At 39.3% G+C, this 72,089-nt stretch overlaps 3 protein-coding genes across 3 annotated transcripts; 2 read left to right on the plus strand and 1 right to left on the minus strand.

The window, feature by feature from the left end:
* Positions 1–11,398: 11,398 nt before the first annotated feature.
* spopla (speckle type BTB/POZ protein like a) lies at positions 11,399–28,298 on the plus strand. The gene is made up of 12 exons (XM_060877053.1): positions 11,399–11,551; positions 12,607–12,691; positions 14,786–14,951; positions 15,397–15,518; positions 15,664–15,815; positions 17,680–17,807; positions 20,293–20,470; positions 21,140–21,195; positions 21,277–21,399; positions 22,903–23,045; positions 23,174–23,227; positions 24,881–28,298. Exons 3-12 carry the CDS (start codon positions 14,844–14,846, stop codon positions 25,023–25,025), a joined length of 1,209 nt encoding a protein of 402 aa, XP_060733036.1. The 5' UTR covers positions 11,399–11,551; positions 12,607–12,691; positions 14,786–14,843; the 3' UTR covers positions 25,026–28,298.
* A 3,312-nt stretch (positions 28,299–31,610) lies between these two features.
* On the minus strand, positions 31,611–57,413 carry nxph2a (neurexophilin 2a). The gene is made up of 3 exons (XM_060877392.1): positions 56,918–57,413; positions 54,972–55,111; positions 31,611–34,414 (listed from the first exon to the last, which is right to left on the minus strand). The coding sequence occupies exons 2-3, from the start codon at positions 55,014–55,016 to the stop codon at positions 33,668–33,670; spliced, it is 792 nt and encodes a 263-aa protein (XP_060733375.1). The 5' UTR covers positions 55,017–55,111; positions 56,918–57,413; the 3' UTR covers positions 31,611–33,667.
* Positions 57,414–60,644: 3,231 nt separating this feature from the next.
* On the plus strand, positions 60,645–69,544 carry LOC132850449 (UDP-glucuronosyltransferase-like). Its single transcript, XM_060877054.1, has 5 exons — positions 60,645–61,787; positions 64,804–64,935; positions 65,100–65,187; positions 66,245–66,464; positions 67,051–69,544. The coding sequence occupies exons 1-5, from the start codon at positions 60,927–60,929 to the stop codon at positions 67,328–67,330; spliced, it is 1,581 nt and encodes a 526-aa protein (XP_060733037.1). The 5' UTR covers positions 60,645–60,926; the 3' UTR covers positions 67,331–69,544.
* Positions 69,545–72,089: the final 2,545 nt, after the last annotated feature.

The raw sequence follows: 72,089 nt of genomic DNA on the forward strand, positions 1-72,089 counted from the left end.
GTGTGTTTTTGCTCTTGTTGTGTTTCTCTCATGTATGACCTTGTGCCTATTGTCAAACTCTTTTTATACGCTGACTGCAATTTTGGTTTTGACTCCTTGCCTGTTTTTTCCCTGCTGTATTGGATTTGTCTGCCTCGTCTCTTTTTGCCTATTAAAATACTGTCCACTCTGCATATGGTTCATTCACCGTTGATTACAGCCACATTGTGATGTCTTGATGACTGGATCGATCATGTATCTGTTAACGTCTTGGTGCCAGATACCACGCCACGCCTTCGGAGGTCTTGTGGAGTCCAAGCCTCGAAGGCTTTGAGCAGTTTTAGTGGCACAAGAGGGACCTACACAATATATAATTATCTAAATGGTAAATCATTTAAAAACCTAAAGTTTTGGACAGACCTGCATGTTGATGGTCTCACATTTCCAGGAGCCCTACATGCCCCAGTCCTTATATTTCTTTTGGTCTATCAGCACTGGTGCTCCTCAGGGATGTGTCCTCTTCCCAGTGCTATTCTCCCTCTATGCCAATGACTGCACTTCAAGTGACCCAACTGTTAAACTCCTGAAATTTGCAGATGATACTACGCTCATCTGTCTCATCCAAGATAGTGGAGTCTGCATATCAGCAGGAGGTGAAGCGGCTGGTGCTATGGTGCAGACAGAACAGCCTAGAGCTAAACACCCTCAAAACTGTGGAGATTATAGTGGACTTTAGAAAAGACCCCTCAACACTACCCCCCCTCACAATATCCAACAGCCCTGTGTCATCTGTGGAGACCTTCAAGTTTCTGGGCACTACCATTTCCCAAGACCTGAAATCGGAGTGCAATATAAACTCCATTATCAAAAAGGCCCAGCAGATGATGTAATTTCTATGTCAATTAAGGAAGTCTGGTCTGCCACAGGAGCTGTTGATGCAGTTCTACACTGCAGTCATTGAATCTGTCCTGTGCACATCCATCACCATCTGGTTTGGAACGGCAAAAAAGAGGAGAAAAAATAATTGGCCTATATGGGTATTTACTCCTAGACCTGGATCAGGGGTTTAGGGAGCTCGAGGACAATCTGTGGTGATACTTGGTGGCTTTGGATGCTTTAGTACATATTGTCACAGATGTTCTCAATTGGATTCAGGTCGGCAATAGTGAGGGCCAGTCAGTGGCATCACTGCATCACTCACTGCATCTCTAGACTCTTTCATGTCTGTCACATGAGCTCAGTGTGAATCTGTTCTCTACCCTGAAGTTACTTGACAGTTTTGGTGTTCTCTGACAAAAGGCAGTTGAGCTGTAAAGTGTTCGGTTGTGAGCACAGGTACTACAGATGCCTTCATGTTACCCTTATGGAGTCAGTTTCTGATAGTTTGGTTAGGAACAAGTACACCAGTGGCTGGCTGAATCTCATTCAGTAGAGTTATGGCAGTGTTCCTCCTTGCCTTTACAGGGTCATACTTTCAGAAGATGAAAGTCTTTATATGTCACTTTGCTGTAGCAAATAAACTGAATTCACAAAATTGATTGAAGAAATTAAATTCATTTCTTTGCAAGAAGTTTAGAAAGAAGCATCCATACTTTTGTAATGTATTTTATGTCTGCATTGTCTCTTGTCTCGCATTGTTTTGCCTCACACTGTTTGCACTAGGTTGTACACTATGTACTTTATTTGGCTAGATTAACTTACTTTGCAGTCCTATCTCTGTGTTGTTTTGTGTAACACCAGGGTCCTGTAGAGGCCAGGATACTGCACCCCTGGAGCAGAGATGAACTTCCAACCTTCCAATCAGTAACCCAGAGAATTAACCATTGGGCCACCACTGTCTATATACCTATATACATCTACAGATCTACCAGCTCCAGTTGGACTCTGTGATACTAAAAGGAGATCTGAACTCCATGTGATCCCTACACCAATACAACATTTGTCTGACTGTATATTTGTAATCACACCATCTAGTGTCACCCATATGAGGATGCATTCCCCTTTGAGTCTGGTTCCTCTCAAGGTTTCTTCCTTTACCATGTTGTGAAAAATCCTGGAGCCTTAAGAGAATATATTTATATTATTATATTATATTATTATTATATTATATATTATTAACCAGAAGTCAGAGGGTGAATAAAAGAGGCACTCTTTATTATAGTAACTCAGCAGACAGGAGAAGAAAGAGTGTAAACAGGGGACTCAGGGCCATAGAATAGAACTTTTCCAGACACGTAATGAGCTCATGGGTGATATGAAGTAGCTGGAAGCAGCGATAGCTCTGCAGGCACTGGCCTTGGGTAGGGAGACGGACAAGGATGGTGAGGTGAGGACATGATGGGGCGACCAGGATGAGCTGGCTGAGGCGTAGGGTCTGAGGAGAGATAAGGGGAGTTAGAGGAGATAGAGGAACAGGAGCTTGAGATAAGGGTAAACAATTCCAGCCTGAGCAAGGACAGGCTGAGATCATAACATGAAACATGCGATCAAAACAAAGTTGAAGCTTTTAGCACTTTAGAGGAGTCATCAAAGAACTCCATTGTTTACTTTTATGTACACAAGCAACATTATAGTAGCAATAGCTTAACAATAGTGATAACAGTATAGTAACAATAGTTTAGCAATAGTGGCAATATAAGATGACAAATAGATAAGAGCTTTCTTTTAACATAATAACTTTTGACATAAAATCAGACTCATAGAGTGGCTTATAATTATTAAAAATCATGTATAGAAGAAAATAACAAAGGAGAAACTTACCCATTGCAGTTGAATGAAGGATTAATCTTCAGGACATCTGGCATGGAAAAAACGTCTAAGGGAGTTTTTCCTTGCCACTGCTGCCTGAGTCACCTCAGACTTGCTCATTGGGGATAAATACATATACATATATACATACATACACACCGTGAACTATATATATCTTGAATTTTTATTATATTAATTCTTTATACTACTCCTTATGTTTATCTTCTGTTCTATGTTTATGTTCTGTAAAGCTGCTTTGAGACAATGTCCATTGTAAAAAGCGCTATACAGTACAAATAAACTTGAATTGAATTGAACTGAATTGAATATACCCCAAGCCTTAGGTACTCAGGACCTGTACCATGGTTCACAATTAACTGTTATATGGCTATTTTACCTGAAGTTACAGATGCTTTCCTTTCAGGGTCCTATAGTCCTAGTTGCTTTGTTCCGGGAACATTATGTTCCCAGGAGCTAATAGATTCAGTAATCTATGTTCACTTTAGCTGTTTCCATGGGGACATTCCAAGGTTCAACATTTCTCTCTAATTTTTTTTGTGTTCTAGGTTCCTAAGGTGCTTTGTATTTTCCCTTGTGCATGTTGTATAATATTAAATGTTATATATACCAGTGATGAGCACATGGCCACGGCAGATACTGAAATGCTTTGAGCAGATCAAATTCCCAAAGCAGTGATTAATCAGCTGCACTGTAATAAATCTGTGTAAGTGATGAACACCTGTAAACTTACTTCCCTTTAATGTTCAGCTAATACACCTTAATGAATAACACTAGATTTTCTATTTAATCTTTATGAAGTTAGAATGAGTGTGTGTGTGTGTGTGTGTGTGTGTGTGTGTGTGTGTGTGTGTGTGTGTGTGTGTGTTAAAATCAGCCAGACTCAGAAACAGCCCATGCTGGTAAAATTAGACTCTCATTTCCATATGAAGTGGCTCGATTAATAACGGCGCCATTTCGCTCTGTGTGAAATGAGCGATGAAGAATGAGCGTAATTGTCGACGGACATCTCGGCAGTAAAGCATCTGTTCATGTTCCTTAGGGTACATACCCGGCCCTGTCGTAATCCAAAACAAGGGCACTCAACTCTGAGAGAGAGTTAGAGAAAGGGAGAGAGTTAGAGAGAGAGAGACATGACAGATGTTGGTCGTGTGACAAAAAACTTTTCATTTCTCTGGTTAAAGACTCAGATCATGACATCAGTTTCAGTAAACCAGTTTAATCCATGTTGGTGTTTAGAAGTGCATTTCTTTCTACACTTTATTATAAATAGTGCCCCACCGAGGTCTGAGGAAGTCATTACAATTTAATGCTTTTTTAAAATCTATTCAACTTTATTTTACCCTGCAAATGACACAGCAAATGTGCATGCTAACATATTAGCATATCTGTCAAGAGAAAAGGCTAGAGTAAAATAATCCAAAGGAAAAAGGGAAATAATCAAATACAACAGATCGTCAGACCAATTCGAACACCAATGGACAGGAATCTCATCACTATAATGACATCAAGTTACTACAAAAAGATTTAAACAGTAAACAACATTAAGACAAAGCCACAAAGGAACAGGGCAGACTTGAAACTGCAAAACTTCACACCTGGGACTTTAAATTGGATTTGTAAACATTTACCAAAGTCTGCATGAAGTCTAACTTCTCAAACAAGAACTCACTTTTACCTGCAAGGCACACATCAATCTACAGAATAAATTTAGTCCTAAAAGAACAAACATTATGGGAGGAGTTATTAAACACCTGAAAGATGGGAGGAGTTACTAAACACCTGATGGATGGGAGGAGTTACTAAACAACTAGGATAATGTATGGGAGGAGTTACTGAACACTTGAATGATGGGAGGAGTTACTCAACACCTGAAAGATTAGAGGAGTTACTAAACACCTGAAGTATGAAGGATGGGTGGAGTTACTAAACAACTGAAGGATGGGAGGAGTTACTAAACACCTGAAGGAGAGGATTATTTACTAAACATCTGAAGGAGAGGAGGAGTTACTGAACACCTAAAGGATGGGAGATGTTACTAAACACCTGATTATGGATGGAGTTACTAACAACCTGAAGGATAGGAGGAGTTACTAAACATATGAAGGATGAAGGATGGGAGAAGTTACTGAACACCTGATGGATGTATGGAGTTACTGAACACCTGAAGACTGAAGGATGGAAGGAGTTACTGAACACCTGAAGGATGAAAGATAGGAGGAGTTACTAAACACCTGAAGGATGGGAGGAGTTACTGAACATCTAAATGATGGGAGGACTTACTAAACAACTGAAGGATGGGAGGAGTTACTAAACACCTGAAGGATGGGAGAAGTTACTAAACACCTGAAGGATAGGTGGAGTTACTAAACACCTGAAGGATGGGAGGAGTTACTGAACACGTAAATGATGGGAGGAGTTACTAAACACCTGAAGGATGGGAGAAGTTACTAAACACCTGAAGGATGGGTGGAGTTACTAAACACCTGAAGGATGGGAGGAGTTACTGAACACCTGAAGGATGGGTGGAGTTACTAAACACCTGAAGGATGCGAGGAGTTACTGAACACCTAAATGATGAGAGGAGTTACTAAACAACTGAAGGATAGGAGGAGTTACTAAACACATGAAGAATGGGTGGAGTTACTAAACACCTGAAGGATGGGAGAAGTTACTAAACACCTGAAGGATGGGTGGAGTTACTAAACACCTGAAGGATGGGAGGAGTTACTGAACACCTGAAGGATGGGTGGAGTTACTAAACACCTGAAGGATGCGAGGAGTTACTGAACACCTAAATGATGAGAGGAGTTACTAAACAACTGAAGGATGGGAGGAGTTACTGAACACCTAAATGATGAGAGGAGTTATTAAACAACTGAAAGATGTGAGGAGTGTCTAAACAACTGAAGGATGGGAGGTGTTACTAAACACCTGAAGGATGGGAGGCGTTACTACACACCTAGAGGATGGGATTATTTACTAAACATCTGATGGATAGGAGGAGTTATTAAACACCTAAAGCATGGGAGGTGTTACTAAACACCTGAAGGATGGATGGAGTTACTGAACACCTAAAGAATGGGAGGAGTTACTAAACGACTAAAGAAGGATGGACAGAGTTACTAAACACCTGACAGGAGAAAGTAGGTGATGAGTTATTCAGTGATCTATCAATAACTGCAGTCAGAATATAGTAAAATACTCTAAATGGCATGTAACCATAACTAGGTAAGTAGCTAAACAGCTAATGTTAGCGAGCGTCGGCAGTTGGATTGAAAACATTTTAAAGTTCAGAAGAAGCTCCATGTATTATATCAATGTATTTACACAAAAAACCTTCAGAATTAAATCAAAGCCAAACCCTGGGGATTCACATATAAGCGTATAATCACATAACAGCAGGGTGAGTTTCATCCCACACACACACACACACACACACGCACACACAGTCGTGTCAAACCAGAGATACCAGAGAGCATTACAGGGCATCTCCCAGAGACAGGATTGTGCGTAAACAGCTGGGCAATCAGAACATACTGTACGCCTGATACTTGTGCATGTGTGTGTGTGTGTGTGTGTGGTGATCCTGCATTTTAGCTGCTGATCCTCATGCAGTGGATTAGACGAGGACACACTCCACACAGCATTTAAAGCGATTAGACTGTGTGTGAGTGTGTGTGTAAGAGAGAGAGAGAGAGAGAGTGAGAGAGAGAGAGAGAGAGAGAGAGAGAGAGAGGAGGAACACCTTTATTTTTTATCTCATTAAAGGGTGGAGCTTGGCTTAACTTTGAAGTAATTAGACTTGAACTTATCATCACTGTATCTTCACTAATGTTACCTAGTTTGACCTACTGAGCTTTGTGACTTTAAAATGACAAATAACTTTATAATATATAATACTTAATAAAATTCCTAATATTCAAAGTTAAAAATTTGAATAACTTTGGTCATAATTCCAAATTAATTAGATAATTTTGAATAAATTAAAAAATTGTAATTCTTAAAAAACTAAAAAAAAATGTATGAAAATTGTAAATAATAATGTTGATAAAATTATGAACGTTTAACAATATTGATGATAATAATAATAATAATAATAATAATAATAATAATAAACAATATTTATAATAATAATACTAATAAAAATAAATTATTATTATTATTATAAGTTTTGTTAAATAAATTTTATTATTATTATTATTAATTATTCATATTTTCATAATAAAAGTTATTTACAAAGTCATCAATATAAATAACTTTAAGAAACTTTAATAAAGTGTTTTAAAAATAAAAACACAACGTTCAGAATGTAATTCTAAATACTGTAACTTTTGAGACATTATTTTCGATTTAAGACAAAAAATGTTTTCAAAAACTATTAAAATTTACAATATTATTCCTTAATTTAATATCATGTGAAGTCCCAATTTTTATCACAATGAACATAGTTTTTTAAAACAGTTCATGTGGCGCAGTTTATCAGTCAGCTGTTGCTATGGAAACATCTACATTAGAGCTAACGCATTAATGTAAACCTGCGCAACTTAAAGAGAAGTAACCAACACCTTCTGACCAATCAGAACTCAGCAGCTCTGTGTGTATTTAAATACTGTGTTGTTATTGTGTGTGTGTGTGTGTGTGTGTGTGTGTGAGATTACGCTCATTCTGCCTATAGGACTCAGAGGTGTGAGAGAAAGACCTGCAGCTCTGACATTATGTATTAAAGTGAGTTTATAACATGCTCTGTGTTGAGCTCACGCTGATGAAACATCTGTCTGCGAGTCTCTTTTTCATCAGCTGCAGTCCCTCAGTGCTCTGATTGGGTCATGCCAGGGTCAGCTGGTCACGCCGGTCTTATTCCCCGCTGTCATCAGGTATTTCTTTACCTTTTCTCCTCAGGCCATTCGCTGGATGTCATAAATAATATCTCCAGCTCTGTGATAACCCTCGTGCTGCCACGGCTGTCAGGGATTTTAGACGTTTCTCCTATTTGGGCGACTTCACTGTCAAAAACTGATGCTGAAAATATTTTTGTGGAATATGAGCCTCGTCGTGGAGGTAATATCAGACGTATTATTGGTATTGCTTCGTCTCGGATCGTCCCGAAGGAGCACAAATAAAGCCCAGAAAATGTCAAACGGACATATAAGAGCTGTCAAGGAGAGGAATTAAGAAACTGCTGTTTGAGTTGTGATTAAATTACAAGGACTCTGAAGTTTCATTAAAACTAGCAGCATGTCTTGATCTAAATTTCACACTTTGATCAGTCCTGAAGGTTTTTATACACGGTAATTACACTAACTGAACAAAGAGTTCAGAAATCGTGACAGGAAATGTCTGTGCTGCTGTCCAGGAATGAGTCTATATTAAGAGCGAGAGAAAGAGAGAACAAGAACAACACCATAAAGTATTAACATCTAATTAATGCCTAATTCTGAACACGGTCAACATTCACATAAACACAAAGAAAATGTTCAACAGGTGAAAATGGCTGAGCACAAAAAATTAATCCAGTAATTAAAGAGATGACTTTATGACTCGGTCCCTAATACCATTTGCAGCACAGAAATTCTCAAATGTTTAGCATTTTTGCTTCATTCACAAAGATCATCATTAAAGGTTGAGTGTTTTCTCAGTATGATTGATTGATTGATTGATTGATTGATTGATTGATTGATTGATTGATTGTGTATATGTGTGTAGATTGTGTTTAATTCTTTAATTGTAAGTAGATCTGGATTTCCTTTGCATGACAACAGAAAGTGATTAAACATCTACATTCACACAGTAACTTTTTTTTCCTCTTCAGCATATCGTTCAGCATGATGCCACCACCCCCATGTTTCACAGGGTGGATGGTTTTCACAAGCTATTGAGCAGTGTGTTCGTCACGGGTATTTGTGTATAAAAGCAGATAAAGAAATGAAGAAAAAGAAAAGATTGTTGATACTTAAAAATATATATTTCCTTTATTTACAAAGAAATAATACTTTAATATATTCAAAGTTATTTGAATATATTAAAGTATGCATGTAATATTGGACTTGTATGACATGCTAGCGTGCGTCTGAATGTTTTTACAGCCTAAACATACATTTCAGCTGGACATACTGTTCTTGACGTTGTTGTTTCGTTAGTTTGTTCTCTACATGTCAGGATCTAGATACTAAGCAATGTGTTTGACTTTTATAGATATTTTGCTGTTTATTTGTAAATTGTGGCTACATGAAACTTTCGGTTTAGAATAACTGATACACGGCTTTAGACAAACTCCACTCACATCTTTATTTAACTCTAAGCAGCGCTTAAGTCTGACGTCTGAAGTCTGAATTTCACTTTGATTGAACTGTTACATCATATTTACAAAAAACTATGTCTTTTATCATTCCTCAGGCTGTAATGTCTCCAGCTCCAGTTTGATTGTGTGTAAATTGGCATTAAAAGGATCGGTTGTTTAACGCTTTTGGCATCAAGGAATTATTTCAGCATGCTCAGTGGACCATGACCGCCTCTTGCAGTGAAGATTGTTCTTAAATATCCGAGCCAAACTGTTTTTATGGTGCCACGTTAGCCGTGAAAAGGCCGTGTGTGAACACAGAGTAGATTTCCAATCTCAGCTGTGTGTGCACTTTCATGCTGGAGTGAATGGGAATCGGTTATCACAGGCCCACAGGGTGTAATAGCGCAGCTTTGTTTTAGCGTAGCTTAGCCAGAGCTTCTTTATGTTTCACATCAGAACAAGGCTCAAGACACTGAGAAACCTGCAGGAGACCTGGTGTGGAATATAAACCCAGAGTGTGTACAGTCTCATCATATAGAAAACTAGTGCGAGGCATTACGACGCCTATACGGCTAAATACTGCAGCTTGCATAACTGCATTGTTCTGTAAGTATTAAACACCCTGTGTGGTGCTGTTACAGGAAAACAGAGATACTGTTACTAACACAGACAGGATTCTTTTCCTGTAACAAACATCCTGATGTAAAGTACAAACAATAAAGCACAGACACACACCACAGACACACACAGACACACAGTGACACATACACACAAACCACAGACACACAAACACACACACACAAACATGCACATACTGTAGACAAACTTTGTCACACACACACTCACAGTGTTCAGTGGATTCCTACCAATCCTTAAATATCATGTTGTTTCTCTGCTGCTTGTCTCTCAGTTTCCTCAACAGTTTCTGACAGTTTTGTTTATTTTTTTCTATAATCAACCCCCTTATAAAATAATACTGTTCCCAGAAACATTTCTCAGATTTATTTATTTATTTTTTTAATCTTTTATTTTTTTCTTTTAATCGCTCTTTGTCTTTATGTTCCTGTTTCATTTGGTTTGTTTGTTAATGCATTTTAATTTTAATGAGCAGTGTGTTTAGCACGACAGTGAGGCCAAATGTAGTTGCAGTTAAATCTGAAAATATAGAGCAAAATATATATTTAATATATGTATTATTTATACACTTATTAGCCTTGACCTCCTGGTGGTCCAGAGGAAAGATATCTTTGCCACGCCCTGGGTTCCATTCTTGGGCAGGCTGATATCCAAGCCAAAATGGGCAGGTTGTGTCAGGAAAGGCATCCGGCATAAAACCTTAACCGAATCTAATATGCGATCTATGTGATCTGCTGTGGTGCCTCTGAACCTAGAGCAGCCGAAAGAAAGAAAAATGAACTTATTAGACTTATTGAAGATGATCAGGCAGAACCTGGGAAAAGTTCAGAGGAGAGCAGTGAATAATTTTGCAAGCCACTGTATAGTTATTAATCCATCTGACCATGTGAACCATCTAAAGAGATGATTTTATAGACGACAAAAAGGTTTTGACTTCGTTAGCGTAATGGTGCAGCTTGTTTACACACCCATGAGCCAGGTTGTAGATGAAAATGAAACAGAAATTGGCTGAGATAAGAACCTTCAGGCTCTGAGGAGGTAAAATAAGATTCTGAGCTCTGGCCTGATTGATCCGCTCGAGAGGTGAACGAGCGTCCTGACGGCTGCTTTGAAGTAAAGTTTGGAACAAAGTCCATGATGTCACACTTTATCAAACCTCCTTTGATGTCGAGGGCTACAACATACATGCTTTCTCTCCACGGAGAAGGAAGGTGTCCCGTATCACTCCCTGGTTTTAGATGTCTGATGTGATGTTGCTGGCTCTGAATCCAAAATGTCTGCTGGAAATATTTATATCTAGATATTTATTTATAGATATTTTATTATATCTATTTAAACCTTTAACCTAAAACTACTATGACTGCTACAACTGATATTAGTTAATAATGCTTACTTTATTATTTTTATAATTGTTGTTGTTGCTATACATGATTGTTTGTTTGTTAAATATAAACTGTAGCTACAAAAACATTAGATTTTGTTAAGCTTTAAATAATAATTACATTAAAAATATTCCGGTGTAAAAACGAGCTGAAAAATATAGATTTTGCATAATACTACTACTACTACTACTACTAATAATAATAATAACAATAACAATAACAATAACAATAACAATAATACTACTAATAATAAGAAGAAGAATTAAAAGAATTAAACATGTACTGTCTATTGTAAGGGCCCCTTTAATGCGCATGCGCGTTAGCTCATCAGTGCGCATGCGCCGAACAGCTCCGCTTCAACCTCAGTCTGTTTGGGATGAAACTAGCTAACATGCTAACTGACTGATTAACGGATTAAACACGGGAATTTCGCAAAACAAAAGTTTTGACAACTCGTGGATTTTTTAAATAGTCTGCGCTGAAATGATGGGCAAGTCGGAGAAAGGTTTGTTACTGTGTCCGAGGACTTTTTCTTTAATGTTATTAGTTTAAGGATGTTGTGTTAGCTTAGCTTAGCTTAGCTTAGCTTGTTTTGGTCGCTTGTTAGCTCACTTTGTTGTCTTTTGCTTGATAAGTGAAAAAAATAAAATAAATAAATATACTCTACTTTTAAATTTATATATATATATATATATATATATATATATATATATATATATATATATATATATATGCTGTACTTTTAAATTACTGCTTGTTTATATTATTATTATTATTATTATTAATAATAATAAATTGTATAAATATAATTTTGTTTTTTATTAATAATATATATTAATTGCTACTTTTATATATCATATATGTAATCAAGGTAATTCATGGCAGGAAAGCATGCCAAAAGCAAAATTAATTAAACCCCTACATAATAATTAATTTAACTTATTCCATGCAGATATTTTATAGATTTGATATTTATTAGATGTTATCGTAAAATATATTTTAATCTATCAGCTTTATTATGTGGGTGAATAGTCAGTGGTATCAAATTTAAGCAGTTTATTAATCAGATGATTTAAATCTTATCTTCCAGGCTTTGATTGTACTGTAAAACATTTCAGATGGACATTTCTACTGTTTTGTATTTAGTTTTTTGTTTTTTCTTTACATGGTCTTGATCAGCAAGGACGTGTTTGGACTAGCACTGGATTATCAGGAAGCTCAGTCAGGGGAAGACTTTAACATGGGTATCACATAAAGACCTCAAATAAGATGGTTTATATACAGGGTAGGTTTAATTTGGACAAAATAACCAAAAGCTTATAAACACTAGAGAACTAGAAACACTAGAGAATATCTATGAAGAAAAGGCAGGAGACATTAAGTAACTTGAACAACAAACCAAAAAACGCTGGATATAATGAGATCTACAAACAAAACACAACCCGTATGATCATCTGAATCACTTCTAACGTGGTTTAGGCCGGGTCTGCTTCCTGAGCTAGTCCTGTTCTGTTCACAAACGTCTTGATGGTTCTGTTTCCATCTGGTGTTCTCCCTCAGGTTGGGACGAAGGCAGAGTTCCAGGGATGGTCCTGTAGACCTGGTCATCATTAGCATGAGAGAGAAAGGTTTTCATCAACTCAGGGTGAGTTTCACCACAGTAGTGTAAATGTGGACCAGTGTAGATGAGTGATGATGGACCTGACAACATCTCCAGGCCATGTTGATGCTCTTGTAATGTGTGATGAGATGACAGGTGCTCTGTTTTTAGACCGTTATCCTCCGGTGTGGAGTGGTGTGTAAAATCCAATCTGAACTTCTCAGATCTACTTTTAAATAATATGAAAAACCAGCTGTAGCTGTCTTTTCCACTCTGGACCTGCTTTGATCTGAAGGCAGGTTCCTCCTCTTCCCCCTGGGAAAACTTCTCACTGTTGATATTCTCTCTCTCTGTCTCTCTCTCTGTCTCTTTGTCTCTCTCTCTCTCTCTCTCTCTCTCTCTCTCTCTCTCTCTCTCTCTCAGCCTCTCTCTCGCTCTCACTCCCTTTCTCAAATGCTAAATAAATACTATTAAAACGAGAGGCATTTTCTTGAATATCTTCTGTGGAACTTCACAGGATGAGATGGAGCAGCTTGGGTCCGTGTGGTGCTGACAGAGGCGAGTCTGGGCCTGTGTTAGACCTGTACAGACATGCCGTTTAGCACAAACACTGCACTACTAATTTACAGAAAGTCCCTTTATCTTAAAAACAAAACACTCATGTACCTGCCCACTGTCATCAAAAGACAATAAACAACACTAATTTATTTTCATTTACATAATTTCATAAATAATTTGCTTGTTAATAAACCAGGTGAAGCAGACAAATAAATGTTGTACTTGACTAAAATGTCAACTAAATGTTAAAGTAAATAAATATGAAATATTAATTGATTAATTATATATTATAAATAAGGCATCACCTGATTTCTTTTAAAGCATAAATAAATAAAAAAAATAATAGATATCATTTGGTCCAGATAAATAAATAATGAAGGCTATTGACTTAAAAAAACAACCAAAAAAAACCCTCAAGAAGCCTCAAATAATGTAATTTAAATAAATGAATTAAAGTAAAAAAGCTGACTTGGTCTTAATTATTAAATGAGTGACTGAATTAAAAATAATTTTTGGATGAAACATTTGTGTAATAAAATAAATAAATATTCACTACTGGTTGCTTTATAATATAAATGGGGAAAAAATTCAAAAGATTCATATAGACTAAGGCCTAAACCAATTAGGTCTAAAACATAAATAAATAAAATATAAGTAAAAATAGTACGTATCTAAGTAAGTAAATACGTAAACATAAGTAAATAAAAAAATGCTAAAGCATCAGTGAACTTTAAAACTAAAAGATAAAATAAAAGAATATAGAATAGAAATATTGTGCAATTAAAGTTTTCTCATTTATTACATTTAAAATGAATAAATATGTTTTAAGCTTGACTAAAAAAACTCTGTAATCAAATTTAATAATGAGATAAATACCCTTTTCCTTTTAAATCATAAATAATTACAAAATCATTGTTTGCTAAAAGCCTGAACTAATTTGGTCTAACAAACTACACAAATAATTAAAGAAAGAAATATATAAGTGAATATATAAGGTTATTGCATCAGTTAAGTGTAGCTTCAGCTGACACACACACACACACACACACACACACACACTGCAGTCCTGTGTGATTTTGCACATTTTAAACTCTTTATTATAAAAGAAGCTCTTTAAAGCCTGTGTTTATAAAAAGCTAATAATATAAATAATTTCAGCAGTGTGTGAAACGATGTCTAGACTGCAGTGTTTTATCGTCAGGCCTCTCGACCTCGTGCTCAATCTGAAAAAGAAGCCGCTCTATTGTTTACAGGGTTAATGGGTTTAATTGATGCCCTTTTTACTCTTTTATTCTAGTTTATTCTAGAAAGGTCCATATAAATCAGGGTGATTCTTGTTTATTCAGTACAGCAGGTTCTCCTGTGCCATCCTCGTCCTTTCCCCTTTCCTCTTTCTCCTCCTGATAGGTTGCTCTTCTCTAATAGTTCAACTTTGTCCCACATTCACACACATAATGACTTCCTGATGTCGAGGTCTTCGCTCTGATATTTTCAGAGGATCAGGATGTGCAGGAATGAGAGAGAGATTGCAGCCATTTGTTCTCTCTAAGCCTTGATGTTGCTGTCTTTGTCCACGCAAAGGTCAAGTGGTGAGATTTCGCCAGCCGTGGGGCTTCGCGTCCAGACAGAGGAAGGTCAAATGTCACGCGTCCTTACTCCTCCTCCTCCCCCTCCTCCTCCTCCTCCCCCTCCTTCTCAGGGAGAGATGAGCAGCGGCCCTGTGGCCGAGAGCTGGTGCTACACACAGGTGAGCAGATAGAGGAAAAGAAATAAATACAGCTGAATAAATTCAGGTTTCATTGTGAAAGAGAAAAATATTTCGAGTGACTAGACCTGAACGATGTTCACCAGATTCCCAATCTATTAACCGAGACTCACTACATAACCTAGGTAGGTCACTAGATCTCTTTTGGAACAGTATTTAATACTCAGACACAAGTACGTTTCTTAATTATGCTTCATTATGGACATGACTACATAGGGCACATCACATCCTAGTGCACTAGATAACCAGTGATATTTAATAGGCGCAGAAAATTGTATTCAATTATTACACCAATAATATAGTACTTATACTATATGTATAGTACATATGCTCACTCTGCATAGTGCACTAGATCTCAGATATAAGGGTCTGATTTCATGACATTAATCCAATGACCTTGTTGGTGTAAATGAATGTATGTGTGCAGGTAAAAGTAGTGAAATTTTCCTACATGTGGACCATTAATAACTTCAGTTTCTGTCGAGAAGAGATGGGTGAAGTACTGAAAAGCTCCACCTTCTCCTCAGGTCCCAGTGACAAGATGAAATGGTGAGACTGTTTCTATTCATGTGTACATAAAATCTATTAAATCAAATATAAGGATGAACAGAATCTGAATTAATATGTAGATTTAACACATTACATAAATAATGAACTCAGTGTTTGTTGTGTATTTGTGTTGTATTTGTTCCAGGTGCCTCAGAGTAAACCCAAAAGGACTCGATGATGAAAGTAAAGACTACCTGTCACTGTATCTTCTCCTGGTGAGCTGTCCAAAAAGTGAAGTGCGTGCAAAGTTTAAGTTTTCTTTACTCAACGCTAAGCAAGAGGAGACTAAAGCTATGGGTACGAACCACTTCTGCAGTAAACTGTGCTGTTTATTCCTCATTATATTTACTTCCATAACTCCTTTAGCATGTATATTTACATTATGTATTGTTCAGGTGTTTTTATTCTTCACTGTAGGGCTGGGCGCTAAATCGATTTTATCGATTTACACGAATGTGTAGTTTACGTCGACTTGTTTGAATGAAAATCGGTTTTCTCTTTATCATCCACTGACGCTCCCATCTGGGCTCTAGTGTTAATTTCGTCACCTATTTTTAATTTAGTCTTAGTCTTGTGCCAAATGTCCTTGTTAGTTTTAGTCATATTTAGTCATTCACATATCTTTTTTTGTTAGACAAGTTTTAGTTGACTAAAAGTTTCGTCATTTTAGTCTAGTTTTAGTCAAAAGAAAACTCAAGGTATCTTTTTTTAAAATAACACATTATTACTGAGATTATTACTGATAAACATTTCAGTAAAAAAAGTGTTTCACACATGTTTCACTCAAACTTGAGTGCACATCACGTGTTTTACTTTATTGATACTGCTTTTAATCGTAATGCAAAGACCGGTCATCGGGACATAAGCTGTCATCATAGATATCTATACACTATGAAGCTGTCATGTACAGTACAATAAAAGAGCCTGCGCAGCGACAGGAAATATAATTTAACACAAAAATCCTGCCTACACGGTGGACTTGCGCTCAGGATTTTTTTTTGAGCGACGTGTGGACGAATTGTTTCTACGCACACACTAAACAGCGCGAAGCCGCGAACTCGTTCTGAATATTTTAAAGGCGTGAGAGATTTTATCTTAGTTTTTATTTTATACAAAACATTTGCGTCTCGTCTTTTTTCGTCAACAATAATGCATGTTAATTTAGTCTCAGTCAGCGTTTTTGGACAGCGGTGCAGTCTTGTCATCGTCTCGTCTTAGTCATGAAAAAAAAAGGTCGAACATATCTCGTCTCGTCTGACGAAATTAACACTACTGGGCTCCCGTAGTTTCGAATGGGCTCAGCCCCCCTCCCACCGCGCGTTCGCCATAGAGATACACAAACAACATGGCAGCGAGCAGGGAAGAACGTCATCTGTAATGCGGAATTGGTTCGGTTTTGCGGCGTCAGACGCAGAACACACAACACCCCACTGCAAAGTGTGTTTAAAGTCTGTTGCTAGCAAAGGTAGCAGTACGACTAATTTACTGCAGCACCTTAAACAGAGGCATACTGTCGAATGGGAGAGATGTCGCGCCCTGCGAAATGAAAAAGACTGCGTCAGCACAAACACACCGACAGAAAACATCCTACCCTCTTAGAAACATTTACAAACTGTATCCAGTATGATAAGAAGGAGGCCCATTGGAAAGCGATCACGGATGCAGTGGCAATGTATATTGCTACAGATATGGTGCCAATATATACTGTGGAAGAGGAGGGGGAAAATCGATTTAAATCGTAAATCGGATTTTTTGTGAAAAAATCTGGGATTTTTAATTTTAGGCCATATCGCCCAGCCCTACTTCACTGTAACCTCGGTTAATTGGCGTCTTACACTCTCCTGAGTATTAGAAATGTTTTTGCTCCCTATCAGCTGCTGTAAACTGTATGCACTTTCCTAATGAATTAGCTTTTTAGCGAAGAACTGTGCAGGATAGAGATTTAGACCAGGAACAAGCTTTTATGCCTAGCCGATTTTCTACCATTTCTTTTTTTTTTTTTTCAATTCGAAAACCTGTAGCCTAACATAATTTCTTCATAGTCATTATGCTGAATAACTTATAGGACAGCGAGTAAGACTCTCACTGGCTAAACAAATCACACAGACATTACTATAAAGTGTCTAATTAAAATTTACATTTTTTCTCTGCCCCTTTACAGAAAGCCAAAGAGCCTATCGATTTGTTCAAGGCAAGGACTGGGGCTTCAAAAAGTTTATTAGAAGAGATTTTCTCCTTGATGAAGCTAATGGCCTTCTTCCAGACGACAAGCTCACTCTGTTCTGTGAGGTAGAGTGATTAAACCCTGTGGGAAAATCATTTCTAATTAAAAAAAAATGAACACGGGCCTCGTTATTTCCAGATGTTAGTATCGTGTTATCGGTACTCTAATACCCCTTTTCCACCAAAAAGAACCGGGTGCTGGTTCACAGCTAGCACTGGTGCTGGTTCAACGTTGGTTCCACTGGAGAACCTTCTAAGAACCGGTTTGCCTTTCCATCGGTTAGAGAGTCATCACAGAGCCGAGTCTGACGTCACTGTATACGTGTCACGTTTCCCAGCAACGTTAGCGCAGCAGCGGCAAACACATCAACAATGGTGGATGTTGCTTTACTGTTAATGCTCATGGCTTTGTGAACCTACAGTGGCATCCAAACGCGGCGAATCCAACGTGTACGTGCAGCTCCATGTAATTTGTATAAACGGAGGTTGTTATCGAGAAAGTACATAACGTTATTTTATCATTAACACAGAAAAAAGTTAGCCTTAGCATGTAGCTACCGACTATCATGTGTGCTGATAATGTATCATGTTGCAGTAAAGTAAAAGTGTATTAAATTAGTATACTTAAGGTATACATACAACAAATGCGCTAACAGTAGCCCCGCCCCCAGCCCCTAACGTAAGCGGTTCTTAAGTTTAGACTAGCAACGTTTTGGTGCTACTTAAGAACCACTTTTCCTGGTTCAGAGCCGGTGCTTTGGCTGTCGAAAAAGAAAGAACTGGTTTTAAATTAGGCTTCGAACCAGCACTCAAACTGCCTCGGTGGAAAAGGGTATGTATATGTACTACCCATAATGCACTGTGAGCAACCTTACCGTCTCTATGGGCCTCTATGGTCACTTCATGTGTTGTCTCTGATCCGATAGCTATCTAATTTGTTAAAACCGTTCCATTTACATTAGGCCACATAAATGCGTCTCTGCGAATCGGATAACGATCCGATCTTTCTACTCCTGCCCAAAATGCAAATATATATTACCTCATTTCCGGGGTAATTGAAATGGAACACGCTTTGGTGTGTGCGGTTTTCAGAATGCAATCAAAAAGAAGACGAAAAAACTTGCTACGACGGTTATGCTACAAAAAACAGCGTTTACTGTTTGCTGCATTTTGGCCGGCGGCAGCAGCGCGTTTTAAGACCCGACGAGACGCCATAAATGATACAGGAACGTCTTCTTACAGAAAACTTCAGCACATCATCACATCACACGATTATTCGCAGTGTCCACCACACAGGTCCCTCTGAACAAGCTGGTGCTATAGATACGATAACGTATTATAACAAGCGCTTTAATATAAACCATGCTGTTATAGGGGATTAACCACACCTCTCTTTTGTGACCAATCAGAATCCAGAATTACTCTGCACTCTGCTTTAAAAGTGCCGGGATCGCTTTGTTTATCATGTCGCTAGCAAACAAACGATCCTCTCATCCTTTTTGAGATTTTTTAAAAATAATTAGTCCTAACAGTTTAATACAGTTTAATATCATTAAATATCATATCATATTTTATCATATAAATATCATATATTATCATATAATATCATATTGTATGATCGGGAAACTCAAAAAAACTCCCAGAATCCATTTGACTGAGCGAGTCGAGGCGGCTGTGCCTTTCTGAGTTTCTCGAGTAAGCGATCAGGTTGCGTTGGGCATCTTACAGAGATCCTGCCTCTCTTCACGAGCACCCATAATAAGCAATCGATGAGAGAAAAAAGAGAGAGCAGTTTATAGTGTTTCGTAGATAATTAAGAGGATATTGTCTGGAGAGAGACAGAAAGAGTCTGCAAGTCCCGTTGGGATCTTCAACAAGGTTCAACGTTTGCTGGGAAATTGGCAATTTAATAAAGCAAATTAGATGCAAATTGCAGATGGGCTGTTTTCCATTGTTAATTGGATGGCTCTTGAGATAGAAGTGAGAAACTCTGCGACTGTTAAACCGTTGCCGGTTTTCTTTCTCACACAGCTCTGTTTCAGTCATTTAAAGGTATAATAAGCGAAAAATCTTATTTTATTTCTGTAAAAATAGATGTCAGGACGTTGGTTGGTAATCCGCTGGTGTTAGTTGTTATGGTTATTTATAGCTAAGAGAAATGTTGCCACCTTTCTGGTCCTGGAAGAGAAAGTGTGTGTGAGAGAGAGAGAAAGTGTGTGTGTGAGTGTGTATGTGAGAGAATTGTTTCTGTGTCTCTTCAGCTCTGTGCAGTACGACTCAGAGTTCTCTGGGTGTCTTCCTGATGGTTTTCCTGCAATTATTTAGGATTTGGATGCGCTGACTCACTGCCTGGCCTGCTGAGCTCCTCTAATCTTTTGCATCTTTATAAACGTTATAAATGTTTAGTGAAAATGTTGCTTACTGCGGTTAAAAGCGCATCGTTCTCTTTTCTGCCGAATATCTTCACTCTTTCGAAACACATTAATTTATGTTTGCTGTTGCACTCAGCCTTCGCTCCTGATCTTCTCTTTCTGTTTTTCCTCTGGTCCAGGTGAGTGTAGTGCAGGACTCTGTAAATATCTCAGGTCAGTCGAACACAAACGTGCTGAAAGTTCCTGAGTGCCAACTGTCAGATGATCTGGGAAACCTGTGGGAGTGTTCACGCTTCACTGACTGTACACTGTGTGTTGGGGGGCAGGAGTTCAAGGCCCACAAATCCATCCTGGCAGGTAAAGACCTACACCTATCCTCATTATGGTTTAGATTCCATAAATGTAAGCTCTGATCGGTGCCTTAAGATCTCACACAGATCTGGACACCAGATCTGAGGCAGATTGGTCCCATAATATTTCAGATATATTATTAGATCAGATCTCAAGAAAATTGGTCCCGCGTGATTTCAGGCAGTTTGATTCTTAGATTAAACATCTAAGGGCCTGGTTGAATTGTGCCTCCAAGATATTAGGTGGAGGATTGGTCCTCCAACATTACGGGCAGATTGCTCCCCCAGATCTCAGCTGGATTGGTCCTACCAGATATCGGACAGAACAGTCTCGTAGATAATAGGTGGAATGTCTTATAATCTGGTGGACCAATCACCTATTGATAAAGTCGCTTGGCATCTACAATCTTGAGCTAATTGGTCAACTTGGCTTTTGTGTGGATTGGTCCACTAGATGTGTGTGAGTTTGGTTCATCGGTTTCAGAGATACTTCAATCACCAGCTCATCAGAGTGCAACCTCCACATCAACATCACCATATTTTACCACCACCAAACCACCTCCTTAATCACAGGTCACAGTAAATAAAATAGGGGTGGGATAAATAAAATAAAATAAAATCCATGTTTTTAGCCAATCCTAATATATGTCTGACGGATGAATTGCTTTCTTGACAGCGAGATCTCCGGTGTTTAATGCCATGTTTGAGCACGAGATGGAGGAGAGCAAGAAGGTACGCTTTCACTGTGATTACTAGACGTTTCCTGTAGCTGTTGTGTCAGTACTTACTTTCTCTTTATTTCATCTCACACAGAACCGGGTGGACATCAGCGACGTCGAGCCAGATGTCTTCAAAGAAATGATGGGGTTTATATACACGGGGAAAGCACCAAATCTGGAGAAAATGGCCGACAGTTTGTTGGCAGCAGCTGATAAAGTAAGCGATGAAGCAACATGGTCTTGTTTTTCATCATATCGAAAAGTTATGAACTGACAGATTTGACCTGAACTAATATTTTACCTGCTATTAAACTGTACGCAGCTACTGAATCAGCATCACTGACTTCACTGCTCACGTTCGTTTACATTCTATCTCATCTTCTGTAAATTCATGCCTCATGTTAGCTAACATTAATGGAACCTTCTAGACTTCTAGTTTACATCATGCTACCTATATATATATATATATATATATATATTTCGAATTTTATAAATGTTTAAAGCCTATTTTATATTATAATGATTTTAACATTAGCAGTGGATTCTGTGCTATAATTACCAACATTTCCGACCCGAGGCTTCGGCTAGGTCCAGATCCAGTTTGGTGTAAGATGTGTGTTCTCAATGTAGTGAGCAGCAGTTCTTTTGGCTTTTGTTCATTTGTGTTGTTTATGATAAAGCTTAATAGATCAAACCCCAGTGCACGATTTATGCCCCTTTACCACCGAGGCAGTTTAAGTGCTGGTTCGGAGCCTAATTTTGGTTCGGTTCTTTTTGGTGGAAAAGGGGCATTAGACCTGGTTCAGGGATCAGTTCTGTGGCTCAGAAACGTTCTTCACCAAACATTCTGAACTCACTGCAGGAAACAGTTCAGTTCAACTTTCATTTTATTCTATTCTAGTTTTATTTTAGTCTCGTGCTTTTAACAGTGGACATTATCTCAAAGCAGCTTCAAGGAAATATACAAATTTAGAATAAAAAAAACTACAAAGTTTCAAATTAAATGTATATCCCTATAATTTAATATCGCTATATTATTTATATTGATATTTTTAGCCTTCCTGCTTCCTCGTCCTGTTTGTGTGAGCAGAAAGGCATCTAATAGGAATTTATGCTTCTTTATGCTTTAGTGTTTACTATTTGTAGTAACAATTGAACTTTAAACGAAGTAGCAGCAGTTTTTCACATACTATAATAAAATCTCACAACATGATGAATGGAAAAAGCCCTTATTAATCCGAGATAAACGTGACTGATGATCACCCGATTTAAAGGGAAAATGTGTAGCATGCTGCATCTATACACTAAATTATTCTACACGATAACACTTTAAATGATATTCGTGTCCGTCACGAAACGCTGTATGCAACCTTTATTAAAAAATGGCCCAGACACCACTTTAGCTACGTTCATCTGTCAGGACCTTTCCTCTAAGATCTTTTATGCATTATCTTTCTGACAGTAAGATTGAATAAGAATTTTCCCCTCTTACTTGTGTGGTGACATTTAGAATTGACAGAAAATACATTTTTTGTTTTGTTGGGATTCATTCTGATTATTTCAGCTCAATAAAAATATTCCATAATGTAACTGTTAGCTCCATGTTATAGACTCTGCGATCTTATAAACATCTGTACGGGACAGAAGTTCATCCCAGGTTTGTGAAGAAAAGTAGTCGTCTTGACAGAGCTGTAAATTGTGTGTCTGTGTGTGTGTATAGTACGCTCTGGAGCGTTTAAAGGTGATGTGTGAGGAGTCTCTGTGCAGCAGTCTGTGTGTGGAGAACGTAGCCGACACGCTCATCCTCGCCGACCTGCACAGCGCCGAGCAGCTCAAAGCTCAAGCCATCGATTTTATCAACAGGCAAGAGAAAAAAAAACCACGCACCGCTGAACCGTGGCTCTCGATGATAAATCACTGCTGCCATCCCTGTTTACACACTCTGAATGTTAGCTAGCTCTGTTTTTTTTTCTTTTTTATCTCTTCTGTAGGTGCAGCGTTCTCCGACAGCTGGGGTGCAAGGATGGAAAATACTGGAATAGCAAGTATGTAATTAGCCCGAGAGAGAGAGAGAGAAAAGGGGGGTGGGGTGGGAATGGAGAGAGAGAGAGAGAGAGAAGATTAATAACAAGCTCTTATCAGCACCAGAGCGCTGCATTAGAATTCATTGTTTTGGGTTCTGGCTGCTAAAACCTCTTCCGTCTCTGCTAGTTTTCTCCGTATCTCAGAATTTATGATGTTAATAGACTTTCAGAAACAGTTCAGGAATATTGAAAACACCCCAAACGCACACTTCTCATTGTTTTATTTCTCCTCCATGAAGTCCGCTTATAGTGTCGGTGTCATCATTCTCGTGTAAACGGCCGCTTTCCAGCCTTCAGAATCATACACACACACACACACACACGCACGTTTACACAGCTCACCTTCTGACACGTAACACAACCCGCTCTGAATTCCGCCCCTACTCCAAACACCAGGTCCGCGCAGAAGAAGAAAAAGCCGACAGCCTCGTTGACGTGAGGAATTTAAGCTTTATTCTATTTTATTTGTTTACAGTGGGATCACGGTGTAGAATAGTGAGGCATTACGAGTTCTTTAAACTGAAGGTTCTGGAGACACACTTGGCATAAAATCAGCTGTTTATAATCAGAGTATTTAAAGGTGGGGTCTCCGTTGTTTGAAAGCCAATGTTGATATTTGAAATCACCAAAACAAACACGCCCCTAACCCAAATGGGTTCAGTGAGTAATACTATGGTAATACAAATGTGTTTTTGTAGTACTGTGTGTTGTACCGTGAAAGGTTTAGCTCCGTTTCACGCGGAAGACGTTCAGTTCTCTCCAGTCATGTCAATGTTAAAACCGCTCTCTGCTAATGTCACACATGCGCACTGAACACTCTCTCCGCCGCATATTGACAAGACACGCCCCTTTCTGCTCATTGGCTACACGTTAGTCTTGTTTTTGTTTTGTTTGGCGGCCCAACACAGTTTTTTGAAGCATTTCTCAAACAACGGAGACCCCACCTTTAATTGCAGGTGGTTTTTATTTATTTATTTTTGTTAAATAGAATATGTATAGAAATGATCTGGTGCCTTAGTGGTGCAGCAGCAGACCAGCATTCTGTGCTCTCCTCACTGCGGCCTGGGTTTGATGGGGAAATAACCCAGCTACTGAGGGATCAGTTCAACCCCCAGCCTGGGTAACATGACAGGGTTGTGTCAGAAGGGCATCCAGTATAAAACCTGCTCCAAATCAAATACCCCGAGCAGCTGATCCTCTGTGGTGACCCCGAACAGGGAGCAGCTGAAAGGCATAGAAAAGATCTCTCCATACCAGAGTTATCAGAAAACAAAAAGCTTGACCTTAAATCTCAACAATGGTGCTGTGTGATGTGAGGGTGGGCGGAGCCTTCTCACGCTCTCTCCCTGTCAATCAGTGACACCGGCCTATCAGCTGATTGTTGATGACGCTTTAGGATTATTGCTGTGAGTAAAAATCACTATCTGCTGTTTGGACTTTAATTAAAAACTCCAATCAGGAGAGTTTTGTGGTTTTTACAGCAGTGTGTTTATTAAGCAGTCACTCTTAATCTGTCTCTGTCTCTCGACTGAGTGTTAGATTAAAGCACTGCATCGATTTGGAGTGTGTGTGTGGTGTTAATACTCTGATGTCTTTGTGCTCTTTGTGTCTCAGTCACTCTGCAGATATAATGGAGACTCCGGGCTGGAAGGCAATGATCCAGTCTCATCCTCACTTAGTGGCCGAAGCTTTCCGCGCTCTCGCCTCGGCTCAGTGCCCTCCGTTCGGCCTGCCCAGGAAGAGGCTCAAACAGTTCTGATCTCTCTCTCGCTCTCACTCTCTCTCTCTCCATCTCTTTCTCTCTGTTTCAGCTCGGGGAAGGAATTGAGACAACATGAACTCGTACTGCTCTCACTGATGCATCGCTTCACTCTCACTCCTGATTCTTTTTTTTTTCTCCCCATCATCTTTCTTCACTTTCTCTGTCTGTATTATTTCCTCATCTCCCTCACCCTATCCTCCCTTTTTTTAACCTCAGTTTGTCCTACTTTGCCTCTGTCTTCTCATTTTAAATTTATCCATTTATCTCTCTCTCTCTCTCTCTCTCTCTCTCTCTCTCTCTCTTTTTCTTTTCTCGTTTTCAGTCTTATCAGTCTCCTTTTCACTTTTCATTCATTTCTCTCCGGGCTGGAAGGCAATGATCCAGTCTCATCCAAACTTAGTGGCCGAAGCTTTCCGTGCTCTCGCCTTGGCTCAGTGCCCTCCGTTCGGCCTGCCCAGGAAGAGGCTCAAACAGTTCTGATCTCTCTCTCTCTCTCTCTCTCTCTCTGTCTCTCTCTCTCTCTCTCTCTCTCTCTCTCTCTCTCTCTCTCTCTCACTCACTCACTCACTTTCGTTTCTTTCCTTAATCACTCTTTGTCTTTTCTTCTCTTTCATTCTCACTTGATTGCCTTTAAGGGTTACAGCCTTTCACTTCGGTTTATTTTATCCATTTCCCTTATCCTTTCTTATTACACACACACACACACACACACACACACACACACCTTTTAACTTATATCATGTGATTTTTTTTTTCCCCATCTCTCTCTCACACACACACACACACACACACACACAAAAACACTTTCTCTTTTTGGCACTTGGTCTAAATCCAGAGATGAGTGTGTGAGAGGAAAAGCTATAACAATTGTTATAACTGTTCCCACACAATATGTTCGGTCTCAGAGCTTTATTTTCCAAATTTCTCGCCCTCTCTCTCTCGATCTTTCTCTCTCTCATCCTCCTCGTGCCTGCCTCATCCCAAACAGTCCGTTTCTTCGTTCCGTTGATCCACCTACTCCTCCTCCTCCTCACCTTTTGCACTAGTTCCCTGGGTCCAGCTGTTGTTTTGATATGATGTGTAAAAGGTTTGTTTAAAACAGATAACATTCTGATGTTATATAAATGTTTGGCCCGTTTTCGTGACTAGACATTTGAGATGATCAGTGAAACAGATCATGCCCCATATTGATGGCACTATTTCTATGTAAAGGACTTGACTTATATTTGAAATGTAAATACTTTAATGTTTTTTTTTTTTGAGGGGGACATTGGAGATGTGTAAAAGAGGTATTATCTGTGCTCCTCTACACTCGCGTTACTCAGACGTGACGTTACACTGTGAGAGAAACGAGGGCTAAAAGTTATAGATGATGTACACGAGTGTATCTTGAAGTATTTTCAGCCAGGCTATTGCTTTAATTTGTTCTCCTCTTTCACTAAACCGGTCTTAAACTGAATGAACATTAATATGTAACCCAACACACAGTGGCGATGAAACGTCACCAATATAGAAATATGAGTCGTCCGATAAGTTCTGGCACCCTCCTTTAAAATGGTTTTTAAAGTAATAATAATACTTTTTTATTGATGTTGTTGTTGATTATGGGCGTGGCCTGTCCAGTGTTTTGTTTCTTTTTTTTTTTTTTTGTTTGTTTGTTTGTTTCAATGGTACAAGTAGTATCTATATACACATCTCTAATCAGTGGTTCGATTTACATGCTAACTGCTCGATTTTGCTTCTTTCTTTCTCTCATTTCATATCTAATTTTCATTGAACTGAGAAAGTATCAGTTTAAATGCTGAAGTATTGGCTCACAACACAGCCGTTTTGTACACGTGTACTGGACCCGTATCATAGAGGAGACTCTAAAGAGAGTCCTCAGCACCTTTTATCATCATTAGTTACTGTGCGTATCTAAAATCTTCCAGCATTATTTACTTTATGTTCTTTTAAAGAACTCTGATCAGTTTCCAGTGGAATAAAAATCGGTGTATTATTTGATCAGCGTTGGAGTTTCCTTTAATGAAGGCTACAATAATGAGCATCCCCTCTCTCTCTCAGCCCGTAAGAACACACCTTTCTTGGCGTACACATGCACTTTTTTTTTCGCCTCCATACGGATGATGTTTTATATTAATATTCCTTTTTGTTTCATGTAATTTCAGTAAAATATATCATTTATGTTAGTTAGCATCAGTTCATTTACAGGTTATTTACAGCATTTTATGAGCTAACACTTTAATGAGCGTTTTTTACGGTTTATTTAGGGATGAGCGAGTACAGCATTATCTGTATCTGTTAACCATATGAATTATCTGTATCTGTACTTGGAGTGGGTGGGGCCTAATCCGGAAGTAGGGATCTGGGGTCTGTCTTGAAATGGGCGGGGCTTTAACCGGTAATAATTAATTTGGTAATAAAAATAACCACGTCTGAACGAACCCACGTTTACCAGAACTCTACTGGTTAGTAAGTACGTATTATTAACGTTACAACCCGAAGTAAAAAGCTGAAGAAACCCTAAACGTTAACGGAAAAGACCCGCGAACCCGAGTGACTGAGGGAGAGACAGAGAGCTGTTCTGTGTGTGACTGTGAGTGAGCAGAGCGAGACACAGCAACACAATACATCTGTATGTGTGTAGGGGAGGGGCGTTGTGACTAGCCTATCACAGAACGCTGACACAATCAGCTACCCAATGATGATTTTCATTCAATCCGAGCACAGATATTGACTCGTATTAATCGTATAATACTCGTACTCGGCAGAAGTGCTTTATCCGTACCGGATACTCGTTTCAGCCGAGTATCCGGCTCATCTCTAGGTTTATTGCCTGAATAACATCTTAATGTCGATGGGTTTAAGCCAGTAGTGTTTTAGCTCACACACCTCTAATAATATTCACACGTCTCCTGGTTAAACCGTGCCAGAACTTCGAATGATTCAAGTTATCCCGAGGAAGATGAAAGCAGGCTTTAAGAAGCCAGATCTCTAAAGTTTTCCTTCCTTCCTCTGATCAGCCTCTCTTGTCCTTTACCAGTCAGATTTCAGCTTCCTTTGTGTGAGAGCTCGTACTCCGATCTCCACTGACTCACGCCGCTGAGAGTCGGACGCTGGCATCATCACACTGTGTGTTGGAGAGTTACGTCATGTTGTTTTGGTATATTTCACTTGGAGGCATCTGTATGATGTTTAATGTTATGTCGATTGATTTGTTCTGTTTAAGAACTGTTTGTGTTCTCATTAAAAAAGTTTTTTCAGCATAAATTGTGTGTTTTTAAAATGATTTTTATTCAAAGCCTCGCTTGCGTACTCTATTCTGATGGAAAGGTTGCCTGGTATCTAGGAGACTAGCTCACTCCTCTAGCTCACTCGCATTAAGACTCTCGCTTAAAGATCTAGGTTTTCTCCAGCTTGCAGGTTCTCCTCTGGCTCATTCACATAGAAGACTTCATCTTGTAGGCTTTTTTCCAGCTGACGCACGTCCAGCTGATTCTTGTAGCTTAGTGGTGTCTGGCCGAGTCTCATCCAACAGACTCGCTCATCCAGTCATCTCTCATCATCCAGCACATAGTCAATCAGGCCATCTTCAGTGGACTCTTGTATAGATGAATTTTATCGTCCACCTGTCTCACCTCCACCTGTCTCTCATCATCAAACCGTCTCACATCCACTTGTCTCTCATCATCAAACTGTCTCACATCCACCTGTCTCTCATCAAGCAGTCTCACATCCACCTGTCTCTCATCAAGCAGTCTCACATCCACCTGTCTCTCATCATCAACCCGTTTCACATCCACCTGTCTCTCATCATTAAGCAGTCTCACATACACCTGTCTCTCATCATTAAGCAGTCTCACATCCACCTTTCTCATCATCAAATCGTCTCGCATCCACCTCTCTCTCATCATCAACCCGTTTCACATCCACTTCTTTCATCATCAAACCGTCTCACATCCACCTGTCTCTCATCATCAAACCGTCTCACATCCACTTGTCTCTCATCATCAAACCGTCTCACATCATCAAACTGTCTCACATCCACCTGTCTCTCATCATCAAACCGTCTCACATCCTCTTGTCTCTCATCATCAAACCGTCTCACATCCACTTGTCTCTCATCATCAAACCGTCTCACATCCACTTGTCTCTCATCATCAAACCGTCTCACATCCACCTATCTCTTGTCGACTAGCTGTCTCACATACACCCGACTCTGAAAGTCTAGCCGGTTCACTCATCCCTGATCATAAACCAAGATTTGTCGTCTCTCCGACTCCCGTTGTCTACTCAGCACTCATTTATAGCAACATTACAATTTGTTACCTGATTTTAAACTGCTACACATTTGCACAAATTGGATAATTTTCTGCTTTAACATGCTGGACTACAGAACTGATGACTTCAGGTGTCTAGGTTCATCGTGACAGATCAGGACACTTATTTATCTGACACGGCATTTATTTCACCTTAAACACTGGTTCATAGTGCTGAAGATTATTGGTGGAACAAAGAAGAAAACTTAACGGATCTGATTTTTTTCCCTCTTTGCTCTAACTCTGCTGTTCATATTAAGAGTGGGTTAATTACAGAGTAGATGTGAGATTCTCAGAACTGTAGAAATGTTTCATTATCAAACCCTCCATTTGTTCATCAGAGCATTATCAAACTCCTGTAACTCATAGTAACCAGCCTGAATATCTTATTCACTTCTTTTTTTTTTCTTTTTAAAAATAAATTAAAAAATCCCATTAAGAAGAGTTTTATGATCAGTGCAATTAGTTCATTAGTATAAAAATATTGGATTTTTATATAAGTGAAAAAAAATGAAAGTCGACTGCAGGAATGTAACGTATTCTCATTAATCCTGAATAAAAGCGGTGTGTAAATTGTGTATGTGTGTGTGTGTGTGTGTGTGTGTGTTTCCTTGTTTCCTTTGGTCCTGAATTAGCACTACAGCTGCAGCACTTTGCTCTATTAAAACACGGCGCTTTCATGTGCTCCCTAATGCCAGGGCTGATTAAAGCGAACAGCAGGCACTAATCCCAGATACGAGACACTCGTTTCCCTCGAAGCGTCTCCCTATCAGCACTCTGCTCTCCACTTTTACAGCCAGTGAGGAAATACAGCCTCATGAGGGAAGCTAGAAACCTCAGCTCTGCTTTATTTATTTATTTATTTATTTTTGGCCTAAGGGTTTGAACATGAGAGAGCATTTATTCCAGCAGGAAATAGATTATAATGAAGGAACCAGAGCACTGCGTCGGTCAGAACCAATACAGGACCAGTACATCACGGGCGTCGGGGTGGAAAGAGCAGACTTACCCCAGAGCAGATATAATATTGATTTATAAATTACTTCATAAGATATTTGATGAATAAAAGTTTTCTGTGTTTTTCATGAAGACCAGAAACAAATGCTCTATTTATCATTACACCTCTTTTATTAAAAGCTGCTAAATGTCACAATTATTTGGATTAATTAATGATACAGAGAAAAGGTCAATTAGTAATAATAATAATAATAATAATAATAATAATAATAATGTAAATTATGTAAATTATGTAAATCTGTGTCTTAAAATATTTTGTCTGTAAATAGCTGGCTGTTATGTCTTGTATAGTATCTCACCATAGGAAGCAGGATTTATTTATTTATTTGTTTGTTTATTAAGTCCTGTAAGTTATTGACTTTCTGTTTGTCTGAAGATAAAAGTGTGTTAAAATTTTCAGTGCATTTGCACGTCCACTGATTCACTCTGTTAATACACCGTAACTTCCTCCCGGATGGAAGGTCCCTTTTAAAAGACTGGTTTTGCAATTAGTTAAAAATAATCAACAAATATTTAACAGGCTATAAATATAAAAAAAATCTCTTTTTGGATACAGTGAAGTTATTTTTCCTACTAGAACAACTTATATATTCCTGAGAACATCTCTTTTTGGATACAGTGAAGTTATTTTTCCTACTAGAACAACTTACATATTCCTGAGAAACCGCAAAGAAGAGTAAATTCCTCTTTCCTGAAGATGTGGAAAAGTGGCACTGGAGACTCGACTCCACACTCGACACATAAACATGTGCGTACTTTAACAAAAAATTCACGTCAACGTTTACAGAGTTAAAAAAAAAATAAATCTTCTATGTGAACGACATGCATCTGCAGTAATGGAGATTTTAGCAGATTCTGACCAATCAGTGTCCAGATCTCATCAGAAAGGGAATTCTCTTAACACAAAGAAAAAAAAGTATTAAAACTCTTTTTTAAACATATGATTTCTTGTCTCGTCTCATATAAGCACAAAGTCAATGCTAAATGACCTGAAATCCAAGTCACAGCTTTGCTTACTTGACTTAGGTCTTAATCTTAAAAAAGTTTTAGAAATTTGTTGAACTGAAGATGATTTTTCAGCCTGAGGTTCAGAATAATACATTTCAAAAATCCTGAGACAACAAGAGCAATTAACAGAGTGTGCACACAGAGGAAGATTTTATTTTCTTTAGCTCGCTGAGGAGCCTGTGGAGTGAATCATCATCATCATCATCATGAATGCAGTCGTGATCTCTGTCCTGTTTGTGATGGTATTAAAAACAAACACAACGCATAGGAATTTGATTCGTCGTAACGGCACCCGAACATCTACATGAACATCAATGACTTTTTTTTTTTTTGCTTTGTGTGTTATTTTTACAGAGAAATCAGACGGTACAGGAAGAACGTCTCAGAAAATAATACAGCAGTAAGAGGAAGTCCATATCGAGGCTGAATCCATATCGATTTCTTTTACAGTCCACACCAAAATGAGGTAAAGATACTCGTTATATCTAGACTAGGAGAAGGAATAGAAATTTCAGTACAAGTTAAAGAAAAGTACAGCTTCATTGTAAATAACTCACTAAAACACACCAGGGGAAAGTAGAATATTATGTAAAACAGAATTATTTATTTATTTATTTATTTTAATTTTTTGGGGATTAAGGAGCGTTAATTGTTTTTCAGCTCCAAATTTCCAAATCGAAATTTTTGGTTGCATGAATTTGAAGTTTGAGTGTTTCATTGCTCGTGTAATCACAATAAAATAAGAACTTTCAAAAGCATTTAAAATAAATTCCAGATGAGTATATGATGATTATACTGTGCACGTGATGTTCTAGCTCTTCAGCATACATGAACGTCTCTGAAACTTGATTTCTAAATAACCGGTTGGATTCTCTGGTCTAAACAACATGAACTGAATTGTTGTGTAGCGATTGTGGTACTTGGTTTTCTGGTAAATAACAGATGTTCAGAGAAGAAAAGAGAAAAGAAACTCCAGAGGAGAAAAGCTGGTGTTGTTTGTAAGTTTGAAACTTATTTCTGATTTTTTTCTTTTTCTCCCAGACTGCTGACATGACTGACAGGTTAAATTTCATTTTTTGGCTTCAGTCCCTTCATTTAGCATGAGCGAGTGAAATTTCCCAGTGTAATTAATGATAATTAGAGCCTGGAAATGCGGAGCACTGTGGCAAGACCATGACAAAGTGTCGTTAATTGGCTGCCAGATTCACTAAACCAACCTGTCCGATGAATAGAGCTCTCGTGGGGCAACCTGGAGTTTTGTTTTTTACTTTTTTTTTTTCCCTAAAAGATGATTGAACCAGATCACAATGCTAATCCTGACAGCTTCGCCAACAATGTCACGTGTTGGTGTGAATTACGACGTCACTACAATGAGAATCAGAAGTACTGATGGGGTTAGAACACTTACACAGACACATACACACCTAAACAGTTCTATTTATATTCCATGTGTGTTTTGTCCTCTGTAGCTGGGATGCTCTTTATTGTCCCGCATTGGAAACGCCTCGGTGTTTCACATGACGCCTTTAAAGTAAACAAATCTCAAACTTAATTACATCACAGGACGTGTCCACCGTTTCACTCCTGTGAAAAACAGACTTTTGTCCGAAGCAAATGCTAACGGTGTTGCCTGATGTGGAACATCTGGACTGCTTTTTAATTGGCATTAAATATGCAGAACATGTGGAGGAGCTCATCGCTGCAGGGCGAGTCAGTTTGGGCCAGAAACCGTGGAGGAAATTTGGTTTCCTCAGAAGAGTTTTCAGCCAAGCTTAGGACCGACACACCCCAGGTGTTTAAACAACACTGCTGTCTGAGAAACTTAAAGTTTGGGCTGTGAATGTGGGCCGAGTCTGGGCACGAGTCAGCCCATGAGTTCAAGTCAGATTGGTCTGTGAGATGTTTTGATAAATTCATGACAGTAAGTTTGGGCTGAAAGACGGTTCGGGGCTGAGGTGAGGAGCGAGTCCTTCCACGTTTGATCAGAGTTTGTTTTTTGAAATACGGAAATAATTTGATGATTTTTGGGTCAAAGTAAGGAGCGTGTCAGCCTATGAGTTTGGGCCAAGATTGTTTGTGGTTTTGGACCATGATCTGGATTCCAGGTAAACACACAGGATTGTTGTGAAGTTGTGATAGACCTGTCAGGTTTGGGGTGAGGCTTTACACTGTGGAGGAGCTGTACAGTAGCAGTGATCCAGGAGATGGTTTGGTTGCGAGTAATAGGTCTGGTCTGGTCTGGTCTGGGCTGTGTGTTTGACCCAGGTAGGTTCGAGTCTCATTCAGGTTCTGAGATTATCCTGTGGAGGCGTACGGAGTCTCACTGTGGTAATTATAGTCAGGACATATTTTCTGCACCAGTTTATAGTCGGTGCTGTTAAAAGAGATATAGATACATATGACCTTAAATGGTTTGGAGCACAGCCACGAGACGTGACTCTGCGTCTGCTCCTGGTAACATGTTTTCGACATGTCTAAGCCGCACATCCCAGATTTCTTGTTCCGGTCCGTTTTTTCGTACTCGACTCGACAGTTGAAGGATTTAGTGTCCTTGGTTTCCAGTGTGCTCTGCTGTGTCATTTCAAACTCCACCACTTTGGATGGAGGAACCAAACTCACAGAGACGTTCCCTGAGCCGGTAGAGTTGTGCCGGAAGTAGACGCTGAAGGTCCCGTTTCCGTGGTCCACGATCTTCCCGGTGATCAGGAGGTTCAACTTCACGGTTTTGATGTTGGAGTTGAAATCACCCCAGCCAAACATTTTCTTGAACTTTCCCGTCTTCACAATGGGTCTGCGTTTAGTCCTGCTTTGCGCTTCCCCAACAGCTGTCTGGTTAGATAACCAGTCCCACGAGTCCTCCATTTTTTCCAAATATGTCATCTGTCTCATGCTGCTCTTGAGAGCACGATATCCTCTGGAGAACAAGCGCAGAGGGTTTGGCGTGCGACTGCTTGGTCCTTTGGGGGAATGGTTGCCCTCGTTATCGCTCTCTCCCCAGTCCATAATGCCCAGCTCGGGAATCTGCAGACGCCTGCATGTGACCTTCACAGAAAGAGAAAGAAAAGAAAAAACAAGACACAGCAAGCGTTAGAGCATGAACTCCCAGAAGAAGCTATTTATTTTTGAATCAAGCATGAAATTAACATAATAAAGGGTACGGAGCAGGAAAATCCAGCCTTCAGGTTTTGTGGTAGAAAAAGACTTTTTCAGAAATAACGAATTAGCTCGACTCAAAAAAAAAAAAAAACACAAAGAAGGTTGTTATTTTCTGATATGCTGCTATGGCAAACCTTAGCTCAATATTTTGTATTCTCTTATAAAGGAGTGATATTAAATCAGCACACATCTAGAACAGGAAACGGGTGCCTTCAGATATGTTTATTCTTATAATGAACACATTTAGCGGGGCACGGTGGCTTAGTGGTTAGCACGTTCGCCTCACACCTCCAGGGTTGGGGTTCGATTCCCGCCTCCGCCTTGTGTGTGTGGAGTTTGCATGTTCTCCCCGTGCCTCGGGGGTTTCCTCCGGGTACTCCGGTTTCCTCCCCCGGTCCAAAGACATGCATGGTAGGTTGATTGGCATCTCTGGAAAATTGTCCGTAGTGTGTGATTGCGTGAGTGAATGAGAGTGTGTGCCCTGTGATGGGTTGGCACTCCGTCCAGGGTGTATCCTGCCTTGATGCCTGATGATGCCTGATGATGCCTGAGATAGGCACAGGCTCCCCGTGACCTGAGGTAGTTCGGATAAGCGGTAGAAAATGAATGAATGAATGAATGCATGAATGAGCACATTTACACACACTAAGGTGTTAAAGTTGGACGTGAAATAGCTGCTATTTCTAATTGTGCTGAAGTTATTCTAAGGGGAAAAAATAACTATTTTACTATTTTTGGCTGACGAAAACAATTTGGTTTTGTTTCTACACTTAAGAATTTGAGTTGATGTTCAAACCAAATGCTCCAGAACCCACAGTGAGAGAGATTTCTAGGAGACGACATAAAAATGCAAGGAGTTAAGAGTAAAAGTAAAGATTTTGCTTAGACGTACAATCACTCAAGTGTTTCCTGCCCCTGCTGACTCCAGTTACTCAACATCCAAGAAAGAAATAACAAGAAGTTTAAATAAAGTTCTGTTATTTCTGGTTTTTGAGAACGAGGTTGTTCCTCGTTTACAGACGAGCTTGGACAAAACGTTTTGCTCCTGATCTGTTGTTGAGTTACTAATACTTATGTGCCGCAGTGGATATGCTGTGTTGGTGGAAGATTTTCTTGCCTTTTACTGAGATTTGTGTGTGGCTAAATTCTGTAAAGTGTCAAGATTAGAAACAAATAAGGAAAGTCAGTGTGACTGGAAATTTCCAAAATCTGGAAAGAGTCTGATCGAATGAGCATGAAATTTATCACTGAATCTACATGACATCATCTTGATCCAATCAGCCAGCTAATCAGAAACAGATGAATGTTTATTACCTGTATAATAATTCATACGTAGTACATTAGGAAACATTGCTAGCTGGAATTCTTTCCTCCAGAATGAATCTTTCCCGGATTTCAATATTCCTCACTGTGTGAATAACTGCCTCAAAACTCATTACAGAAAGTCTGCAAAACACAAATAGTCGGATCATAAGCCCCGCCGCCGAGCCGCAGCCATCCCACACACCAAATCACCATTTACTTTCTTTTCTTTTCTTTTTTTTTTTTTGCTTTGGGACGTCAAGTTCTGGTCCACTTAAGATAAAGTCTTAATAATTTGTAGAAATAATCCAAACTTAGTTTTATTGGTAATTAGCAGCGGCTGTCGTCCCAAGGCACAGCGGAGGGGATCATTTGCTGCGGCAGATGTGAAAGCTTTAAGTAGGGCTGTTTGAAAACACACACACACACATTCACACACACACAGTGCTGCGCTAATTACACATTTTGCTGTAAGCTTAATTGAGTCATATGCGAATTCAGTCTGCAAAGCCGTCCGCTCGTCGCAAACATTACCCTGTAAAATCATCGGAACAGGGCAGAGCTCTGCAGAAGCAAGATAACAAAACGTTAGCATATACCGTGTGTGTGTGTGTACTGGTGTGTGTGTATACGTGTGTTTGTGCAAGCCTGTATTAGCTTATATGTTGTGGTTTTATCACAGAAAGCTTGTTCACCTCACACACACACCTGCACAAGCGATGCAAACAGACCATAATGACTCTGGAAATTGAGAGCTCTGTGTTTAATGTGAAATCGATGAACTGAAGGGTCGCATCATTTATCAGTTCAAACACGCAACCTAATTATCACAGCGTGTTTGTGGAAATAAAGAGGGAGAGAAGATAATGAAAATGTTAACACTTTTCTGTTTCTAAGGTTAGAACCGGGAGCCGGTGAGACGGCAGGAGAGTCGTGATTTGAAACAGGAAGTCATGATGTCGAGGTGCTTTACATTACAGGAGACACCGTGAGAGACACCTGATACACGTGACAGGGTAGGGTTGACTAGACGACGAGGACGATGCTGTGTTGTATCCTTCACATCTGATGTGTCTGATGGGAGATAAAAGTCATTTTACTGTTTCATTCTGATGGAATAAAGGATGGTGGAAAACACACAGAGCTACTACACTAGCATAAGACACGCCCATCCCCCCACCCAGAGCTTTTGATCGAAATTCATATATTCATTCATTCATCTTCTACCGCTTATCCGAACTACCTCGGGTCACGGGGAGCCTGTGCCTATCTCAGGCGTCAACGTTGTATCTCACAACGGTGTATCTCAGGATACACCCCTGGACGGAGTGCTAACCCATCGCAGGGCACACACACACTCATTCACTCATGCAATCACACACTAGGGACAATTTTCCAGAGATGCCAATCAACCTACCATGCATGTCTTTGGACCGGGGGAGGAAACCGGAGTACCCGGAGGAAACCCCCGAGGCACGGGGAGAACATGCAAACTCCACACACACAAGGTGGAGGTGGGAATCGAACCCCGACCCTGGAGGTGTGAGGCGAACGTGCTAACCACTAAGCCACCGTGCCCCCTTGAACAAAATTTATTCATTTAATTATTTATTTTGTTTAATTTCCTCATATTTATCTCCAGACCTGTTAAACTCCGTTGATCAGAATGCTTTTAGTATAAATCACCTAAAATATAGTTGTTATAATAAAAGTATTGACTTTAGAAAAGATTGTCTTGTCTAAATGCCACTTCATATTTGGTTCCATCTCCGTCATTTGTAATAACTGTGTGAGTCTCTATATTAATATTTATTTACAGATTTCTATAGTTTACCTTTAAACATCTCACCTTTTCACATATTATCTGTCTGAATTTGATTCGATTTACATTTCTGCTGTGTGTGTTTGTGTACACTTGGGTTCCTGTGCTTGGATTATATTAATTGCCCCAGCTGAGTGGTGCTGATGTTGCTGTAAGGCGAGGAATTGTGACCGGAGCCATCAGCATACAGATGGGGTGTTATGTTACTCCGGCGTGTCGGGAATTTGTGAAACGTCTGTCAAATGCTGCAGAATCCCTTGAGTCTCTGTGCCAGTCTTTAGTTCCCAGTTGACACAGCGTGAGACTCGGCTCAAGGTGAGACGAGAGGGAAAGAAAACTCTCACCTTGTCACAAAGGTGAGCACAAAGGTATGTAACACTGTGTGTGTGTGTGTGTGTGTTTGTGTGTGTGTGTGTGTGTGTGTGTGTGTGTAAGAGAGAGAGAGAGAGAAACCAAAGTTTTTGTTAAAACACACACACACACACACACACAGACTCTGACGCAGCTTGTTTGGATAAAAAGGTAAAGCTCGGCAAGGTCTGTTAGAGGAGAACAGCAAGAAAGATTAATTAAGACGGCTTTAGTTAATCTGCAGCGCTGGGCTTCGGGCGAATTCGACTTTCCTCAAATCAGAGAACATTTCAACAATAACCTTGAAATTTTCAGCAAAAAACATCCCAGCTCATGACATTTCTACTGCGCAAGCATGATCCTGACCAAACTAATGATCAGAGAACTGGGAGGACTGTGTGAGGAGCTCATCACTCTCAGGTGGTGCAGATTGTTAAGTTCTTCTGTAAAAAAAATTATATATCTGTTAATTAACTTGCGTAATTAACTTTAAAATTATTACTTCAGTATATAATAACTATACGTATAGGCACTGTATTTATTTTACAAAAATATTTTATTTAAATTTTACTTTTATCACAAAAAAATGCCTGTGTTTTTAGACATAGCACAAGATTTTAATTTAATATTATTCCAAATAATTTCTATATCATTTTAAACTATAGGAAATTTGTTTAAAAAAAAATTAAATACATGAATTAATTTTAAATAAATGAACAGCAGGTCACAAGTTAATCTGAAGTGTAGAAATGTAACCAAATATTTATTAATGAATTCATTGCATTCAGTAGAATCATTTGTTCTACGAATACTATCTATTTATTTATTTGCCAGATCAAAGGGTTTTCTCAGATTCTGAGATAGAGACTAGCGGTGACAGTATTTTAATATTACTGATTATAATAGAAACTGCAGGATTCCAGCTCTAGTTGAGGCAGAACACACACTCTCTCTCTCTCTCTCTCTCTCTCTCTCTCTCTCTCTCTCTCTCTCTCTCTCTGTCTCTCTCTGGGTGTGTGTGCGCGCACGTGCATGTGAGAGAGAGAGAGAGAGAGAGAGAGAGAGATTTTGTGTGTGTGTGTGAAAAAGAGAGAGAGAACGAGGGAGAGAAAGAGAGAGAGAGAGCGAGATTGTGTGTGTGTGTGTGTGTGTGCATGTGAGATAGATAGATAGTGAGAGAGAGAGAGAGAGAGAGAGAGATTGTGCGTGTGTGTGCATGCGAGATAGAGAGCGATAGAGAGAGAGAGAGAGAGCGAGTGAGATTGTGTGTGTGTGTGTGCATGTGAGAGAGAGAGAGAGAGAGAGAGAGAGAGAGAGAGAGAGAGAGATTTTCCAATCAGAATCTAAATGCACTTTTGGCTTGATTTCTCCTGAATATTTGTGTAAATCATGGTGATTATGAAATATCATTAATGAGATAATTTGTGTGATCTGGCAACCCAAACTCTGCACTGCTGTATTTAACAGTATGAAAGTGAGGATTTAACAGAACTTTAATCTTTAAAAGAACTTTAATATATTTAATTTTACAGAGCCGAATAATTGGAACATTCTTTATAAGCTCTACAGGTTCCTTATCGGTATATGTTCCGTAAATCTGTATCTCATGTAGACAGGTTATTTTACAGCCTGGACGCGAGAAGTCATGGCACCCTGTCCAAGCCCAGGAGGCGGGTATTATAAGTGGGTGAGGTCCCAAGGGCAGACAGAAGGATGTGTTCATAGTGCAGTTTGTTTTATTTCACCCTCCAGCTACAATCTGTGTTCTGTGATCAGATCAGCACCATTTCTCTCGCACTCTCTCATTTCTCTCACTTCTTGTCTTTCTCTCCGCTGACTTCCTGTAAGAGTGTTTGACTCATGATGGGAAATTCTTATTGATTAAAGAATGTTTTGTCCGTCAGCACGTGTTTGGGGTGTGAGCTACGTAAGGGCGTAAGTTTGACTTTGACATTGGTGGGGACATAAATAAAGTAGGTCTGCAGAGCCGCATTGTCACGAAAGTACAAAAGTTTATTGCTGTTTTCGTGACAGGAACAATATTTAAAATAATATTTTAGTGTCATAACTTTATGATGTCGCTTTGTAGAAGCCAACATTCTGTTTTCCTATTTAAGCTTAGACAAAAATTTATAAAATTTAATGCGGCCTAGGGCTTTCGAGCCACATGCTCCAAATTTGGATATGTTGTAGATCCTGGACTGAAGTTTGTTGCTATTACTTTTCTAAGCGATCCGAGTACCGGTACTTCTGGTACCGGGTCTCAAATTGGCCTTTTTTCCCCATAGACTCCCATTATAAACTTTGGAGGTTTATAACTCTGCAAGCTTTCGAACTACCTACACCAAACTCGGCCAGCTCCTTTAGGGTGATACTCTGAACAAACTTTTAAATTGGTGTACCAACTGGCTTTTCGGTTGTCCCGCAGCCCCGCCCCCAAAATATGCAAAATTTACAACATGGACATGTGACATATCAAAACAACAATGAGGGGAACTTCCTCACGGGTATTTTGATGACGTCACGTGATGTCACGTGAAAATCAAAAATTAGCACAACATGAACACTCAGGTGTTCAGTGAGGGGAACTGCCTCACGAGTATTTGGATGACGTCACATGCTCGTCTCCACTTGCCTCCAAATGTTTTGGCACCCTATCTTTCTGTCCACGTGCCTCCAAAAGTAACACTAACCCTTATGTCCACTCGCCCCCAAAAAGCCGCAGCCTTTGCAAATACTTGCCTCGTCAAAGCCAATGTCAAAGTTTGTCGTGACGAACTTTACAAATCTAGTTTATTAATGTTACACAGGTCAAAAACAACTAATATACAATAGGTCTATTTAATCTTACTTGTTTTTGCACAATGAAGTGTGTATTGTAAATGTCCGAAGTCTTTATGATAACAGCAGCAGCTGTTTATTATACTTTTTTGATGCCAGTAAGGATTCTGACAGAGAAAGTAAAAAACTGAACCAGCAGATTTCCTCCAGATCTGCTCCAGAAAGAAAATGTCTACGTCTGTCATTATCAGAAATAAACTGCTGGCATATTGGTTTCACATCAGTTTTATCCAGTTTAACTTGGTGGACATGACACACAGCAACACTGTTCAGTCTCACTTGTGTCATCGTTGTTCTGAGCCATGATATTAGTCTACGGAAAGCACTAAGACTTCTCTCAGTGTCAACTGATGACACTCAGACGGTTAAAAGCAACCTGACAAGCGTTTGGTAGCACATCAAGTACCAAAGGCTACAGCAGGGGACAGAGCTTTTTCTCACAGAGCCCTACAGTTATGGAACAGACTTCCAATTAGTGTTCGGGGCTCAGACACAGTGTCAGTGTTTAAGTCCAGGCTAAAAGCATATTTGTTTAGTCTAGCTTTTTATGAATAGCTTTTCTTAGATAAAGGAGTAGATCTGGAGGGTTCATGGGCACAGAGTGTTTGGTGAACTGGGATGTCTGGATGCTGTCGGCTTACCACCCTCGCAAGTCGCTCAGGTTTGCAGACTGTGGAGCGGTGGTACGCTTTACATCCCAGGAAGCCCTCATGTCTGTGTCACCTTCTGGTTCTAGCCTTTTAGTTATGCTTTCATAGCTAGTCTTGATGGAGTCCCTGTCTGCACTTTGCACATAATTTACATTGTCCATGACCTGATTACAATCATACTTAACAATTTTTCTTTTTTAAATTAATTTTAAACTTTAATTGTATACAATCATTTATTTTTAGCCTTATTTTTCTTCTTCGTATTATTATGTTGGCTTTGTAGAAGCCAACATTCTGTTTTCCTATTTAAGCTTAGACAAAAATTTATAAAATTTAATGCGGCCTAGGGCTTTCAAGCCACACGCACCAAATTCGGATATGTTGTAGAACTTGGTCTGAAGTTTGTTGTTATTACTTTTCTAAGCGATCCGAGTACCGGTACTTCCGGTCCCGGGTCTCAAAGTGGCCTTTTTCCCCATAGACTCCCATTAAAAACATAATACTCACTGGGCCTTAAATCATTCCCATGTTCACTATTTACACAGGTGAAGAGAGAGCGGCTTGTGATTAGTAAATGCTCTGGAAACATCATCATCATCATCATCATCATCATCACCATCATCATTAACATCATCGTCATCAAACCTATCATCATCAAGACTATCACCATTATCATCATCACCATCATCATCAAGACCATCATCATCAACACTATCATCATCATCACCATCATCATCAAGACCATCATCATCAACACTATCATCATCATCACCATCATCATCAAGACCATCATCATCAACACTATCATCATCATCACCATCATCATCAACATCACCTGCAATTGGTGCAACTGCTACATTCAGAAGCAATGTTAACACTTTTTCCTTCATTTTTGATCGTCATTAATCAGAAGCTCTTCTCCATGTTCCTTCACTCGTCTCCGAATTGAAATAAACACGAATTTATGACTGGGTTCCAAATCAACTCTTAAAATCTTCTTACTTTTAATGACTAACACATATCACCTTCTCTTATACTTATTTATTCATTTATACTGCACTCATTCTCTCTGTCTTTCTCTCTCTGTCTCTCTCTCTGTCTCTCTCTCTCTCTCTCATGTCTGTGTTGGAGGCCATGTTTCCTCAGCAGTGGGATTGGGATGAGGTTCAGGTGTTCGGAGGAACATGAGGAAAACGAGGCGTCAGTAATTAATTGGAGCTTTGACAGCTGAGAGAAGGATCACGCACCAAAACCATCATCATCACTCATCATCAGCAGCCTGACACACCGACTGAGCTCAGTGGACTGCAGTGTGTGTGTGTGTGTGTGAGAGTGTAAGAAATCCCAGCTGACGCACCATTAACTCTCCTGTAGCTTTCACTACTTAACGATGATTGCTCTGTCCCATCATCCCTCGCTCCCTCTTTACATTTTACAGCTGTAATATTTACCATCAGATAAAATTTCCTCTTCATTATGGAGAACGTTGTAATGAAGCAGCAGCACCTGAGTCACGCCCCGTCATGATGGGAGAAGAACTCAGAGAACATTGTAATGAAGCAGCAGCACCTGAGTCACGCCTCGTCATGATGGGAGAAGAACTCAGAGAACGTTGTAATGAAGCAGCAGCACCTGAGTCACGCCCCGTCATGATGGGAGAAGAACTCAGAGAACGTTGTAATGAAGCAGCAGCACCTGAGTCACGCCCCGTCATGATGGGAGAAGAACTCAGAGAACGTTGTAATGAAGCAGCAGCACCTGAGTCACGCCCCGTCATGATGGGAGAACTCAGAGAACGTTGTAATGAAGCAGCAGCACCTGAGTCACGCCCCGTCATGATGGGAGAAGAACTCAGAGAACGTTGTAATGAAGCAGCAGCACCTGAGTCACGCCTCGTCATGATGGGAGAAGAACTCAGAGAACGTTGTAATGAAGCAGCAGCACCTGTCACGCCTTGTCATGATGGGAGAAGAACTCAGAGAACATCGTAATGAAGCAGCAGCACCTGAGTCATGCCCCGTCATGATGGGAGAAGAACTCAGAGAACATTGTAATGAAGCACCAGCACCTGTCCCGCCTTGTCATGATGGGAGAAGAACTCAGAGAACGTCGTAATGAAGCAGCAGCACCTGAGTCACGCCCCGTCATGATGGGAGAAGAACTCAGAGAACGTTGTAATGAAGCACCAGCACCTGAGTCACGCCTCGTCATGATGGGAGAAGAACTCAAAGAACGTTGCAATGAAGCAGCAGCACCTGAGTCACGCCTCGTCATGATGGGAGAAGAACTCAGAGAACGTTGTAATGAAGCAGCAGCACCTGAGTCACGCCCCGTCATGATGGGAGAAGAACTCAAAGACACTTACAGTAACTGAGCACCAATTTCCCACAACACGATTGTTTGACAAATAAAAATAGTCCTGTTGTAGTGTTTCAGGGCAGAAACAGCAACTAACACACATGAGAAATACCTCTCAATGAGGTGAGGAAGAGTCCTGTGAAGATTTGATTTGTTGAACACAGACAGATTTGTTACCTGAGAGCTGCTGCTGTTATTAAAAAGACTTCTGACATTTACATTGCACTTTTCATTGTGCAGTTCACAGTGTTTTGCTCAGATCTCTCTCACACACACACACACACACACACACACATTCAAACTCGCACACAGACACACACACGCATACACACACTTTTGCTCGACTTAAGTTAATTTCTTCATTATTCTACTGAATACAGTCACCAACACTGCTGTCTGCCTGTGTGGCTTTGTCACGCTCCCAACACTAGATGATGATGATGATGATGATGATGATGATGATGATGATGATGATGATTGTGAATGTAAATGTTGACAACAACGATGATGACAATGATGATAATGACAACTTAAACCCCAACAACAACGATGATGATGATGATGACTGTGAGGGTGTGTGATTGCTGCATAGCTCTAAATCTGGATCATTTGTTGTGAAAATCTCTATTAGTAAAAGTTCTGTGTGATTTAAACTTTATTCCTGCTAGAAACTCAGCTGAGAAACTCTTTCCTTTAATTCATTCCTATCATTAAACCCAACACGAATCAACCAATAGAATGACACACGGAGTGTTTCTTTGCCCGGTTTTGCATCCCTCTTTGCCCGGTTTCATGCGGCTCTTAGGTTCATATCGAAGTTTGTATTTGTGTCTTTTTATTGTGCGTGTTCGCTTCGCTTGAGTTCAATACGGTAATTTCGTCAAACGCGCATGTGAGTGGGATGAAAATACCTCAATACCCCAGTACGAGTAAGGTCATTTGAGTAAACAATTTGTGTCAAGTTCGCTCTCAAAATGGCAGGAAAGAAAAGGTGATGTTCATGTGTGCCCATGTGTATGATGCGGCTTTTTGCGGTAACACAGTAAAAAATGTTGCTCTTGGTCTCTGACTGGTTGGCCACCCCTGGTCTACGATAACGGGAGGTCCTCCAGTAGGGGCTTCCATGGTGGTTTCAGTTGTGCTTCCGCCTCCTTTAGCAACATTACGCTGAAATAGAGCGTGTGGAGCTGCGTAATGCAATCTAAGAGCAGTGATTCGCCAAACCTCCCTTATAGCAGTCGCACACATTTCTACTGATTTTATTTCGTAGTAACAAGTAACGAAGACGCTTAGTGGAAATACTGTATAACGGAGTAAGAGTAGACATTTTATCTAGGAAATGTAGTGGAGTAAAAGTGAAAGTTGACATAAATTTAAATAGCAAAGTAAAGTACAGATACTTGAAATTTCTACTTAAGTACGGTAACGAAGTATTTGTACTCCGTTACATTACAACACTGCACCCGAGGAGTGTCACACAAACACACACAGTCCTAAAAGGAGCTGTATAGTTTGGAAGCACAACAATGTGTGGAATAAACGCAGCTCACTGACGCATCTGCAGTGACGTGAACTGAAAAACTTGTCCTTTGAGTTCGGAATTCATCTAAATATATTAACAGTGAAATTATTATTAGTATTTTTTTTATTTAATACTTAGTCCAGGTTTATCATGTATATTGTCCTTCTGGATCTCTGCGAGGGTGCAGCGAGGACAGAGGAATGATTTACGAGCACAGTGTCTGAGAATCGTGTCTCAGTGTGTTAACAATCAGAGTGAGAACCTGCTTGTGGGGTCGTTAAATAACTGCATGTTAAAGTGCTGAGCTGAGAAGGATCTGACGTGATTATACTGCGTGTGACAACCAGTTAACAAAGGCTGTATGCTGAAGGCTTGTGTGTGTGTGTGTGTGTGTGATGTTCCAGCTCTATCCTCACTCAGCAGGTTGAAGCTATCAGCACGTCAACACCTCCATAATCCCATTACTAAGATCTGTGGCTGAAGTGTTTGACTCGCTCTTAGACAGAATAACAGCCGCCAGAAATGTGACGATGCAGCGGAAAAGAAAGTAACCGACTCCAGGTGATATACAAACGCTCTTGGATTCTGGATTCTGATTGGTCAGAAGGTTTCTCTGATCACAGTGTTGACTCTGGATCTGGAGGGCCGAGAACATCGCAGCAGACATTTCACCAGGTTCAAGACCTACATGAACATTTGTATTTATTTATTTATTTTTTATATATGAGATGGCTGTGTCAAAAAAATGACATTCTAACTCATACTACACATTTACACTATGCACTAGTGTATAAATGTTTGAATTAAGGTTTCCTATCATCTCATATGAACACTAGCGCTATTTCTTTTACTAACAGGGAGTAGAAGCTGTTTTCCAGCTATGATGGCTTTAGCAGAATAATCGCCGTAAATGTATAATAAAAAAAAATTAATAAATAGAAATAAAAAGGGCAGTGGTGGCTCAACTGGTTAAGGCTCTGCACAGCCAAGCTGCCACTGCCGGGCCCTTGAGCAAGGCCCTTAACCCTCCCTGCTCCAGGGGTGCTGTATCATAGCTGCCCCTGCACTCTGACCCCAACCTCCTCAGTTGGGGTGTGTGAAGAAAAGAATTCCACTGTGCTGTAATGTATATGTGGTGATAATAAAGGCTTCTATGCCCCATTCTTCTTCTTCTAAAATATGTAAAGCTAATTTAAAAGAGACCTTTAAGACGTCTCGTCCGTCAGCGTCGGCCATCTTGAGAATTTTGTTCTCATCTAGCACATGATATCTGATGAAACCACCGAACCTGCTACAATATGTTTCAGTAAGATAGGGACAGTGATGTGACGCTGCTGCAGACTCCATGTTGCTACGATACAATTTCAGTTTCAACAATATGACATTTAACGATAGCGATGAACATGATGGGCCACAATAAAAGACTTTTCACGAAACTCAGACTAAACAGAATCCTGGATTATCTTGTTTGGCTTCTAAATGAGGTTAAAGTGGGGATTAAAATGACGAGAACTCAGGGTTAAGAGCTCTTAAGACGGCGAATATTATCACTCGGAACCACTGAATATTCCATATTTCACCATGGCAATGAATCTCCTCACGATACGACAGAGAAAAGAAGACAAGGATTCGTAAGCAATGATTAGATGGATATGAAGATCTCTGACTCTGTTCCCAATACCATACAACAATTTAATAGCCACTGATTGATCTATAAACTAAAATATTTTCCAGAAACATTTTCTGTGAAACATCTGGAACATCTGAACTGTGCAGTTGTTAAAGCTCCCGCTGTCAAGAGCTCAGTGTTTGTTTGTTTGTTTTTCCCCCACACTTGTGACCTCATCACTCTAGAGGTGAAAAAGATTTTGTGTCTGAAATGAAATTGAACTTAGATGAAAAACAAAAACAACAAAAAAAACCAGCGTCCTATAGAGATGCGTGTAAATATGTGTAGGAAAAAATTCAGAAATAATAATAAAAAATTAATAAATAATAAATAACCATAAAAGTACCAAAGCAGATTTCAGGTGTTAAAAAAAAATGTTTAAATGACTCCACAGATGAGTCTCTGATATTTCTGGATCTTTTCGCATCACATTTTGGAGTATAATTAGAATTTTCTTGTTCTGAAAGAGTGTGAAGCGTCAGTGTGTGTTTCTGTTGCGGAACATCAGGAGGAAGACACTTTCTAGCGTGAGGACCAGCGCTCGAGGACTGAGTGTGTGTGTGAGAGTGTGTGTAAGAAAGGAGCGAGGTGTGAATGGAGGAGACGTGTGGAAAAAGAGATGATGATTATGTCCAGAAGACAGCAGATGATTAAGGAAAGCATGCAGCGTTTATTCCACTGTTATCTCCACTCCTGCTCCTCCAGTTACGAGTGCTGGAGATCTAATTAAGGAGGAAAGATGCTTTAGTCTTATCAGCCTCTACACACACGCACACACACACACACACACACACACACACACACACACTCAGGGTGAGCTGAGCACTACAGGAATATCGCTCTTTGTGAGACGGGAGTAGAAGCACTGCACTGATTAATTGATGACAGTTTACATAGTAAGTGTAACTAAAATTGAGGTTGCCAGATTAGTATTATTCCCTCTCAACACTCAATTTACTAATAAACATTTTTATCATGATTTTGTTTTATTAAGCAGTAAAGGTTGATGTTAATCCCCAAAGATTTTCCCCACCGCTATTCTGCAGCTATCACAACAATAGTTGTTATTAACATTCTAATAAGCATCGCTAGAGCCTGAACGTTAAACAATCCCACAATGTTCTCAGCCTGATCACATGACCCACCTGACCTGACACACCGTAGCTGTATTTTTGCTACAGATTTATAACTGTGCTGTGTCCATTTCAGCTCCTCGGGCAGCTTTCAGGTCATTAATCAGGTGTTATATGTATCGATTTCATATTAACGGAGATGAAGGTCATTGACAGTGACACGCTTTTAGACACCGAGATCAATGCGGTGAGGAATATTTCCTGCTGTGTGTGAAATATAGAATGAATCAGATTTAGAAGGAAAAGGGAGAAGAGTCGTGTACTACAGGCTCAGACACGGAGCTCACATGAGAACCGCTCGTGTAATCTGTTTTATTGTAAAAATAGGGTTTATTCTGAAGAATCATCTGCAGCTCAGTGGATTTTACAGACAACTTTTTAACTAAATAATAAAACGCTGTAGAATTTTAGTTTGTTGGCATATTTCTGTTAGGAGTGTTACTACAGAGTTTCATTAGCAATACACTATTATATATTATTTATATCTATGTACCAAGACTGTGTGATAGAACAAAACCCAGAATGCCTGGTTTAGGAAATATATTTTAACTAATCTCAGATTAGGAAAAAACCTGGTAATATTTAATAAAGCCTAGTTACCTAGCAACTAATAAAGTGCATTCAACATAAATTGAACATTCAGGCACATCCAAATGTAAACACAAAGCTAGTTTAAGCTAAACAGTACAATGCAGTAAACAACACTGAACAAACAGAACAACAAAAACATTTCTAAATGTCAACACTAAAATGTGATGTTTAAGTTTGCTATCTTTATTAGTGATGTTCATTATCATTAAGTTCAGCTGCTTTTACCTGCTCTAGCTCTGGTGTTAATGTTGCTGTTGTTTTTGTTGTAAGTGTTGGTGTTGTTAGTTGTTGAGTAAAGATGTTATTGATGTTGATGATTGTGTTAGTGGTGTGTTGGTGTTGATGCTGGTGTTGACTTTGGTGTTAGTGGTGGTGTGCATGGTGTTGGTGTTACTATTAGTGGTGGTGATGTTAGTGTTGGGGTTGGTCTTAGTTGGTGCTGATGTTAGTGTGCTAGTGGTGTTATATTGATGTTGACGTTGGTTTTAGTGTTGGTGTTGGAGTTAGTGTTGATGCTGGTGTTGGTGTTAATATTAGTGGTGGTGTTGGTGCTGGTGTTAGTGTTAGTTGTTGTAGACATTGGTGTTAGTGTTGGCGTTGATGCTGGTGTTAGTGTTAGTGTTTGGGCTTCTCCTAGTGGTGGTCTTGATGTTGGTGTTAGTGTTGATGCTGGTGTAGATGTTGGTGTTAGGGGTGGTGTTATTGATGGTGGTGCTGGTGTTGACTTTGGTGTTAGTGGTGGTGTGCATGGTGTTGGTGTTAGTATTAGTGGTGGTGATGTTAGTGTTGGGGTTGGTCTTAGCTGGTGCTGATGTTAGTGTGCTAGTGGTGGTATTGATGTTGACATTGGTTTTAGTGTTGGTGTTGGAGTTAGTGTTGATGCTGGTGTTGGTGTTAATATTAGTGGTGGTGTTGGTGCTGGTGTTAGTTGTTGTAGACATTAGTGTTAGTGTTCGGGCTGGTCCTAGTGTTGGTGTTGATGATGGTGTTAGTGTTGATGCTAGTGTAGATGTTGGGGTTACGAGTGGTGTTATTGGATGTTGATGGTGGTGTTGGTGGTGGTGTTGACATTGGTGTTAGTGGTGGTGTTAGTGTTGGTGTGAATGGTGTTGGTGTTAGTATTAGTGGTGGTGATGTTAGTGTTGGGGTTGGTCTTAGTTGGTGCTGATGTTAGTGTGCTAGTGGTGATATTGATGTTGACGTTGGTTTTAGTGTTGGTGTTGGAGTTAGTGTTGATGCTGGTGTTGGTGTTAATATTAGTGGTGGTGTTAGTGTAAGTTGTTGTAGACATTGGTGTTAGTGTTGACGTTGATGCTGGTGTTAGTGTTAGTGTTCGGGCTTCTCCTAGTGCTGGTGTTGATGTTGGTGTTAGTGTTGATGCTGGTGTAGATATTGGTGTTAAGAGTGGTGTTATTGATGTTGACGGTGGTGTTGGTGGTGGTGTTGATGTTGGTGTTAGTGGTGGTGTTGGTCTTAGTGTAAATCTTGTGTCAGAATAAAAGTTGTCATTTTAAAAGATTAGTTCTGATGACTCGTGAACGTTTTCATAAAGCTCATGAGCTAAAAAAGCTGTTTTTATTCCACATTGTTTTTAAACATAAGCAGTTTTCTGTATAAGTTCGGAGGCTACAAACCTTGTTTAAACTTTATTAATGAAAGAACATCTTCCAACACTGACAAAGAGATTATAATGTACTTGTACTCTTATAATGTACTTATCACATGAACCTCACATGTGCACTAGCATAAGTATAAAGCTAACAGTTTATTAGCAAGCTAATATCAAAACACAAAGAAACCCCAATAGCCAGGAACGTCTGCTGTAAGAAACAGATCAGAGTGGAATTATGAGTGGATACATGATGGGAATGGAAACGCAGGATGTCTTGGGATGGGAAAGTGAAGGGTGTCTGATGAAGAGGAAACTTATAACCTCAGGCTGTAAAGCATCAATGTACTGTATGAGACAGCAAATGTTGCAGCCAACATCGTTTATGAGGGATTATCGAAGCCTCTGGCAACACGAAATGACCTCAATATAGGACCAGATACACATCTTTGGTGTATAAAGCTTAGCGCTGATAATGCCAGTGTAGAACAGCATGCTCACGTTTACCACTCTCTTAAATTCTTGTGTAATCGTTCCCAGAAGAGTGTGTGGGCTCATGCTAACACTTTTAACAATTTTACTCCTGTTTGCTTTCCTCTGTTTTTTTCTTGTCATGCTCCTTAGCTTCAGTCTGTAGGTTTTGAGTTAGTTTCACAAAAAAATGGCAAATCCAGCGAGAGCGCTTTTTGATGGAAACACTCCGAGTCTGAAGAATACACACAAGCATCGCATTGTCCAGCGGGACGAGAGTGTGAAAAGCAGTGAGCCTCTTATCGGCGCCCAGCAGCTCTGGAATTCAGCGCCATGATAAAGTGGCATGGCGGGAAAACCTTACAAGGCTGGCATGCTCCGAAGAAGGATTAGGTTTATTTTTTCCCCTTGTTGACATAAGCTTCCTGGAAAAAAGAAAACTAATCAATCAGGCCGGCGTTATGAGAGCTGTGAGATTAAACCACTCCTTTTAATCCTGACACTGGACTATTTATTACGCTGGTAAAATGTACAGCACGTGTGTGTGTGTGTGTGTGTGTGTGTATAATCATCAGAGGTGGAGCTTTATATCTTAGCAAAAGAGTGCAAACAGAAATCATGCAGGTTTACATGACCATAATGTGCTCCAGATCAAAAATCTCACAAAATACAGTCAAATATAGCAGCGGTTTATTACATGTATTTAATTTTTTTTTCTTCTTTCGTCTGCTCCCTGTTCGGGGGAGAGTTAACTCTTCAGTGGTTGGCTTAGCTCCCTGCCCGGGAATCTACCCGAAGTCTCGGCAATGAGAGAGCGGGATCACCTGGGGGCTATTACATGTGATTAATATCTATTTAACATGACATTTATCTGTTTGCAAAAGTATACAGTATATTTGTGTATGTAAATGAGGGTGTGTGTGTATCTGTGTGTACGTATGTACATGCATCAGTGTATCAGAGTGTGTACGTATTTGTGTCTCTGAGCAGATGTGTGTGTCCCCTGGAGGATCCAAACAGAAATAATGGCCAGCTGGAAGTCCCCTTGGAGAATAAGTGGAATAATAAGGACAGAGGTCTCTTTGGAGTGTGAAAGAGGGATGAAGATGGTTCCTTGTGAGTATAGAAGAGGGAAGAGGATGATCTGTTTGGACCGTGGAATGAAGCAATGAAAGATTCCTTTAAGACTGTGGAAAAGGGATTTGGATGGCTCTTCTGAGTGTGGAAGAAACATCAGAACGGTTGGTCCCTTTGGTGAGGGATAAAGGTGACACGGAATAGGGAGGAGAAGGACACACTGGAGTGTGAGGGAGGGATAAAGATGGTCTGTTGTCAGCATAGGGGAAGAATGTGGAAGAAGGATAGTGACTGTCCTTTATGAGTGTGGTAAGGGAGTGAAATGAGGATGGTTCAGTAAGAGAGCAAAAGTAAGATGAGGACAGTCCCTTCAAGCGTGAAAGAGGCATGAGGATAATCCTTTTGAAAGAAGCATTCTCAAAAATTTTGGTGCATAGAAAAAAGGAATAAGTATACAAGCTTTAGAGAGAAAGAGAGAGATGAGGAAGAACTCTTTATATTGCAAGAGAGGAATGAGGAGACCCTTTAGGTTGTGAGTGAGTGATGAAGATGGACATTTCAGGTTGTGAGAGAATGATGAGGATGGACCTTTCAGATTGTGAGCGTGGGATGAGGATGGACCTTTCAGGTGTAGAGCAATGGATAAGGATGGACCTTTCAGGTTGAGAGCGAGGGATATGAGGATGGACCTTTCAGGTTGAGAGCGAGGGATGAGGATGGACCTTTCAGGTTGAGAGCGAGGGATGAGGTTGGACCTTTCAGGTTGAGAGCGAGGGATGAGGATGGACCCTTTAGATTGTGAGTGTGGAATGAGGATGGACTTTGCAGATTGTGAGCGAGGGATGAGGATGGACCTTTCAGATTGTGAGTGAGGGATGAGGATGGACTTTGCAGATTGTGAGCGAGGGATGAGGATGAACCCTTTAGATTGTGAGACAGGTATGAGTATGATCCTTTCTGAAAGTGAAAGAAGGATGATGATCCATTTAGAGTATATTAGAAGTGGAAATATGGTCCCAGTACAGTCTGAGTGATGAGTGGGGATGGGGATGTTCTGTTGTGAGTATAGAGGACGGAAACAAGTGTGGTAGGGAAGTGAACTGAGGATGGTCCCTTCAAAGTGAGAAAGAGAGATTTGCACAGTCACTTCAAGGGTGAAAGAGGTATGAGAATGGTCCCTTTGAAGGTAGCATCCTCAAAGAGTTTGGTGGAGAAAAATGAAATGAGGATAGAGAAAATCAGACTGTGAAAGATGAATGATGATGGACCTTTCAGATTTTAAACAGATATGATGAAGAGAACTTCAGCTTATTAGAGAAATATGTGGATGGAGCCTTTATATTGCGAGAGAGGAAAAAGCATCAGAAGAGAGAGATAAGGATGGGCTCCTTAGGTGGAGAAAAAGGGATGTGGGCGATCTATCGATATTGTGATGAGAGATAATGATGGGGCCCTTCAGAGAGTAAGAGAGAGATATGGGTGGTCTTTGAGTGTGCCAGAGGATATGGATAATGTCTTTAATAGTACAAGTGTGGCATAAGAATGAAGCCTTTAAATAGTGCAGTAGCAAGGGTTAACAATAGACCATTCAAAGTAGCTGGAGGATGGACCCAGCAAGACAAGACAAGAAGACAGACCCTTCTGAATGTGAAAGATGAATGAGGATGGGTCCCTTTAGAGTATGTTAGGTATAATGGTAGTCCCACTGGTGTCTGAGACAAGGAAGATCTGGCTGTAAGATGTCTGTTGATCTGGGATAGTCGGTTGTCAGTATGCAAGAAGCAGAAGAATTGTTATTTGTGAGTGTAGTAGAGATGTGGAATCAGAACTTTTCCTTACAAGTGTGAAAGAGCAATAAGGACAGTCCCTTCAAGGGTTACCCATTATCATAGATAATTATTGCCCCTTTAATGTGTAGAAAATGAGTTCAGGATGGTTTTGTCCTCGAAGGTCATGAGGACAATTCCAGTGGACTGTAAAAAATGGGATGAGGATAGTGTAAATGAGGGGATGAACCAGAGAGAGGGATTTTGTGAGAAAGATGAGGATGGATGTTGCGAAAAGACATATAAGGATAGACTCTTCAGATTGTGAGAGAGGGATAAGGATAGAATTTTCAGATAGTGAGAGAATTAATGAGGAAAGACTCTTTTGATAGTGAGAGAGAAATGAGGGTGGTACCTCCAGTACTGTGAGAAGGGGATGAGGGTGGTTCCTCCAATATTGTGAGAAGGGGATGAGGGTGGTTCCTCCAATATTGTGAGAAGGGGATGAGGGTGGACCCTTCAATTTGTGACAGAAGAATAATGATGAACCTTTTTGTTTGTGAGTGAGGATGGATCTTTCAGATTAGAAGAAAGGAATAATGATAGTCCCTTTAAATTCCAGGATGATGATGATGATGATGATGATGAAGCGAATGGAAGATCAGTGAAGATGGTTCTTTAGGAGTACAAAATGAATTTGCAGGACAAATTTAAGAGTGTTTGAAGAATTAACTACAGAGTACAAAAGATGTAAAAGTGTAGAAAACTGCCCATTATTTGGAGTGTGGATGATTGTTCAATATAAAAAACAGTTTAAACAAATAAACGATTGAATAAATAGATATATTTCTGCCTTTCAAACAATGTCTAAGTAAAAGATGCCCAGTCTGCTGTGTGAAAAAGGGCTCTTTGTTACCCCTGCCACCATTAAACTCAGTGTGACATGCTTCATTTAGATACAATTAAGAAATTTAATTGCATTCTGCGTGTTAATTTAGACCGTGGCATCGTCCTCGCTGCATGCTCCAATAAAACCAAGGTCTTTCAACTGGACTGAGACTACGATCCACCATAACTGTCCGCCTAATTACACGCTAATTATCGTTTGGATCTGTAAAGTGATATTTCACATATATTTCATATTTTTCAACTAATTATCATTGTGTCACATTGCAAGCCATAAATCAATGAAACAAAATTGTTATTCCATATGGAGACATAACGTTAATAAAAACCCGCCTTGATAAAATTGAACTGCAGAAATCTTCACAATGCTCTCACCTTATGCAAACACAGCAGCAGCAAGATGGTTTGGAGTTTTCGCATTTTGGATGCTTTTGTTTTTCTCCAGAGTCTCAGACAAGGTGGAGAAAATCCAGATTTCTTACACAGCCACTGGGAAACGCCATTACTGGTAGAACCTGCATGGGAAAATAGTGCAGGTATTTAACTGAATGTAGGAAAGCATTACAACAATAACACACTCCTGCACAAGCTGGAAAAATGCTGAATTAATTTAACACACAAACACAATCCATGGGACTGATTCACATTCCTGAAAGTGTTGAAGTTTGTGTATTTGTATGATGAGTTAAAACATAAAGCACTGACTACACACACACACACACACACACACACTGAACACACACACCTGAATTGTGTATTTGTCATTTGTGAAACAGCTTTTCTAAAGTAATGTACTTTAAAAGAGTGAAACAGGAAAAGTAAAGATTAAAGATAACAATAATCAGCATTAGCATTAAAACAAATACATCACATTAACCCTTAACTGACCGGATAATTATCCACATAAATCCTCGAGCCGAACACAACTAACACTGACAACACGCTCGGACGCGGACGTACATCATTCAAAATGTGTGTAATTACTGCAGGAACAAATATAACAAGATTTAGTGGAAGATAAATAAAAATGGAAAATGATATTTCAGGCTTTGAGATTGGGACTTTTTTGACGTAAAAACTAAATAAAACACACTTTCTCCAATACGGATGTTTTGCGGCTAAGTTTAAACACTTTAAATTAGAGAAAAATCAGAGAAAAACAGCACATTTATTAAGTGGAACATTAAATAACATGAAATCAATGAATATGGTGAATAAATAAATATTTAAATAAATAGACATTAGGTAAATATAAATAATAGTGTCATCTTATTAAAGCACTGACATTTTTGTGAAAGAAACGTGTAAAATCTTTGACTTCCTGCTGGTTGATTCCTTATGATATCAACATGTTTAGCAGCTCAGCGTACGGCAACATTTCAGAGCAAAGCAAGAAAATCAACTCCAGGAGGCAACAATCCATCAACTAATCCAAACAAACGCAGATCTCAAATTATTAAAGCTTTCAGATGTAGAAGAATTCACAAAATAATTATGTTGCTTCATCTAGCATTCATTTGTTTCCCCCAGGAAATATGACTTCAGTAATTTATTCAATTTTATAATTTCGTGAAACAACCAAGACACTGAAATATCCACAGGAAGACAAATAACAAAAAAAAATGTTTTTGTTTATTCCAGCGATGGGATTGAACATGGGATGGGAAAAAACACACAACACTGCATATTAAAATTAAAAGGCTTAATTACTAAATGAACAAAAATCTCATAAATAAAAATAAATAAATAAATAAATTAAATAAATATTCTTTTATATTGTCTTATAAAACAAATAATAAAAAGGGCATCAAAAAAATAAAAGTAAAAGTAAACCATAAATAAAACACAGAAAAATGAAATACTTTAATATTTGTTCAAGGATTTGAGTTTTTTTTTTTTGTTGTTTTTGTTTTTTTTTTGGATTTGAAATGAAATCAATGGAATAATGAAAATGTCCAGAAATAAACAGATCTAAAAATCAACCGACTCGTTTTTGGTGGACAAAATGGATTTAAGGTTAGAATATATATTTTACACTCACACAAAATCAAATAATAAATAATATCTTAAAGCTCTGCAGCACTCTGTAGTGCAGGAAAAGACCATTTACATGTAAAGTGATGTGAGAAGGTGAGATCAGGTCAAATGTTGAAATAAAGTCACTGGAGTTTTACTATAGTGTTGCGTATAAGAGAAAGGAAACATAAAATAGTTTTTTTTGTTGTTGTTGTTGTTTTTAATAATATTAATAATAGAAGAAACACTTCTTTAAGAGATCATTCCTATCTTCTGTATCAGGTGTAGTGTAAAGCAGACCTCACCTTCAGAGCAGTGAAGATGTGAAAGAAGAGTTCCTGCTCCCTCACACTGGTTCCTCTGAAGAAAAAGAAAGAAATAAACCTGAAGAATTAGCGATGATGAACAGGAGTAAAACCCCGGGACAGTGAATCTGTCTTCAGTTAGCTGACTTGAGCTTCAGCGTGGTGGCATTTTGTTACAGAGTGCTGTGGAGGTGATGTGAGATGATGTAATGTGAGTTCTCTTCACTGTCCCTGAAGGAGTCAGAGGTGAAAACGTGCCATCATGTGCTGCTAGAGCTCCGTGGTGCTCGGTGGAGAGCTGCAAGCTTTCCTCTGTGAAGTCTTTTCACTCACACAGCAGATTTGGAGCTCAGCAGCTCTGTTCAAGCGTTTAACTCTTTACAAACCTCCATCCCAGGTTGCCAGATTGGACTTGATGCTTCTGTCCCACACTCTGACTGTCTGAGGAAGAAATAAAAAGTGGGTGTGAAAAAAAATGTTAGAGAGCCACGGTTTAATTTGTCTCTTATTTCAGCATGTCCTCCTGTGACTTATAGTGCTGTGTTAATCAATTCAATTCAATTTATTTGTATAGCGCTTTTAACAATTTCCCGTTGTCTCAAAGCAGCCTTACAGAAGTATGGAAACAGAAGAGAGAGAAAAAGAAATGAATATATAATAATAATAATAATAATAATAATAATAATAATAATAATAATAAGAAGAAGAAGAAGAAGAAGAAGAAGAAGAAGAAGAAGAAAAAGAAGGACTAAAATAAATAAATGAATATAAACAATTAAAGTTTAAAATTAATTTAAAAAGATTACCATAAGATTTATGATACTATATGTATATCCCTATCCCTAATGAGCATGAGGGAGATGAAAAACTCCCTGAGATCAACCACTACAATACAAATATATTCAACATCATAGATTTTATCCATTTATAGTTATATTTAATGTTACAAAACACCCACAAAACAAGTGTGACTCAGAGTCTTATGAGACTCTGTAGTGTTAGTGTGACTTTGGAGGTGTTATTGTGACTCTGTAGGTGTTAATGTGATGTTGTAGATGTTAACGTGACTCTGTAGTCTTAATTTGACTTTGTAGGTGTTAAAGTTACTTTGGAAGTGTTAAAGTGACTTTGTAGGTGTTAATGTGACTCTAGATGTAAATGTAACTTTGTAGGTGTTAATGTAACTCTGTAGGTGTTAATGTTACTTTGGAGGTATTAATGTGACTCTGTCTGTGTTAAGGTGACTCTGTAGGTGTTAATGTTACTTTGGAGGTATTAATGTGACTCTGTCTGTGTTAAGGTGACTCTGTAGGTGTTAATGTTACTTTGGAGGTAGTAATGTGACTCTGTCTGTCTTAATGTTACTCTGAAGGTGTTAATGTGACTCTTTAGATGTTAATGTGACTCTGTAGGTGTTAATGTTACTTTGGAGGTATTAATGTGACTCTGTCTGTGTTAATGCTACTCTGAGGGTGTTAATGTGACTCTTTAAATGTTAATGTGACTCTGTAGGTGTTAATGTTACTTTGGAGGTATTAATGTGACTCTGTCTGTGTTCACGTTACTCTGAAGGTGTTAATGTGACTGTAGATGTTAATGTGACTCTGTAGTTTTAATGTGACTCTGTAGATGTTAATTTGACTGTAGTGTTAATGTCACATTAGTAGTGTTAATGTGACTCTCTAGATGTTAATGTGACTTTGTAGATGTTAATGTGACTGTAGGTGTTAATGTGACTCTGTAGTGTTAATGTGACTCTGTAGTGTTAATGTGACTGTAATAATGTGACTCTGTAGTGTTAATGGGACTCTGTAGATGTTAATGTGACTCTGTATATGTTAATGTGACCATGTAGACATAATGTGACTGTAGTGTTAATGTGAACATAGTGTTAATGTGACTTTGTAGTGTTAATGTGACCATGTAGACGTAATGTGAATCTGTAGTGTTAATGTGACTCTGTATATGTTAAGGTGAACATAGTGTTAATGTGACCCTGTAGTGTTAATGTGACTCTGTAGTAATTTTTGTAATTTTTTAACAGTTGACACAAAAATCCTAAAAATCAATTCAACAAGATTAGAAATAAACACTTTAATTAACATTTCAGTAAATTTTAGTTGTTTTAAAATACTTTAGTTATTATTTGTTGTTAATATATTTGTTGATACAGTTCGAAGGTCCATCTGACACGCGCTTAATCAGGACTAAGATTTACATTTGTTTATTCAGTCGCGTTATATTTAATGTGTGTGAACAGCACCGCCTTGTGGCTGAAATCAGCACTACAGTTAAACTCCTCTTCACCACCACCATGACTACTCACTCTCACTCATTTTCTACCGCTTATCCGAACTACCTCGGGTCACGGGGAGCCTGTGCCCTGGACGGAGTGCCAATCCATTGCAGGGCACACACACACACTCTCATTCACACACCACGGACAATTTTCCAGAGATGCCAATCAACCTACCATGCATGTCTTTGGACCGGGGGAGGAAACCAGAGTACCCAGAGGAAACCCCCGAGGCACGGGGAGAACATGCAAACTCCACACACACAAGGCGGAGGCAGGAATCGAACCCCCAACCCTGGAGCTGTGAGGCGAACGTGCTAACCACTAAGCCACCGTGCCCCCACCATGACTACTACTGATTATTATTATTATTATTATTATTATTATTATTATTATTATTATTATTATTATTATTATTATTATTATACCACAAGGTAAACTTCCTTACCGTTAATGCAAAAATAAAAGCTCTCTAAAAGTCTCAGTAAGATAAAAACTTAGGATAAACAAAGTTAAAGATGATAAAAAAAATCTACATATCACCTTTTTATTTTCTGACCTTCACCTGTCCACTTTGGATGAGACTCTCAGTATAAAGAAGCATCTGATGTTGTCTGTGAGTCTGATCTAAAATAAATCCGGTTTATTTCTATATTAAATCTCTGTTTTTCAGGATTATTTTATATTAAATCTCAGATTTATTTTATATTAAATCTCAGGTTTATTTTATATTAAATCTCAGGTTTATTTTATATTAAATCTCTGTTGTTCTTTCAGTGTGTTTTAGACGTGTGTTTGTCCCTCTGTTGATAATCTTACACTTTCATATGAGCTTCATATTCACACCACTGTGGAGTGAGACATGACATTACTAATGATTAAAATATTCTTATTAGTCAGTGAAGTTAGTGCAGTTTGAACTAGTACAGATTTATATGTTTATTATTTATTCAGTCTGGATCTAAGCTGAACGCCTCGTTTTCTTTTCTTTTCGTTTCTTTCCCTTTTTTTTCCTTTTCCTGTCCACACAGTCAGCAGGAAATGTGAGGTAATGCTGTTTCTTCCCGCACCCTAAAGGGAAAAAAAAAATCCCTGAGTAGCCTGAGTGTTGTTCTGTTTACACAGTAGGAACAAAATCCATGTAATCATTAGTTCAGAGATCTGGTGAAGAGAAGGAGAAGAATAAGTGAGCAGTATTGAGTGGAGACTGAAGTCCTGTGTGTTTTTGTGTCAAAGCCTCAGACACGCTTTGAAAATCTTTAACACACTTTGTGGACTTTGTAATGTTAGACCACTGGATTTCAGTCTGTAATGTGATTGTAGCTCGAGCCCACACACACACACACACATACACAGACTCTTTGCACGCAACCACACACACACACACTCTTTGCATGCAACCACACACACACACACACACACACACACACACTCACACGCAAACTCTTTGCACGCAACCACATACACACACACCCACACTCACACTCACACTCTTTGCACGCAACCACATACATAAACACACAGGCACGCATCCACGTACTCCCCCACAAGGCCCCTCCTTTATCCCAGAGTCTCATATTTCCTGTTGTGCCTGTGAAAGCTTCAGTAAGAATGTTAAGCACTTGAGTTCTGAGCTTGTTCTTCTCACACGCCTGCTGATTTACATTCTTTACACTTTCTTCTAGACTGAGTCAGAAACCTTTGAAACACACTATGCTGAAAGTTCCTTGTCTTCTTGTGGCTTCTTTATGGCTGCAGCTTTTTCTCTGCAGCTTTTTAGGTCCGGTGGAAGGAGGGAAGGTCCTGGTGATGCCCGTGGACGGTAGCCACTGGTTGAGTATGAAGATCCTGGTGGAAGAATTGTCTCGCAGAGGACACGAAATGGTGGTCCTGGTTCCTGACACCAGTGTTTTGATCCAGGGCTCTGACACATACACGACTCGGAGCTTTAAGGTTCCGTACACCAAAGCTGAACTGGACGGCAGCATGAAAAAGCTGCAGGAGCGCATCATAAAAGCTCCGGAGTTCTCTGACCTGTTTGAGAACATCATCGGGCTTCTCAGCTTCACGAGCATGCAGGTGAAAGGATGTGAGTCACTGCTATATGACGAGGCTCTGATGCAGGAGCTGCGTGAAAAACGTTTCGATCTCATGCTCACTGATCCCTTCCTGCCGTGTGGCCCCATCATCGGCAAGGCCTTCTCTCTCCCTGCGGTTTATTTCCTGCGTGGACTCCCCTGCGGATTGGACCTGGATGCCGCTCAGTGTCCGTCTCCTCCGTCCTACGTCCCTCGCCTTTTCTCAGACAACACAGATGTCATGACGTTTCCTCAAAGGGTCAAGAATATGCTCATGACGGGACTCGAGGGAATCCTCTGCAAAGTGATTTATTCCAGCTTTGACGAACTCACCAGCAGATATCTGAAGAAGGATGTTTCATATAGAGATGTTCTCGCACACGCTGCCATCTGGCTTAATCGATTTGACTTTACCTTTGAGTACCCGAGACCTGGAATGCCCAATATGGTGAAAATTGGGGGCATCAACTGTGCCAAGAGGAAACCCCTTCCTGCGGTGAGCTATGATCAGTTTCACTTTTTTTTGTCACCATTTGACTTTAAATGATGTTCTTCATAAAACTGACATATATATATATATTGACATATATAGCACTGCTTTTATTTTCCTGATCACCAGTTTGACCAAAGTTTAGCTGGTGTTTGGTCTGAATTCATCCTCTTAACCTGCTTCATCTACTTGAACAAGAAATCATACATTTTAGCAACATTATTTTTGTAAAATATAACAAAATATAACTAAGTGTTTTATTAAGAACAAAACATCACATACTTTTTATCCATTTATCCTTACAGTTGAGGTTTATAATGTCAAGTTTTGTTTTTTTCTGTTCACCTGTAGCACCATTGTACCTGTTTCTGTGATTATGCTGTTGCTATGGAAACGATAAGGTATCAGAGCGAGTGCGTTCATATAAACCAGCGCTACAGTCAGAGCTGCTGTTAGAGAGAATTAATCAACACCTGATGACCAATCAGAGTCCAGAACTCAAAAGTGTCTGTTATTAAAGTCAAGTCAAGTCACTTTTATTGTCACATCACCACAGCACATGTGCCTTGGAGAGTGAAATTCTTAGGAGCGAACTCCAGAAACTGCAGAGACAATTTAACATACAGATACAAATTGACAGGTGAAAATGTGCAATTTGCTCATACATACAGTCAGTACAGTATGTGTGTACAATATGTACAATTAACAAACAGATAATGAAATCAACAGGTGAAAATATAGTCAGTACACACAGTGTACTATTGGGCATACTTACAGATATACATTGAAGAAATAAAATCATGTTAGGGTGTAGATAGAATAGAATAGAGAGAGAGAGAGAGAGAGAGAGAGAGAGAGAGAGAGAGAGAGAGAGACTGGGGTAGAGAGAGGGGGGAGAGAGAGAGAGAGAGAGAGAGAGAGAGAGAGAGAGAGAGAGAGAGAGAGAGAGAGAGAGAGACGGGGTAGAGAGAGAGAGAGAGAGAGAGAGAGAGAGAGAGAGAGAGAGAGAGAGAGAGAGACAGGGTAGAGAGAGGGGGGAGAGAGAGAGAGAGAGAGAGAGAGAGAGAGAGAGTTATAGGGTTTATGCCCACATGGAGCAGGAGTCACTGTTGCTGAGTCACTCTGAGCTTGAACTCTCCTGATAAAGTTTAAACTTCACCATCAGTAAAAAATCAGGGTGAAGGTTAAATAATTGTCAAAGTAATCTGATTCTGAACGTGTGTGTGTGTGTGTGTGTGTGTGTGTGTGGAAGATCATGATAAAGAAATCAGATACTGTACCTGAATGCAAAAGTTCAAATCGCTTGAATTTAGTCTGATTTCATTATTTATAAAAATAGAAATCTGTCATTATTAAATCTAGTTGAATATTTTTTAGGCATTAGTTATTATAATTCTATTCTTAGCTACATTGCTCAGCTAAGCTCTTACTAGAAATGGCTAAATAAACCTATTAACACCTAAAACCTAAACACAATAAGGTTTAATAATCAGAGCTAGTTGATCAATCTGACTGTCATGTTTTGTTACAGTGACTTTACAGCGCCATTATAGAGAGAGTTAGATCTATAGAAAGAGATCTGATGAGGTCGCTGGTGTTATATCTGAGGTGTAGATACAGTTTGTACATGGAGTTCTGTGTGTGTTTGATATAATCAGGCAGTGTTCTCCTCCTGACCTTTACACAGGTAACCAGGAGCACTTGTGTGTTTATCAGCAGTTTGTTAAGCTGATAGAAGACAAATAAAAGCAGACTGAATTACAGCAAAGCAGCTCACTCACCCCATTACTCACCCCGTTACTCACCCCATTACTCACCCCGTTACTCACCCCGTTACTCACCCTGTTACTCACCCCATTACTCACCCCGTTACTCACCCCGTTATGCACCTCGCTACTCAACACGTTACTCACCTCGTTATTCACCTCATTACTCACCCCATTACTCACCCCGTTACTCACCCCGTTATGCACCTCGCTACTCAACACGTTACTCACCTCGTTATTCACCTCATTACTCACCCCGTTACTCACCCCATTGCTCAACACGTTAATCACCCCTTTACTCACCTCGTTACTCAACCCGTTACTCACCTTTTTACTCAACTCGTTACTCAACCCGTTAATCACCTCGTTACTCACCTCATTACTTACGAGAGACTTACTTGTCTCTCTCGCTCTCTTTCTATCCCCCTCTCTCTGTGTCTCTCTCGCTCTCTTTCTATCCCCCTCTCTCTGTCTCTCTCGCTCTCTCTCTCTGTGTGTCTCTTTCTTTCTTTCTTTCTTTCTCTCTCTCTTTTCCTTTCTCTTTCTCTGTCGCTTTCTTTCAATTACCCTCTCTTTCTTTCTTTCTTTCTCTCTCTCTCTCTCTCTCTCTCTCTCTCTCTCTCTCTCTCTCTCTCGTCATCTTTTCTTCTTACCAAACATGAACTCGTTACAGTTTCACCTCTGACACTGGAGTCTCCTTCCATACATGATCATTACAACATGGTGAATGACCTGTTTCTATAGAAACGATAACATATTAGAATGAGCTGTTACTATAGAAGTGATAATAATAATAAGGGGCAAGTCATGGCCTAATGGTTAGAGAGTCTGACTCGTAATCCTAAGGTTGTGGGTTCGAGTCTCGGGCCGGCAATACAAAAGACTGAGGTGCCTTTGAGCAAGGCACCAAACCGCCCCCTACTGCTCCCCGAGCGCCGCAGCATACGCGGCTGCCCATTGCTCCGAGTGTGTGTTCACGGTGTGTGTGTGTGTGTTCACTGTTGTGTGTGTGCACTTTGGATGGGTTAAATGCAGAGAACGAATTCTGAGTATGGGTCACCGTACTTAGCCATATGTCACGTCACTTTCATAATGTTTAACAGCAAAGACATGAATATTATTTATTTATTTGTTTGTTTATTACTTTCCTTTCCTTTCTGGTCCGTGATGAGACCCGTGTGATCCTGACAGTGACGTGTTGAATGATCTTGACCCTCAGCTGATGAACGTTACACTGATTTGTGTTTCCTGTGCAGGATCTGGAGGAGTTCGTGGATGGCTCTGGAGATCACGGCTTCATCGTGTTCACTTTGGGAACCTTTGTGTCTGAGATGCCAGAGTCCAAAACCCAAGAGTTTTTCAAGGCTTTCAGACAGATTCCTCAGAGGGTGAGGAGGAAATACATCTTCTACATCATCAGACTTCTGGTGGAAACACTTCCTGTTGTGTAGTTATAGGAAAATAATCAACAAGTGTTTGGTGTAATAAAGCAGACTCACTGCTGCTGCTACTGATGAGGATGAGGATGATGATGATTTGATTTGATTTTCAGGTTCTGTGGCGATACACTGGAGTCACTCCTAAAGACATTCCTGAAAACGTCAAACTGTTAAAATGGCTTCCACAGAATGACCTCTTAGGTTTGTTTATATGCGCACACACACACACACACATCTCAACACACACATTTACACATACAGCACATATAACACACACACAACTCAACACACATTTGCACACACACTACACATAACACACAAAACATCACACACAACCCATCCCGCATGTACACAGACACATATAGAACACCCGCACAACCCCCCCACACACACACACAGCAAACGCTCACACAAAACCTCACACACAACTCATACCACACATACACACACAAAACACTCATAAAACACACACCTATCTCTCTCTCTCTCTCTCTCTCTCTTTCACACACACACACACACACACACACACACACACACACACACACACATAACTCCCTCTATTTTATTACTGACTGTAAGTTTCCAGTGATTTTAAGGTCAAACCCTGTAGATGATTAACTCTAACAGTATCTCTGTTTCGAAAGTTTTACACGTGTTAAAGTAATTATTAGTGACAGTGAAGTAATAAATCTGATCATTAAACAGACACAGCCATGTTGCCCACATCACCGCTCCTAAATGTTTACTACAAATAAATTAGTGAATAATTCAAGAGAAATTGATTAAAACTCTAAATCAGGGCTTAGTTTAATTCTGTAATACTCTGTAAAAAAAAAAAAAAAACATGAAAAATGAAATTTCAGAAATGAATAATCATTTTGTTACTTCCAATTGATTTATTTGTCTTTATAATAATGAATTATATTTAATGTTGTTTAATACAAAATAGTTTAAATGTATATTAATAAAATGATCTGATGTACAGTATATAAACATGTTCAATAATGTGACTATTTTTCTAGGGGAAAAAATGTAATTCCTAAAGAATTCTAAAAAATAAAAAATATCTTCATAACAGAAATGTGCTTATTTGGTAAATAATATAATAAATTAATAGTTATTATTTAAAAAGAAAAAGACATGAACATTTTTAAAACCCAGAACCATGCTATTCAGCTTATTCGTAAATAATCACCTGCTTCCTGTTTTGCTCTGTAAAGTAAAGTTTTTTTTCTTGTCTGTTTTTTCTGTTAATCAGCACACCCCAAAGCCAAGGTGTTCATCACACACGGAGGATCTCACGGGATCTACGAGGGGATCTGTAACGCAGTTCCCATGGTGATGATCCCACTGTTTGGAGATCAGAGAGACAACGTTAACCGCATGGTGGTGCGTGGAGTTGCTGAGAGCCTGAACATGTATGATCTGATCGCAGAGAAACTGCTGATGGCAATCAGGAAAGTTCTCAACGACAAGAGGTAAAGACAGAAAACATTGTAACATCTGGAACACGGTGGACTAAAAATGATAAAAACGTGTGTAATCTTAGACATGGTGCTGTAAAAGTATGTTTTTTTAAAGTATGGAAGCAGTCTCCAGCGTCATGGCTTTGTTACGTCAGAGGTAAATCTGTAACTTATCTAAAGGACAGAGGAGTTTACACTCTTTGATGGGTTGCGATTTTACCAAGTTGCTAACTAGCTAACTAACCAACTTCAGCTAAATGATCAGCTGGACAGATGCACATGCAGCCACGTGTTAATAATCATCCTGATTCGCTTTTATTGATAAGCACTTTATTTCTTGAATCTGATTGGTCAGAAGGTGTTTGTATTGATGCTCTCCATCTAGTATTTTATCTTTTCTATAGTAACAGCAGTTTCTCTGTTATATGACTAGCTACATTTCTTTGTCTTATTGACTTAAAGAGAGAGAGATAAGATAAGAGAGAGATTCTCTTCCAGATGATTATTTTCCCATAGTAACACGACTCAGAGGTTTTTTATATGAAATAATCGCTGCTGTGCTTCATTGATGAACACTGCGCTGTTTTTTTAATCACAGCTACAGAGAGAAGATAACAAAGCTGTCTCTGATCCATAAAGACCGTCCAATCGAGCCGCTGGATTTGGCCGTATTCTGGAGCGAGTTCGTAATGAGACACGGAGGAGCCAAGCACCTGAGTCCGGCCGCTCAGCACCTCAACTGGGTTCAGTACCACAGTCTTGACGTCTTCGGCTTCCTCCTGCTTGTTCTCACCATCGTCGTTTTTATCTCGGTCAAAACCTGCATGTTCTGTGTCAGGAAGTGCTTCAGAAGGACTCCGAAGAGCAAAAAGGAGTGAGGAGGTCAGAGAACGTTCAGGAAACTAATGGTGATCGACACATAAGACTTTATATTGTGATCGTCTGAAACAGATACACCGTCGTCATCATCATTTTTGTTTTAATATCTAGAGGTGCCAACATTTACGCTTTAGCCGTAGTCAGAACCTGTTTCTATGGTGACATTAAAAAAACAATGATTCTTAACATTTCCAGTGAATTCATTCACTGGGTCAAATTCACCCAAGGGGAAAGGACACAGGATGTGATAGATCTACTTACTTTCATCTAGGTGAACTTTGACCTGCAGATTAACAAGCCGGTGATTGTCAAGAAAATATTATTAAGTATCACACACTAAATTTTTGCTTCTTTGTTTTTTCTTTTTTCTAATTGTTTCCTGATGAATTAAAAAACATAACCTTCTCTACTTTCTCACCCTCCTGATCCAGCACACACCTAATATTAAAATACGCTTTTACCAAGAAGGAAAAAAAAAAGTATTTTGATAGAAACCCTGGATTAACCTTCTTTAAACTTTTCTGTTTTTCCCTCAAACTTTGCAGTTTCTGTGATTGTACAAATCACCTGATATGAGGCTGAAGCACTGTTCAGGTTCTGATTGGGTGTCGGTTGCTAAGCAACTATCTCTAACATTCTAACACTGCATCGTTTCGCAAACTACACGTCTTGAGTTAACACAGTGGGAGCCATGTGAAACGTTCCTCTAGTCGGGGTAAAAAAGGGGTTTAGAAACACAATAAGCACAATAAGTGTTGATATTTTTTTCAGTAATGGTAGCATCTCTGAATATGCTACAGGATTTTGGAAAAACAACTGTGCTTAGTTTGTAAAGATATAAAGAGATAAGTCTATGTATCGGTGCTGCTCTTTACAAAGCCACATTAAACCATAATCTCTTTTAACCTCACACTTAATTTCTGTCTGTTTAAACAGTCAGAATCGGTGTAGTGTGTCGGACTATTTATCGCACCATCAATTTATGGTGCTGTGCTACCTCTAAAAAGATCGCTACCTCCTGCCTACGTTCCAAGCCACAAACTATTTACGTTTAATCTTACAGGAAATTAGATAGATGTAACTCTGGGTGCGTTTCCTTTTATTCTGAAGTGAGTGTTTAATCCTTGGCATTTTACTGAGTAAATAAGATGTTTTAGTTTAATATTCCATAAGCAGCTTTAGCACAAGTGCAGCGTCAGAAGGCTGTTAGCTAGTGCTAGCTATCTGACTTCAGTAGAGTAGCTAAACGACTATCTGAATGTAACAATACATTTGAAAGAGCTAACACATACATGCAAAAACATGTTACCAAGTATCATAATACACTTTAGTTCTCCATTCTAATTGGTCAAAAGGTGTTGACCTTCATTTTGCTTTAATACACTATCATTTCTATAGTAACAGTGACCTCTCACTAACATAACAAGCGGCATTTTTTGTTTGTTTGTGGGGTTTTGTACAGTAGAGGCTGTATAGGGAATGACTGTTTATAGCTACCGCAACATTAACTGTAGGAAAATGAAGTATGAAGTGTTCTTTAATAAAATAAACATAAAAACGTTAACAGCTGTGGCATAAAAACAAATCATGTTTTATTTATTAATTATTAATATTTGAACAGACACACTGAACATTTTTGTGACTTTTGTTATATAACAAAAGAAACATTTGTATAATCCATCTTTTTTTTTTTTTTTTAACATTTTTGTTTCCTTCATTGTGTTCTAAATGTGCACAAACTTTTGCACACAGCTACTTGGTGATGCTGAAATCTAACTTTCTGTTTAAAGCTAAACTGATTATGGGGTCTAATAGGTTCAATTATTTTATTTCAGATAAGTCTTTAAGATTTAAAAGATTGTTTATTTTAGATTTAATCACGTTTAGGAATTCTTTAAAAGTGAATCATGAAAATGGTGAATGATTTTTTTTTCTCTTTAAATGAAAGTTTTATTATTATTCTGTTTAATAAAATAGTACCTCTGTGATGTGTTACACAATTTCCAGGCCGTTTCAGGGTACATGTGGAACAGGTGGAAAAGATCCTACAGTGTTGGTTTTAGTTAAACAGCAACTTTATTTTCTTATCTAACTGGATTTTATCTCCACGGTGTTAGAGAATTTTCTTTTATTTTGATTCACACGATTCTTTGTTTTGTGTTTCATTTTCTTAGTACACATCCATAAAAAAAATAAAACCTCTCTTTTCCTCATGTGTTTTTAATGTTTTTTTTTTTATGTGGTAAAAACATTCTCCCCTTTTAGTTTTTTCTTGTTATGAATAAAATATCAGACACATGCTAACATACTGTAAGCTAGCATATTATACAGAGATCTGAGTTACTTCAGTGATGTATAAGTTATGAGTTTATCGTGTTTTTAGTGACATAACTTGACTTTCGATTGCATAAATCCCTGTGTGGCGAAAAACTAAAATGCTCACATCAGGTATTTTGCTGTAACATTCAGAGTGCCTGGAATAACCTGGATAAGCTCAGTATTTGTTGAATGTTGTGTGTTTTAATTCTCTAACTTCATTTGTAAGCTCTTGAATGGCCTGGTGTGCAGTCGCTAAAAAAGTCCCTCAAAATAAAGGAAACATAATTGTAATTAATTAGCAAAAACAACAAAAAAGTGGTTGCTGAGAAGAGATGCTAATCTATGAGTTAAGTCTCTTCTGTTAGCCTAAAGCTAGTTTATGCACAGGTTTCTCAATGAAAGAGGAGTGTAGACATGTTCCAGTTTAGCCAGAAAGGTGGACATAAAAACAAGCTAGTTAGTTTGACGTATTCTTTATAAACTATTTTTATGTAAGAAATGGGTTGTTGTGAGGGTCAGTTACTCTACAACTGTGCAATACACACACACACACACACACACACACACACAGGCTCAATGACGCCTGAGATAGGCACAGGCTCCCTGTGACCCGAGATCGGATAAGCGGTAGAAAATGAATGAATGAATGAATGAATGAATGTATATATATATATATATATATACATATATATACACACACACACACACACACACACATATATATATATATATATATATATATACACATATATATACACACATTAGAAGAGGAAGGGGTGATACGAAGAAGAATTCTAATCCTTATGATAACATTGCGAACTCTAGCTAAACCATTTGAATTAACTGAAACATAGCTTTATGTGATCAGCATGACTGAGTAGGCTTCAAAGTTTGTCTTTTGCGTGGCTCTGGGACGGGAAAGCTTCCAAGACTTCCGTTCTGTTGGTTGCGATTTTATGCAGTCTTAAGAGGGTCAAGGGTTCTTTGCAAAAGGAACACAGCCTTTTTGACAGTAGGAAGGAATATGTGTCCCAAAGATATGAACGGTCATTCTGTATTCTACAATGTCTTTGGAAATGTCACTGTTGCAGAACAACAAGAAGCGGAAGTAGTTCCGGTCTTCTTCTCGAACACTGAAACAATAAAACATTTCAATGTCTACTGTGAGGACAAGAGCTTCCTTTCTGAAGCATATAAGGACTCTGAGCAGTGAGTTGTTATGATCTGGTCCGGTTGACATCACGTCATTCAAATGATATGCCCTTGTACTCTGTGCTGTCAAAGACAACCCTAAACTGTTTGGGTTTCCTGCGATGGTATACACCGGTGTAAATACCAGCATTCCTCTTCGTTTTTTATTGGAGGGGTGATTTCTGCATGTTTATTTTTTCATATTTTGTCCATAAAGGTGATAAAATGTTCTTTCATGTCCTTTTTCTTTTCAAAGTTGCAGAGAAGTGGCAGTTTAGTGCTTGTGGCCTATTGTTTGGCAGTTTTTCTCATGGTGATTTAAATGTTAATGCAGCTGTCCTGTTACTGTCTTTGTCTCTTGTTAGTCCTTTCGTCATGATTTTTAAAAAGCATTGTCCTGAATGGAGGGTGGGATGTAATTGTCAAGTCTGGTTTGTTTTACACCCTGGTCACCCGGGCTCACATGTGGTGCTGTCACCGGGTTTAGTGTTGAGATTAAAAGGGACTTGTATGTCACAGTGTTTTTCTTTTATGTTGTAAACATTGGGACATGGCTGAAATATGGCGGGACGCCCTTTCTCTGTTGCATTAGTGAAGAGAGTTTTTACTGCAAGGGTTTTGTGGACCTAAGCAAACGTTCCCTTTTCTGTGTGTAGGGTGCATCGTGAGGGCCACTTATCTGCTTGTGGACTTTGTGAACTCTCACTATGTCCAGAACAAGGATAATGAGTATTTGAGTGTTAGCGTCCAACTGGGCATGAGATGAGCCACAGACTTTGGATGATTGTGATGGGTGGCTACACTAGGTATGGGTATCTCCTCTCTGTCATTTGGAATATTTTTACATTCAATGAGGCTAGGCTGTGGAATGTGCACTGTACCATCTAAAGCTTCCACTATGTAACAAGTGGCTCTCCTACTCATAATCTCTTTGATACTTACACATGTTCTTAGTGAGTGAGGGAGAGCTAGAGTCACAGTTATTAAACAACTCAAAAAACTCTGGGTGGACTAATGACCTGTTACTCTGTTCATCAATAATGGCATAGAGTCGTACTGCTTTGTATGGACAGCCTACAGGGTATACATTCATGAGACAAAATTTAGAGCCTGATCTACCTGCCTCACTTTCACCACAAACCACAGTGCATTTGTAGGTTATCTTTTCTGGCTCAGCTGTGTTTGGCTCCCCACTGTGCTCTGCTGCTGGTTCAGTGACTTTTTGTCATGGGGCTGAACCAGGGTGGC

This window comes from Tachysurus vachellii, chromosome 8, assembly GCF_030014155.1.
Source record: "Tachysurus vachellii isolate PV-2020 chromosome 8, HZAU_Pvac_v1, whole genome shotgun sequence".
NCBI classification, from domain to species: domain Eukaryota; kingdom Metazoa; phylum Chordata; class Actinopteri; order Siluriformes; family Bagridae; genus Tachysurus; species Tachysurus vachellii.

What these genes read in the sequence shown, in the direction of transcription:
- nxph2a (XM_060877392.1), bottom strand. Translation starts at nt 55,016, where the DNA reads ATGCGAAAACTCCAAACCATCTTGCTGCTGCTGTGTTTGCATAAG. An exon ending in TGCTGCTGTGTTTGCATAAG is followed by an intron (nt 34,415 to 54,971) that starts GTGAGAGCATTG and finishes CTTTCTGTGAAG; the next exon opens with GTCACATGCAGGCGTCTGCA.
- LOC132850449 (XM_060877054.1), top strand. Translation starts at nt 60,927, where the DNA reads ATGCTGAAAGTTCCTTGTCTTCTTGTGGCTTCTTTATGGCTGCAGCTT. An exon ending in AGAGGAAACCCCTTCCTGCG is followed by an intron (nt 61,788 to 64,803) that starts GTGAGCTATGAT and finishes TTTCCTGTGCAG; the next exon opens with GATCTGGAGGAGTTCGTGGA. An exon ending in AAAGTTCTCAACGACAAGAG is followed by an intron (nt 66,465 to 67,050) that starts GTAAAGACAGAA and finishes TTTTAATCACAG; the next exon opens with CTACAGAGAGAAGATAACAA.
- spopla (XM_060877053.1), top strand. Translation starts at nt 14,844, where the DNA reads ATGTCACGCGTCCTTACTCCTCCTCCTCCCCCTCCTCCTCCTCCTCCC. An exon ending in CCCAGTGACAAGATGAAATG is followed by an intron (nt 15,519 to 15,663) that starts GTGAGACTGTTT and finishes TATTTGTTCCAG; the next exon opens with GTGCCTCAGAGTAAACCCAA. An exon ending in AGAGGAGACTAAAGCTATGG is followed by an intron (nt 15,816 to 17,679) that starts GTACGAACCACT and finishes GCCCCTTTACAG; the next exon opens with AAAGCCAAAGAGCCTATCGA.